Consider the following 62,652-nt stretch of genomic DNA (forward strand, 5'->3'; position numbering starts at 1 on the left):
GGGGAAGCTCCAGGTCACACCGCAGACCCGACGCAGGCCCCAGGGAGGGCAGGGAGCGCAGGAGGGCGGGCTGCTGGTCCCGGGCCATGCTGCCACAGATGGGTGACAGCCCTGAGGGAGCATGTGATCCCGTGGTCAGGGCCAGGGCCTCATCTCCGTGGGGCTCACACAGGCAAGGGGAAGGACTGCACGCGTAGCTGGGCATCCTTAGGGGGCTCGACCTGGCTCTCAGAACACACAAGGCAGAGGCTGAGACAATCCTGGTTTATCATCCCTTGGAACAAGAAGTCTCTACGTAGGAAGGTTCTAGATCAGCTAATTCGGGGCAAGGCAACAGCCACAGGATGTCAGCAAACATCCAGGAGCCTTCCGTTTCTGCCCTGCCAGTCTCTGTGTGGTGACCATATCTTCCCTCGTGGTCCCAAACTGGCTGCTGTGGCACCGGGAGTCCCATGGCACCCCTACATCCCAGGTGGCATCCAGCAAAGACAGGAGGGGAGTGGTGTCTCGCTTAATCATATGACTGTCTTAACGGCAGGTTTGCAGGGAGGCCTAGAAACGTGAGCCTTTCTCCCGATGAGCCTTCTTCCTTTCTGCTTTTGGCAAGAGCTCTAGCTTGGCCCATGAGAGCTGGCTTCCCTCCCACAGCAGAGCTTCTTCGTGGAATGCTTCACCAGTCTGGATGAAAGTGCTGTTAGCAAATCTGCAATGTCCTTCCTCTAGCTTTCGGCTTGGCTACCTTCACCCCAAACACCTCTCTCATAAGACTTATCAAAGGCCACAAGAAGCAGTCAGTTAACACTGATATTCTGACTACTTTCCTACTATTTCCCCAGCTTTGATGAATCTGTGGTCTAGAAGCTAAGGCAGCACAGGTTAACAGCTGCATCTAACTTTCCATGAGTTCATCGTTACGATCACCAACTTCCCAACCAGAGCGCCGGGTCTCACTGCCTGTCACCCACCGGCCCTCCTGCAGACAGTTCCACGTCTGAGGTTCTGCTAGTGGCCACACTTCCATTCCAGGAAATAAATTCCCAGTCGTCTACAAATATCAGAAAATCTGAGTAAAACAAAAAGGGGATGATTTTCCCATACAGAATAGGTTGAACGATGCCCCCTAAAACTTCATGTCCGCCAGGAACCTCACAATGCAACTTTATTTGGAAATGGGGTCATCAGAGAGAGCCCTGATCTGGTGTGACGTGTCCATGTGAAAGGAGGCGTCTGGACCCAGACCTGCACACCGGGGATTGCTGGCAATACCAGGAGCTAGTGAGAGGCCCAGAACAGGCCTTCCTCACAGCCTCAGAGGGAGCCAACCCCACAGACACCTTGGTTCCGGAACGGGGTACTTTCTGGCCGCACCACTTGGCTCATGGGATCTTAGTTCCCTGAGCAGGGATTGTGTCCAGGCCCTCGGCAGTGAAAGCGCAGAGTCCTAACCACTGGACTCCCAGGGAATCCCCAAATGTCTGTTTTTCAAGCTAGCAAGTTAGTCGTACTTTGTTTTCACAGCCCTAGGAAATTCATACACCGTAAGAAATCCAAAGATACAGAGGTTCTGAGTGTGCACTAAGACTCCCAGTCGTGTCCGACTCTTTTGTGACCCTGTGGACTGCAGCCCACCAGGCTCCTGTGTCCATGGGATTCTCCAGGCAAGAACACTAGAGTGGGTTGACATGCCCTCCTCCAGGGGATCTTCCTGACCCAGGGATCGAACCCTGGTCTCCTGCATTGTAGGCGGGTTCTTTACTGTCTGAGCCTCCCAGAGCCTCCTTTACTGGGGATGAGAATGGCCATGATTGGCTTGTACGAAGTATGACTCATTTCCTAGGGTTAGGGAGGGGGCCATCTGCCCGGAGCAAGGATACCATGAGCCGTCTACCCTGGAGGGGGACAACCAGATAAAATGGGGAAGCCAGCAGGGTCTGCTGTCCGGCACACGCAGGGCCCTGGGAGTGAGCAGCAGAGGGGACGCTGCGGGGACTCTGGGGGGCAGCGGGTGGGAACAGGCCCCCTGTGGGAAGTAGATAGCAGCCTCTCAGCCCAGCTGACAGCAGTCTGGTCAGAGCGCCGCTGGCCCTTTGATAAGAGGGGAGGCGGGGTCTGGAAGGAGGGCAGGGGCAGGGGTGGTGGGCGAGGGTGGTGTCCGCACCCCTAGAGGTGGGCAGGAATAGAGGGCCACCGAGCCGGCACAGGTGGACGTCCCCAGCGGGCAGGCGGGGTCGTAGCCACTGACGGGGCAGCAGCCCTGACTGCCGGACAGAGGGTTCAGGCCAGGGCCACGAGGGCCGGGCATGTGATGGTGAATTCTCTAGCTGCTGCACTAAAAAAACGAGCAAGAGACGAGATTAGTCTCATAATACATCTTATTGAACCCGATAGGTGTGAAATATCTCCATTTCAATATGTGATCAACATAAAACGCTCTGAACGGGCGGTCCTGTCCTTCCCGCGGGCACAGTGTGGGAAAGCCCGCCTGCCTCTCACCCCGGGGCGAGCTTTCCCGAGACTGGCCGGGCTGCCGGTGTGCGACGCCCCAGCCATCACCCAGGCCGTCTGAGCGCCCCTCTTCCCCGGACTGGCAAGTGGGGGGCTCTGCCAGAACTCAAGGCTGCAGCCCAGCTTCCTCTGCCCCAAGGAAGCCCAGCTGCACTCAGGGTCACCCCGGTGTTCACCTACCTGCCCACCCTCCAACCCCCAGCTCCGAGGGGCTTCCTTCCCCCCCTACGCGCCCCCCGGCCGCTCAGCTTATCCCTCACGGTACCACCAGTCCCTGCTTCTCCCCCTCTGTCCTAGAGACAGCATTTTCCCGCTAAGACACCCCCGTACCCCCCGTGGAGCCTCGGACCCTGACCCCAGCCCCCGACCCACAGAGAGGGGCAGGTCACCCCGGGGGCCAGCCCCAGATGCCCCCATCCCCTCTCCCCAGCAGGTCCTCCCACCTCAATAAATGAGAGGAGAAATGGCCCATATGGAAGCATCACGTTGTTAAAACCACTGATGAAGTTTCACACAGCCGTGCGGTTTCAGCTTTTTAATTTAATACGATATAATTTCAATTTGTGATGAGATAAGATGTCCTCTTATAAGATTGCATTCCGATTGGATTCCATCCTCATGGACTTTGGGAGGTGTCAGCAGCTGCAGGTGAGGCATGTGTCAGGGGGACATTCTTGGCTAACAGCATAATGGGCCGGCGGTCACACCATCCGCCCTCAGCAGGGTCTCTGGCCCACCTGGCAGAGCCCGTCAGCACAGAACCTGGGACCCCGGGACAGGACGGCTGGGAGAGGTGCCTGAGTGGACCTGCAGAGGGGTTCCCAGGCCCCCTGGGCACAGGCCTCTGCTGGGAGGGGTGGGAGGAGGCATGGGGAGGCCCTGGAGGGAGAGCTCTGCTGTTGAGGGTGAGTGGGAGCCACAGCAGCCTCAGGGGCGGGAGGCTGCATGTGAGGCAGGAGGAGGGCCGGGACCCCCATCTTCCCGCCGCACACCTCCTGCAGGGCTGGGCGCCTGTGGGCCGAGGGGTGTCCACCCTGAGCTCACGTCCACTGCCCACACAGCGTGCTCTGGGTCCCCGGGCTCCAGGGTGCCCTGACCTGGCAGCCTAGCTCTGACACCCCCCTTGGCGTCTTCACGAGCCCCCATCCACTGGTGTGCACGCTCCTAGGCCCACCCCTGCATCTACCACGGGCGAGGAGACCCCTCCCAGGGCAGCACAGGCCCCATGGGGAGACAAGAGCGTGGCCCACAGGCTCCGGGGAGGCCCCTCCACCGAGAGACCCAGCTCGACCTCCGGCGCCTTCACACTGACTCCATTAGGAAGGGCCGCTGCCAGCCTTGGAGTCCGTGGCCCAGGAGGGACTCGGGCGGGCTGGCGGAAGCCAGGCACACCCTGCCTGTGTCCCCTAGAGGCCTGGGCAGCCCCTTCTTCCCGGGACGCCTGAGATGCTGAGAGGTGAAAACGTGACCACAGCGGTGACCACAGACTTTGTGGGGCGACTGTGGCTCCTGTCTGGGCCCAGCCAGACAGGGCCCCTCCCCAGCGAGGCCCCAGACAGGAGCGGGGCCTGCAGCGGGTCCAGGCTCTGCTCCCCACACCTCCCAGATGGAGGCTAAGGACACCCGAGTCCAGGCCCCGCCACGCCCGCCGTGTGACCTGGTCCTCCTCCGGGACCCACTCACCTTCCTGGCAGAGGCAGTGATGCTCACCTGACTCCTCGGCTCCCAAGACGGGCTTGCTTCCCGAGGCCACGCCTGCACGCTAGCCCCAGGGCCGGGCCCCGCCCCCGCCGCCCGCCCCGCCCCGCCCCGCCCCGCCAAGGACGGCCCTGTTGACCCCTCCCCCTCCTGCCTCTGATCCAGGGGGGCCCTTCCCACCTCTAGGGTGGGAGTGCAGGTGTCTGGGGGCTGGGCGCAGGGAGCCCGGGCCGTCCGTGGGAGGGGCCGTCACAGACTCCTGACCCGGGCACGCCCCGCGGGCCCCAGCCCCGCGGACATGGCTGAGAGAAGCGGGTCGGGACGAGCCAGTGGGGGTTGCGGGGGTGAAGGAGGCCGCGGGGCCCCGCTGAGGTCTCCTCTGTTTACAGCCACGGGGGCCTCTGTGCGTGCTCGTCCCCCACCCCTGCCCACGGGCTGTGCTGGGAGGGGGTCCCCAGAGGGAGACCCTCTCTCTGACACTCCAGGGGGCCCGGGGCTCCCCAGGCTGAGCTCGCTCTGGGCTCGGGAGGCGGGGCCGCCGGCCCTGAGATGCCTCAGGAACCCCCAGGCCTTGACCCCTGCCGCGTCCCTCCCTGGCTCCCTCAGGTCCGAGCAGGGCAGGAAGGGCCGCCCACCTGTGGGCACTCTGCGCCCCTGAGCCCACGCCGCTCTCCAGCCCCGGGCGGCACCCCACCCCCACCCGCAGCAGTTCGGTGCCAGCCCGGGGCTCAGGCCGGCTCTCTCCGGGGGCCGGGGCCGCCCAGCAGCATCGCGAGCCCCTCCCCGGGTGAGAAAGCTCAGGCCCAGGAAGGGCGAGGAGATAAAGCACCTAAACCAGGGTGACCTCCAGAGCCCCAAATGGGCCAGGGTGGTGGGCAGCCGGGGGCTCAGGGGGCCTCTGAGGAGCCAGGCTTGTGGAGGGCGGGGCTCCAGGCAAGGGGCGGTCAGGGCTGCCCCACCTCTGCCCGGGGGTGGGGGGGGTGCCTCTGAGGCGCATGTCCCAGCAGGGCCGTCCCCTAACACACGCCCGGGGGAATCCTTCCCACCTGTCTCGAGACGCCCTGTGCACCCACCCACCAGGCTCCCGGGCCACGTGGAGGGCACTGCGGCAGGAGTGCTGGTGGAGGGCCGCACGTTCCAGCCCCCGGCCACACCTCGCCTGCTGAGTGACCCCGGGGCCGGCCTCACCTCTCTGAGCCCCTCTCCTAGTCCGTGAAGTGGACCTACGGGCTCTGCTGAGCGGCCCTCTGCCTCCCCCTGGTGGTGAAGAGGCCGCACTGCCGCGGGGCCCGCGTGGGAGGATGGCCTGGGCTCTGGCGCTGAGAGTCAGGCTGACGGCCAGGCCGGCCTTCCCGGTCCTCCTCCTAACACGCGAGGGCCCCGGGCCTCTGCTCAGAGCCACCACGGTGCCCAGCGCCTGCGGAAGGACGTCTGGCTGCCCTACCTGGCCAAGACCCTGCAGGGCCCTGGCCCCACTGACCGCCCAGGGCTGTCCATGCGCCCCGTCACCCCGCCCTCCAGCGGGATCTGGCTGCAATGGGGCGGTGGCAGGAGGTCTCTGAGCCCCTCCGCCATCACTGCTGGGCCAGGCTCAGCCCTGTGACCCCATCAACCTCACAGGGAGCACGTAGTCATCGCCACCAAAGGCTCAAGGAGGGCAGGGCCCTGGCCCAAGGCCAGGCTGAGCAGCGCAGCCGGGACAGGGAGTCCACCTCCACACCAGGCAGCCCCCTGCCCTCTCAGGTCACATCCTGACCCCAGCAGAGACCCCCACAGCCCGTGAGGACAGAGCTGAGAGCTGGTGGGCGCGGCACACTCCGCCGGGGGCTCCCATCCCCATGGGGACCCACGGGGTCCTGATGCCACCTGTCACCAGCTGGGGGAGTGTCGGTGCTTTGCTGTTGCCGAGGGGCCCTGAGGCGGGACCACCACAGTGGGCTCCGCGGTGGCTGCAGACCCCACAGGAAGACACGCTGTGACCTGGCGTGCCAGGCTGGGAGGCTGAGCCCTGGGAGGGAAGGGGACTGCAGTCCAGGGGGCTGGGCTGGCATCACCGAGGATGCGGGTCTGGGCCGCAAGGAAGCTCTGCTCCCTCAGGCCTGCTCCACGTGACCGTGGCCCCCTCACCCAGGGTCGGGCAGGGCGGTGCCCGGCTCCCTTGCTGGACGCCAGGAAGGCGGCCCACAGGGGCCCAGCTGGCCTCCACCTCAAAGGTCAAAGTCACAGATCTAGACCGAGATCCCCAGGAAGGGGTGCGGTTTGCAGAGATCCCGCCCTGTCCCGGCTCGTGGAAGGCTCACATCAGCCTGTCTGCGCAGCCAGGCCAGGAAGCAGCCAGCAGGCCCATCCCAGAGGGCCCAGAGAGGCAGCAAGCGCCCGAGGACACACGCCGGTCCACGCGGCGGCAGAGGTGGACGGTGGCTGAGACCTCTGTGCTGCCCAGGAGCTCAGAGCCAGACGGGACATGGAGCCCAGGCCACACAGGTCAGTTTCTTTATTGAGGCGCCCCGGACCCCGCAGAGCGGGCAGCATGGGTCCCACCCCGCCCGCGGGCGAGGGTCTTGCAGCGCCGCCCAGCGGCTACTCGGGGGTCCTGCTCCGGCTCTTGGGGGACCAGATGCTGGACAAGCGAAACCTGGGCTTCTTCCTCTGCTCCTCGCCGCTCCTCTGCAGGTCTGGGGGTGAACACAGGGGCCTCGCTCGCCCACCTGGAGGCCGGCTCCCCACGGCCTCCCACTCGCGGGGCCTCCTGGGGCCCCAGCAGAGCCCACCCGCCGCCCTCCCCAGGGGGACACGCTGAGCGCCTGCCCTGAGAGCACCCGCCTGGCTGGGCACATCTGAGGGACGAAGCCTCCCCTCGCCCCGACCACGGGGCCCCTCAAGCCAGGGGGACTCACTCCCTCACGGTGAGCCTTCCTGACGCGCGCCGCTGCGACCCCGCGGGCCGGCCCTCCCCCCGCCCCGCCCCTCCCCTCCCCTCCCCTCCCCACCACAGGCCCCAGTCCTCCCCGGACCCGCCCCCGAGGGCCCCGCCCTTCCCCCCCTACCCGGCCTGGCCCCGCCCCCTCCCACCCACACGCCCCACTCCTCCCCGGCCCCGCCCCCCGAGGGCCCCGCCCTCCCCCCAGGCCTGGCCCCGCCCCACGGCCTCGCCCCCCGCGCCGGCGCCCCCAGTCACCCAGCTTCTGGATCATGCTCTGCAGCACCTCGTCCTCCTCCTGCTCCCTGAAACAGAGCGGCCGTGAGGGCACGCGGCGGGGGTGCGGGCCCCCCCACACCGCCCGACCTCACCAGCCCTCTGACCACCTGCTCGCGGGCCACAGCACGGAACAACCCTCTCCGGCCCGGCGCAGGTCCCCGCCTCTCGGCCCCGCAGGACCTGGGACAGTGACCCGGGGCCGGAAGGGCCAGGATGCACCAGGGGCCTCACTGGGGAAGACCCTCCTAGCCAGGCTGCCTAGCAGGGCCCACCCTCAGCCTCGGGCCCCACCTGCAAAATGCACAGGGTGAGTCTCCTCCGGCTGATCAGGAGGGGAGGTCCTGAGCCCCCCTCACCAGACCCCCCTCACCTGGAACCCCTCCACCCCGACCCCCCTTACCCGGACCCCCCTGGACCGCCTCACCTGAGCCGGTCCTCATCCAGGAAGTCGATGATGTCGCTGCGGTTGTTGACCGTGTCCACGTACTGGTCCAGCAAATCCTGCTCCCGCTGCCGGTCCTGGGGGGACTTCAGACCCTCTGCAAGGACAGCTGGTGTCAGCGGAGCCCTGCTGACCCCACCCTGCTCAGGGACACGGTGTCCCCACTCCTCAAGGGTCAGGCTCCTCCCCCGGTGGAGAAGGGGGGTCCCTGGGCCTGTGAGGGGCAGCGCTGGCTGAGGGAGTGAGTGAACAGCGCCTGAATGGGAGGCGGGCGCTGTGGGCCCCTCCCAGCTGTCACAGCCACCGCCCACCCGTCCCAGACTCCACGGACTTGGTAGGCACACAGCGGGTGGGTGGGCCTGCCAGGACCCAGACCCACAGCCCAGCACTCAGCCGTGGGGACCATGACGCCAACAGACTCTCGTCAGCTGCTCCCTGCATGCCCCACACAACCCTCACCACTGCCGTAGGAGGGGTGCTAGAACTGCCCCCACTTTCCAGGAATGAAACCCAGGCACAGAGAGGTTGAGAGCTCAGCCAGGCAGCCAGCCCGAGGGCCCGGGGAAGCCTGCACCCTAGCCCCTCAGCCCCACCCCCGCCCCGCGCCGCTGGGTGGACGCACCTGGTTTGGCCATCAGCCGGCGTAGCTCCCCCTCGAGGTCCAGCTGCCGCTCCTCCAGGCGCTGGTCCCTGGCCCTGCCGAGGGGGGGGTGGCTGTGAGCCCGCCGCCTGCGAGCACGCCCGTGAGCACGCCTGTGTAGACGCCCATGAGCACGTCCATGTGCATGCCTGTGTGTGCACCTATGCACGTGCACGGAGAAGGCCCGTCCAGGGCACCACGGCCAGACACTCACTTGTACATCAGCTCTGACTCCAGCCTCAGCAGCAGCTGCTTCTCATGGACGAGCCGGAACCAGTCCACCATGAGGGCGTCCTCCGAGTCATCTACAGAGAGGAGCGGGCTGGGTGCGGGCGGGCCAAGGGGCCCAGGGCCATGCTGCCTGAGGCCAGGTCAGGGTGCTGGGCGGGGAGGGGAGGCCCGACCGGGGGAGGAAAAGGGGCGCTCACCCCCCTCAGCCGCTCGCAGACGCTTCTCCAGCTCCACACCCCGGAGCTCCAGGGCATCCAGCTGCCTCTCGATGTCCTGCACCTGCCGCTGGATCTCGGGTGGCACATAGTCAGCGTGCAGCTGGGGATGAGGGGGTGGTGAGAGGTGGGGGGTGGCCGTGGGCTCGGGGATGAGCTCCTCACCCACCCGCACCCCAGCCCACTCACCCTGACCGGGGAGGTTGCTGACTTGGCAGGTGGAGCGGCTACGCTGGCTGGGCCCAGGGGCCTCCCTGGGGAAGGGGCAGGACAAGCCTCTTCAGGAACCAGGCCCAGCGTGACCCAGACGTGGTCCAGAGGGGGCCCACCCAGCTCTGCCCCCAGGACGCCCTGGCATCCTGGTATGCCTGCCAGGCCCAGCAGCCCCTTCTGGTGCCCAAAGGGGGCGAGCTGGCAGACACATCCTGGGAGACACCGTGCCCACCCGGGCCCTGCCCTCCTCCAGGTCGGCAGCGAGGACACCTGCCAGCACCCCAGCCGTCCTTCCCATAAGGCGCTGGGAGCAAACGCCCCATCGCTGCCAGGGTGACTCAGGCTCCAGGAGGAAGGCAGGGCCCGTATCCCGTCCTGCAGTCCCTACACGTCGGAAGGGCCTGGGGCCCAGCCCAGACCCTCCAGACCCCCAGCTCCACCTCAGATACACAGAGCCCAGCCATCCCCGGGTGTGCTCGAGCCTGCTGGCACTGGAGGCCTGTCTTCCTCCATTCTGGGCTCCATGAGCTCCTATGTATCCTCCAAAGCTCCACGGGGCATGTTCTCCAAAGGAGCCCCCTCCAACTGCCACCCCAGGCAGGAATGCGGTGTGCCCTGGACTCACCTGGTTTGACTTGGGGAGGGCCTTTCTCCTCCTCCTTCTGGCTCCGAGCAGGGCCTTCCTTCCTCAATGGTTCAAGCTGCAGCCAGTCGCCAGAAGCATCCAGGCTGGCTGGGACGGCCAGCTTCTTGAGAGGTGATGCAGACGCAGATGTGGCTGCCCGCGGGGGGACGAGCCACGTGTGAGGCCGGTAGGCCCGGGCCGTCCCCCTCCTGCTTTCCTGAGCTGGGCCCCGTTGAAGGGGCGCCCACACGGGTGTCAGGCCACGATCCACGTCTGCCTGGCTGGCCACGTCCACAGGAGGGGAAGGGGACAGAAGGCTGACCCTTGAGAACACCGGGCACCTGCTTTGGGGAGGCAGAGCGCGGCTGGGAGCAGACATGCAGTCACACCTCACATACGCACGCCCGCCCACCAGGACCACCGGCTCCTCTGCCCCCGGGGAAAGGGCCCGCTACACCGGGGCTGCCTGGCTGAGGAGGGTCGGGGGACTCTGGCCGGCAGTACCTGGGAGGCTGGCCCCGGGGCCGGCCGCGCCTGGCGTCCTGTCCACCTGCACGGAGGTCACCGTGATGCGGATACCCTTCGCGGAGCTCCCGGAGGCCTTCCCGGCTGCGTCACCTGCCCGCGGCTCTCCCAGGACCCGAGGCTCCTTTGGCTCTGGGGCCCTGGGCAGAGAGGCAGGTCAGCGGAGGCACACGGGCCTCCTGGAGCGTGTATGAGGGCGGGTCCCCCGTGGCTCACACAGGCGGCTGCCCCGCACCGCGGACCTGGAGTGGCCCTCTTGCCCTCCCCGCCCCTCTCTGCCAAGCCTGCAGTGAGTGGGGGTCCCAGTCAGGCTCTGGGGTCAGCCCTGGGGGGACACACATCAGGTGCTCTCTTTCCCCGGGGCCTCCAGGCTGGTTCAGTGAGGATCCGAGGGCTGGGGGACCCTCCCTGGAGCCGTCTGACTCCCTTGAGTCCAGTGGCCCGAGGGCACGTGGCCTGTCCACGCAGACTTCTGCTTCCACAGCTGACCCGCACGGGCCAATGGCACACGGCCCTGCCATGGGTGCCAAGTAGCCGCTGTGTGGCTGGCCTGTGAGAAGCGCCTGCTGTGTGCCTGCCCTGGCTGCATGTGGGGGAGGCTGGGCACCCCCGGGGAGCCCACCGCACGCACCTGTGCGCAGGGCTCTTCTCCACGGGCTTCAGGCGGGCCCTCCACCCCGCCGGCCGGTCCTCTGGGCTGTCCTGGGGGCTGGCGCCCGGGCCTGGGTGGGAGCGAGGGCTCTGCTGGGAAAGGCTGCCCCTCCCTCTCCTCCCACCGCCCCACCTTCGGGCGCCCCCACAGCCAGCCTGGCTCCTGGGAAGGGGCGCTGAGTTGGGCATAGGACTCCCCCCTGTGCCGTGTGCCTGGGGGGGTCCCTGCCTGCTTCTGCTGCCAAACAGGGCGTGTGAGCCCTGGGGACCCTGCGCGGGTGTGGGGTGACCATCTGCAGGCCTCCTCGGCTCCGGGCAGAGTGGCCTTCGGGTCGGGGGCTCAACCACAAATGAGTGGGAAGAATGCTTTGGGCCCTGCGTTCTCTGACCCGCCCAGTGACCCCACGGGTGCCCTCGGGGGCAGCCCCGGAGCCCAGAAAAAGCCAGGTCCACAGTCCTGCAGCAAAGCGTCCGGAACACGAGGCCCGGGCAGTCCAGGGGCCTCGGGGCCTTCAGAGAACAGGGCCCCCGTGGCCAGTTCGGGGCAGTGATGAGGGACACAGGCTGTGGGTGCATCTCCCACGGGAGGGGTACCCTGCCGGGCGCCGTCACCACGGAGCGGCGGGGCAGGCGGGCTGGGACAGCAGGTGACTGCCCCCTAGATGGGCCCCCAGGAGCCGGGCTGTGAAGCAAGACCACAGGCCGGGAACAGAGCGGCAGGCTGGGCGCGGGGACCCAGGGACCCCACCCCCACCCACAGCCCGGCCCTTGCCCCGTTCAGGGCTCTTACCCTTGCCCAGCGGGGCCTCTGGCTTCGGCCGGGAGCCAGCACCGGCTCCGACGGCCCCAGAGGAGACAGCTGGGCCCTTCTTGGCCTCCTGGGACGACTGTGAGGAGCTGCCCACACCTGGGGCGGTGGGCGGCCCCGTCCTCGTGGTGAGGCTGAGGGTCTGTGGGGAAGTGGGCTGTGACACCCTGGCTAGTGGACTGGCTCCAGGCCCCTCGAATCTGGGATGGGAGCTGGGAGCAGGGGCAGCTGCGGCGGGGGACCTGTAGGGGGGCACGGGTGTCAGCAGGGGTGGGAGCCCCCTTGACCCCCAGGCAGTAAGCAGCCCCTCGTCTCCCTGAGACGCTTCCTGAGGCCCACCCTCTGGAGGGCCACCGCGGGTGTGGGCATCGCATCTGGCCCTGGCACGCGCCACCCTCCTCTGAGCCCTGGGGTCAGCTGGCACTGAACACCCCCCGAGGCACCACGTGCAGGGCGCGGGGGAGGGCGGCACCCAGACCTCCCTCCCTGACCCCCCGGCCTGCATGGAGCAGCCAGGCCTGCACCGTGGCATATGCACTCCATCCTAAGTGACATGCACGAGGCCTGCCCACGGCCACCGCGTCCCCGGGGGGCGCACTCGGGCAGGAAATGGGGCCCTGGGCCCCTCAGGCAAGGCAGTTCTCTCCCCCAGGCCCCCTCAGACTGGGCTCCCCGCAGGGAAGCTCCCCCGGGAGCGCTCACACAGCCGCGGCCCCCGAGAGCTCTGGACACCCCTCAGCGCTGTGGCGGCAGGGGGTCTGCCTGCCCGTACCCGCCCTGGGAGGCCCTGGCACCTGCCGGCGTCAGCAGCTCTGAGCCAGGAGCGCCCCCGACAGGAGGTGCAGCTCTGGGTGGTGGGTGCAGCCTTGTCACCGGACTGGCGTGGACCCTCCAGCATGTACTGGGCGCCACGGTGTCCCCCATTTTCCCGCCCCCCCCCCGCCCCGGGGCTCCAGGCATGACCTTATTTGGAAACAGGCTCTTTGCAGGTGAGATCAAGCTAGGACTCGTTCATCCTGGATAGGGGGGGGGACCCTGACGCCAAAGACAAGAGGGAAAAGGAGAGGAGAGGACAGACAGACAGACAGCAGCCCGTGAAGACAGCAGAGACGAGCCGGGGGCCACGGGGGCCACGAGCGCCCCGCGAGCCTGCGTTGGGGCGCAGCCCTGCCCACCTCTGGAGCTTGGACCCAGGGCCTCCAGCTCTGTGAAGGAACAACGCCTGCGGTTGCAGCCACCCAGGCCCTGCTTGTCCAGCAGCCCCAGGATGCGAGCACGGAGACCCGCCTCTACCCACCACCCCCTGCCCTGGGACCCACGCGCCGAAGGTGCTGGGCTGTGCTCAGCCCCGCCGACGCTCGGACCACCTGTGGCCCCGCTCCCTCATCTGTGCACAGTGTCCTCACGGCGGACTGAGCGCGGCCAGGCACCCCGCACACACGCGGCCAGCTCTACAGGGCCAGCCGCGGACCCTGCCTGTGCCACCAGGCTCTCTGTGGCCGGCTCAGGCCCCATACACCCTGGTCGGGAAACAGGCCGGGGACGGGCAACCCCGGTGCCACATGCCAGGCAGGGCCGGAGCCCCGAGCGCCTCCCTGGCTGCCCCGACCCCGCTGGGCCCCAGGCCCCTCCTGCACCCACCTGCCGGGCGCCCCAAGCTCTGGGAGGGCCTTGCGGAGGAAGCTCAGCGCCTGCTCCCTGCGGCTGTCCCCGGAAGGTGTGTCTGCGGCAGCCGGGCCAGGGCCGGGGGTGCCTCCGGGGGTCTGGAAGAACCGCTCCCGGGCCTGCTGGGTCTTAGAGGACGACGGGGTCCAGGCTGGGGTGCTTGCTGGTACCGGAGATGCCAGCCTGGAACTGAGCTTGGTCTGGGGGGCTGTGACTCGGGGCGTGGCCCAGCCGTGCGGTGTGGCCGGGCAAGGGTCCGGTGCACACGAGGTCCCAGTGGGCCGGGGGCTGCCTGCTGGTGACGGCCATATCGTCAGGGAGCTACTGGTCACGTGAGTGCTGGCTTTACCCCCTGCAGGGCCCGCCATGGGCCTGGGCGCAGCTGGGCTCCCTGTGGGGACTTGGGATGAGGTAGGGGTCGGCGGGTTGGTTGCAGCTGGAGTGGAACCTCTGGCAGACACACTGCCCGCTGCGGGGTCCCAGCCGGGCAGCCTGGCCTTTGGCCCCGTGTCTCTCTGTCCGCTCGCCTCCCGCGTCTTCCTCAGGCCTCCAGGGGTCTCCAAGTCTGTGGATGTGGCTCCAGGCCACCTGGAGGCCAGGCTGGGCGACGTGGGGCTGGCAGAGGCGGTTTCGGGGCGATGGCTGGAGCAGACGAAGACGCCGGGCTCTCCTGTGGCCCTGTAGGCCCCCGAGTGCAGCGTGCCGGAGCATTGCTTACACCTGGGGGGCGGGGCGGGGAGACCAGGGGAGGCTCCAACCACATGCGTGTTCATTCCTTCCTCCCCAGAGCACACACATGTGCATCCCGTGTCCCCTTGTGTGCCTGGCGAGTCACTCAAGAAACACCCCATCCCCTAATCATTTTGAGGTAGTCTCCCCCAAGGCCCTCAGTAGGGTTGTGGACACCCTGGGAAGTGCACATACCCATCAGCACACACACGGATGTACATGTGCACACAGGCACACACATGTGCAAACACTCACACACACACATGCACATACAACTGCACACGCACACACAAATGCATGCACACGCACTCACAAGTGCACACACACGAGTGAATGCACACACACATAGACACGAGTGCACATGCACACGCGAGTGCACACACTCACAAGTGCACACACACACGAGTGCATGCACACGCACATACGCACGAGTGCACACGCACACATGAGTACACACGTTCACAAGTGCATGCACACGCACATAGACACGAGGGCATGCACACACGAGTACATGCGCACACGGCGTGCACACGCGCGCCCACCTGAAGCAGCCGCGGTGGTACAGCCTCCCGTCCGCCAGGTGGCGCTGCATGAGGTGTACGTGCTGCCCGCAGACGCCGCAGGTGCTGCTGAGGGAGCCCCCCGCGGCCTGGCCCTGGGGGTGGGCACCGCTGAGCTGCCTGCCCCGCGCCCTCCTCACACCCAGCCTGGCCCAAGGGGAGGGGGGCTGGGGGCTGATGTTGGGGGCCCCTGAGGATCAGGACAGGTTCCAACACCGCCGTTCCCACCCCAAGGTGCAGAAAGCCAACCCCATTCCCAGTACCCGGGGCGGGGAAGCCTGGAGTGACCGCCTACCCCATCCTGTCTCCACCTCACCTCGCAGGGCCAGCCTGGGAGCAAAGGACGCACTGCGCGTCCTCCGGGCCCAATGGGCGGGGGAGGGCTGGGGCGAAGCAGCTGCTTGCAGCCTGCTGGGCCTGCGGGCCTCCCTGGCCTCCATTTACCCGTCTGTACAGTGGGCATCACACCCCCACCATCACACAGCATTGAAGGAGCTCAGGGGGCCAGTCTTGCGGGCAGCTGGGGCCACATCTGGGCCCCAGGGGGACCGCCCCACCCCAGGCGCAGTCAGGCCCCAGAGCCCTGCTTGGGGGAAGCTGACAGAGAACCCCTGAACCAGAGCGAGGGGCGGGGCGCTTACAGCCTTCTGCGGGGGGCCCTCTGAGCCCCCATCCTTCCGCTGGACGGTGCGGTTTAGGCTGACTGGAGACAGCGGCTGTCCCCGGGCCGGGACGGGTGTGGGCTGGGCAGGCTGGGACGGGGCCTTCTTTCCAGACGGCTCCTCACTGGGGTCGGATGGGGGCCTTTTGACACCGGCCGTGCGCTCAGCTGGCATGAGATGTGGGGTCAGGGCCCAGGCCCCGCACGCTGGCTCTGAGAGTCCAGGCCCATCCCACCCCGTGCGGGTTCCCTGGAGGTGCCGGTGCCAGCTCGGGAGCTGGAGTGGGGGGCATGGGCGGGGGCGGGGGGTGGCCCCGACGGCTTCCACTCCCAGCAGGGCCTGGCCGCCCCCACTCCCTCCACCTCCCCCCAAGCCCCAGGAGCCCTGCTCTGCAGTCAGGGAATAGGGACTTTCTGTTTCCCCACCGAGTGGGGCTCTAGGACAGGCTGGCCCTGAGCCCAGAGCGATCCGGGGATTTCTGAGCCCGAGTGAGGCTAGGCGAGGCGGGAGGCGGGGGTACTGCTACACGAAGTATCCGGAGTGACGGCCCCCGAGCCAGCCCCTCCCTGTCCAGCCTGCTCGCAGCTGCACCTGCCAGGGCCAGCTGACCGTCAGCACCAAATGGGGGGTCTCCGCGTCAGGCCCGACAGCCTACATGGGGTCGGCCCCGCTGCCTGAGGCAAGAGCTGTGGGCACAGACCCCAGGGGTGCAGACAGGCAGATCCAGGCCCGGAGGGGAACGGGAGAGCCGGGTGGGTCTGCCCGCGGACAGGGAGGTGCACGGCGAGCCTGTGTCCGCGGGGGCCACGGGAGGCCTGGGGGTCACCTGCAGGCCCGGGACGCGGCGGGGCCTCACCGGGGGCGCGCCTCTGGAAGTAGTTGTAGTACTGGGACACGTAGGTCAGGATGCTTAGCCGGTCGGGCACCTTCAGGGCCACCATGTCCTCGGCGTCCAGCAGGGCCGGGATGCCCAGCTGCTCCTCTGCCACACGGAAGGCCTGAGGGAGGGCGGCGGTCAGCAGGGGCGGACCGGGAGACCCCAACCCTCCTGGGCCAGACCACCAGCTCCCCCCGGAGGAGGGGGAGGGGCCCGAGGCAGCAGAACCGCCTGGAGCCCAGAAAGGTCTGGTTCCGGTTCGCTGTCTCCTCGGCCTGCCTGGGCTCCCTGGCCTCAGTTTACCCTTCTGTACAACGGGGATCACACCCCGACGACAGGATTGAAGGAGCCGGGGGCCAGTCCGGGCCCTGGTCCTCAGGGACTCCAGCCCATCACCGTGGAGACCCTTCAATGGTCCCCACCCGCGAACCTGTGCGCCCCTGGCTGACACGGGCCTTACAGGTCAGGGGGGCAGCTTTCTCCCAGGCCAACAGGGCCCCGTGTCCTAGGAGCCAAAGCCGGGGGTGGCGGGAGGGGCACTGGCGGGAGGGGCTCCCCACTGGCCGCGGCCTCTGCGCCTCCTCGCCCCTGCCCGGCTCTGCGCTGTGAGGGCTCTTCCGGCCTCCCCCCTCCTGCTTCCCCCCTCCTGCCTGCCCAGTGGGCCCCCCCTTTGTGTTCCAGTCCTCCCCTAAACCACCATGACTCCTCCAGTCTCTGTGCATCCAAGAGGCTCCTGGGCCCGCAGACTTGCAGCCCCCCAGCAGTGACGGCCCCTCCAGGCCAGATACAGAGGCCTCCCACTGCCTCTAACTCCTTCAACACACAGGCGGGATCTGGCTCCTCCGGCTGCCCCCCGCCCTGCACAGACCCTGTGGCACCAGGGGCAGCTCCCAGAACAACAGCCTTCAGAGAAAAAGCCAAGTTCTCCCCACACCCCAGGCTGCCTGCTGCTGCAGGCTCCTCCCTGTTCTAGCCTCCCCTCCAGCTCTGTTCCAGACTTCCCCCTCAGTTCCAGCCTCCCCCTCTGTTCCAGCCTCCTCTTTCTGTTCCAGCCCCTCCCTCTGTTCCAGCCTCCCCCTCTGTTCCAGCCTCTCCCTCTGTTCCAGCCTCCTCTTTCTTTTCCAGCCTCCACCCTCGTCCCATTCCAAGCCATCCACGCGTGGCTGGTGAGGGTCTGAAACGTGGCCAGCGCCGCTGAGGAACTGAAAACACCATTTCATTTCACATCAATTAAGTTATGTTTAAATTCCCATTGCCCACGCCGAGCGGGGCCTGCACCCGGACGGGCCCGCAAGGGAGCGTGGTGAGCACGGGCCGGCACGCTGGGCGTCAGTGGGCAGTCAGGAGCTCGCTGAGCAGCAGAGAAGCTGAGGCTGGCCCAGAGGGGTCCACGGTGGAAGGGCCAGGCAGCACTTGAGGCCATTAGCCTGAGAGCAGGCCCATCCCAGGACCCCCAGAGCCCTGCCTGGCCCGCTCCCCCTTGCTCTGCTGCGGGTGGGAAGGAGGGTCCAAGAAGACGGACCGGGAAGACCTGGCTTCAAGATCAGGGCTGCTCTGAGAGCGGGGGTCGCCCCGCGTGGGCTGGCCCTTCCCCTACCACCTGTGGGCAGCGGCGACCCTGAAGCAGCCCCTGGGGATGTCACTCCACCAGGGTACCTGGGACACGGGCCCGGGGGGCACCAGCTGGCACTCACCAGTTTGTTGTTCTCATAAATGTTTTCCTTCCTGAGAGCATCGAAGTTTCTGGAAAATAAGAACACTGGTGTTCAAAGCAGCTCAGGGTCCGAGAAAGGGAGGGGCCAGAAGAGCCTGGGGGGAGGGGGAAACCGAGGCCCGGGTGGGGGCCAGGAAGGAACCGGGTCACACGGCAACCATGAGGAGGGCGGGGCTGGGCAGCAGGCTGCAGGCTCCGGCCCGCTCTGGCCCGGGGAGGCCGTGCAGCGCTGCCACCGACCCGGGCCCCCGCGGCCCACACGGGCCCCCAGCTGCAGCCTTCACCTCTCGCCCTGTGGAGGCCGAGCCCCGAGCACCGCGCTGCCTGTTAGGTGTGGCTGGAAGCAGGCCCCGGGTGGCAGAGCGGTCAGCCCGGCCAGGCCCCCGCTCAGGGAAGGCAGCCCCCTGGCAGGCAGCTGACAGGCCTGTGGGTCCCGAGAGGCCAGTGGCCCCATAGATGGAGGTGCGCACGGCCCAGTGGTCAGGGCAGGCCGGGCCCCACGCCAGCTCCGGGCTCCCCTCGCTCCCTGTGTGAACCCAGCCCACTGCTGTCCTCGGCTCCGTACAAAACTGCCCCGCACCTGCAGGCTCTGTCCACGCCCCCCTCACGGACAGGGACGCGGCACAGAGAGCCTCCGTAACACGCCCGAGGCCACACAGCAGGACAGGACCAGAGCAGGGTCAAGGCCCCCGAGTCCTGGCGTCTGAGGTTTAGGCGTGCCCACCAGTGCCCAGCCGTCCTCCTGAGGGGGGCAGACCCTCCCGGCTGAGAATGTCAGAGCCCCCATGCCCACCCCCACCCTGCACTTTCCCATGAGTGTGCAGGGGCCCCAGGCCCGGCCTGGAGAAGCCGAGGCACAGAGGTCGCTCCGGAAGGGGGAGAAGCCTAGCACCGGCTTCAGGCGGGCCCTGGGACTCCACATGGCACCCCCGGGAGGACAGTCCGGGCAGAAGACACAGCCGGGCCCCAGCAGGCAGCCGGCCCGGCCCTGGATGCTCAGCTGGGTGGCCCGACGCCTCCGGGAGGCCTGGTCACATACGGATCCATCTGTCTGTCCACGTGCTGGGCGGCAGCCTCGCCACTTTGGGGGGAACTGCTCCGGAAGCCTCGGGGCACAGCAGAGAGCTGAGCGCTGCACCCCAGTGCTGCTCGAGCCGGCGACCACAGCTGCTGACGGCCACAGCGCTGGCTCGAAGCTGGGAGGGTCACAAGCGGAGAGGAGACCCCGTAGCCACCCGGCCCGGGAGGCCCTGGCTCCCAGCCCTGACCGTGCACGGACCCCCGACCCCTGACATCCCGGGGAGGCCGGGCACACAAGTGAGGAAACTGAGGCGGCCCTGGGCCCCACTCGGGAGCGGCCCACGGGCTTCTGGCTGCTCACTGCCCTGCCCGGCTCCTCGGGACCCTCCCGGCCTTCACCTGGACCCCCACCTCCCAGGTAACGTGTCCCAGATGTGAGACCACCCGGGAGAACAGACGTGCTTTGTGCAGACCTGTCTGCGGGGACAAATGACGGCGGGGCGGGAAGGTGGGCGTGGCGGCCTGGCCTCCCCTCCCCCACCGTCCGTGGCCTGAGGACTGACCGGGCTCCGTCCATCGCCTGGGGACTCCGGGCCAGGCTGGCCCTTCTGACCTCAGCATCTGGGGGCTCGGGAGCACCCCCTTCCCGCCGCCCCCAACCATCCCTTTGAAAGCCCAATCTCTTCTCCAGATCTGCCCTGGGTCACTGACCAAAACGGCCGTGTCCTCAGCAAGATGCTCGGCACTGCAGGGCAGGATAACAAGGTCTGTTTTGTCTCCAAACAAGCAGAAGGAAGCCATCTACCCCCTGCGGTGGCCTCGGTCCACCAGGGGGGCTGCAGAGGCTCTGTCCTGTGGGGAGGGCAGCCAGCTGCTCGCAGGACCCTGTCCGCCTGCAGACCCAGAGTGAGCGTCTCAGAACCCAGGGAAGGTCGAGGCACCCATGACTCGGGGCCAGCCCCGCCGAGCAGGCTCAAGGTGTGCCAGCCAGAGCGTGCAGAACCGCCCTTCCACTCATGTTGCAGGCCACCACCCTCAGCACCAAAGCCAACCTGCCTCCCAAAGGCGCCTTGGCTGGGCCAGACCACCCTGGTCAGGCCCACAGCGACCATGCCCCACCCAGACCCGGCTCTCTCCAAACTCCCTGTCTCCTGCCTCCAGGCCTTGGCTCATGCTGTTCCCTACAGGCAGAGCACCCCTTTCCGTCTCCTGGAGCCTGAGCTCACGGCCCCCTCGGCAGGCGGTTTGGCCAGCATAGCCCTGGTCCAGCAGGGTGGTGGAAACGGCCAGAGTCAGAGAGGCCTCGCAAACCCTTTCAGAGAGCGCCAAGGAGCGCCCAGCCCAGGCCGCCAGCGAATCCCCTGGGACAGGCGGAATTATCCTCCCCAAGGGGCCCTTTGGAGCCCTAACCCCCACGACCTCAGGACGTGACCCTGCTGGGAAGCAGGGACTTCACAGAGAGAATCAAGGTAAGTCAGTGGGGGCCCTAACCCAAAAGGCCTGCCGTCCTTCTAAACTGGAAACATGGACGAAGAGAGGCGCAGAGTGAAGGCTCGGGGAGCAGACCGCATTCGCCTGTCCAGGGCGGAGGTCCAGAGGGAACTGGCCCCGCAGACAGCCGCCCGGGGCTCCTGGACGGGCCGTTGGGGCGGCTTCCTTCTGTGTCTCAGCTGCCATTTGCAGGACCTTGTCCAACAGGCCCTGCGGGCTGATCCCTTGATCTGACTCAGGGAGGCCCATCGCCAGCTTGTGTTTTGGTTTAAGGCCTGGAGGGGTCAGAACCTGCATACCAGTGGGCAGGGACCCGGAGCACCGCCCCCCCCCCTCCAGGTAAATCAGACATGTTCCCGGACTTTCCCATCGGTGCACTGGTTAGGACTCTGTGCTTCCCCTGGTGGCGGGTGGGGGGACACTGGTTTAATCCCTGGTTGGGCAATAAGATACCACAAGCCACTTGGTGTGGCCAAAAATAAAAATGAAATAACCACAGCAACGATAAAATCATGGATGTTCTGTTACGACTCCAAGGTCCCTGGCTGGGGCCAGGCACACAGCTGGTGCTCCATAAACGCCGCTGATGAGCTCCTCTGTCTAGTGCTGGCTGAGCGAGCGGCCCCTGCGGCATCTGTTCACTGTTGCAACACTGGCCGAATGAATGAACTCGCTGGGTCTGCGTGCCCTGCCCTGGCCGGCACCCAGCCTGGCCGAGTGCCCGGGCACACACAGCCCCTGCCGGCCTGCCCCCCGTGGCCACAGCTGAGCAGGGCTGCTGACCTCCAATGCCCCGGGGGCTCTTGGGAGGGTGTACCCTCTTCCAAATTCTTGGAGGGCTGACCTCACACTGTTTATTTCCTGGAACTGAAAGCAGCTGCGTGGGGGTGGGCTCTGGGGCTGGGATGGGGGTGGGGAATGCCAGAAGCAGAGCTTTTTTCCAGGTGCCCCCAGCACATCTGGGGTTAATCCCGCGGGGAAGAGGAGCAGGGAGCAGAGGGGGGGACAGACGGACAGACAGACCGAGACACAGACGGAGGGACACGTGGGCACCAAAGCACCAGGGAGAAGATGGGAGAGGCCATAGGGCAGAAGAGAGTGTTGGGGCGGGGGGAGCTGGTTTGGGGCCAGAGACACCAAGGCAGACACCCCGGAAGAGGCCGGGGGAGGGCGGACGGAGCTGGGGGACCGGGGTGAGGCGGGGTGTGGTCCCCACGCGTGGAGCTGGGTCCCAGGACGCCCTACTGCTTGCCGTCCAGCTACAGGTCTCTCCCAAGCTGGAGCAGACCAACCCCCACCTGAGCAGACGCAGCCAAGAGGGGTCAACCTGGGGCTCCTGCAGCGGCGGACCGGGGCGGGGGGGGGGGGGGGCGGGGGTTCAGACCCGAGCCTCTTCCCACGGGCACCCTGAAGAGCCAGCCAGAAGGCGGCAACTGCAGCCCTCAGGCCAGAGCCAGGGCCTGGTCCCCAGGTGGCTTCCTGCCCAGCACAAGGGGGTGGGCTCCAGCAGCCCGCCCACCCCAAAGGCCCTGGAGAAGGAAGCCCTGCCTCTGGGAAGGGCTCCCGCCCTGGCACCGTGCCCGCCCGCCTTCCTGCCTCCTGGATCCTTGGTCCCTCCAGGTCCAGCCCCACAGGTTTACTGCCTGGAGGCGGAACGGGAGTGTTTACTTTGAGCCGTTCCTGAGCTCACCTGGCTGCCGGGCAGGTGTGGCGTCAGTCGGGAAGCAGACCCTGCGGCCAGGCACCTCCAGGCCCAGCTGTGCAAGCTGCAGCTGCAGGGTGGGCTTGGCAGGCGGGCTGGGGGCAGGGACAGACGGCTGAGAGAGCCTGCCTCCCCACCCAGCGCAGGGCACACGGGAACACCAGGTCCCGCTGGGCAGCGCCGCCGTGAGGACCCACTGCCGGGCTCAGCGCCCCCTCCTCCAGGGCTTTGCTCCTCCGCTGGGCGCCAGGAGGAGACAGGCAGCAGGAAGGCCTGAGATGAGATAAAGGGAAGGCCATCCTGGTGGCAAAGCTAGGAAACACGGAGACAGGATGTCCACTTTCCTGCAGCCGGGGGGTCTTCACAGGATGGGGAGGGAGGGGGCAAGTGTCACCCAGGTCTGACCAGGGAGGACAGCCACGCTGCCAAGTTCCCACGTGCTTCCTCCCTGTCCTGCACCACGGGGCCGGCGGGACAGCTCAGAGCTTCTTGGGGAGGCCACCCCCTTGCCCAGAGGCATGGCTGGAACCAGAGGTGGCATAGGGGTGTTTAGGGCACAGACAGAGGCCCGTGACGCACGTGGGCCCACGCTCATGGGATCCCACCAGTTAGTAGCTCTGGAGTCCCTTCCAGGCCCCGCCACGTACAGGAGCCTGACGCGTTGCCCACAGCTGCCGTGACAAACATCCACAAACAGGGCGGCTGAGAGTAACAGATGTTTACTCCCTTCCACGCTGGAGACCGGAAGTCCAACATCAAGGTGTCGGCAGGGCTGAGCTCCCTGCGGAAGCTCCATGTCCCTCTAGCCTCCGGTGGCCTTCCCCGGCTGCAGCCACATGCCTCCATCCCTGCCTCTGTGGTCACAGGCCGCCTCTGCCCCTGTCTGCTGCTCCCAGGCGCCTGCAGAGCCTTCACCTGGCAACAACAGCTGTACCTGCTGGGCCCCAAGCACCAGCCACATCTGCCGACCTCCAGCTGCGTGCTGTTAGCTACTGGGCGCCTGGCACATGCCAGATATAGTTCCAGGCACTGGGGACACAGCAGTGCACAAAGCAGACATCCCCACCCCCTGGAGCTGAAAGTCCAATGGGGGCAGGTGACACCAAGCCAGCAGGAAGTGGCTACTCTACCCCTCCTCCTCCCCCCAGCGGCCCCTGCCCCACCCTCACCACCCCCGGAGCTGCCCGGAGCCTCTGTCCATGTGTCTGTTTGCTGTCTGTCTCTACATCAGTCCCTCCTTGCACAGTACGCAGTGCTGAGTATACAGCAGGCACTCAATAACGGTTATCGGAACGGCTGTAAGACACCAGCTTGGCCAGGACGGGGACACACCCACATATGCACGCCTGTGCTCACCTGTGGGCAGTGCATGCTGGGACAGGCTTGCGCGCGCACACACACACAGACACACACACACACACACACACACAAAGGCCTCCAACCCCAGCTCAGCTGAGAACAGATGGGCAGTCCCGGGGCTCGGAAAGGCCCCAGATTTCCAGCTACACCCACGCAGTGTCCTGAGGCTGAGGGGCTGGCAGAGGGCCGCACCCGCCGGTTTTTCCGCCAATGGCAGACTCCTCCCGCTGACCCCATCTGGGTTTCCTGGGCTCAGTCACCAGCCAGCCTTCCCCAGGACACTGCCTGCCCCAGCCTCCACGACTAGTCCATGCCCCAGTCTCCAAGGCCCCAGCCCACTCCTCAAAGCCCAGCTTCAGCTGTTCAGTGTGGAACACTCACTGCCCTGATATTTGGCTCCTAGGACGACCAAGGCACATCCCTAGGCCGGGGCTGGGAGCAGAGAGCACGGCCCACCAGCTCCACACATGCATTTCACAACCCCCGGCTACAGGAGGAAATCCCTGCGGGCCTCTTTCTTAAGACCAGCTTCCCTCTAGAGGGCCTGGGGACAGTCCCCGGGGGTACAGGGGACATCCGGGTGTGGAGGGGGACGGGGCATGTGCCAGCCCTGGTTCTGCCCGACATGCTCTGTGCCCCAAGCAAGGATGCCCCCTCCCTGGGCCTCGGTCTGAACAGCAGACCCCTGAGGGCAGCACTTACTGTGGGAGGTGCAGCCTCGGGCTTCTCCCATCCGCGGGCTCCCTGGAAAACCCGCTCCACCCACCTCTGGCTCCACCCACGACTTCTCGGGGAGAACTTTGAAACACCCTGCTTTCCCAGAAGGCATTTTCTGAGGACACCCTTCCCAAGCCTCTGTCTGGCCAGCCCAGGAACCCGCCCGGGAAGCTTTACTCATTGTGAATTCTCATGATGCGGGGGGCCAGGGCCTCACAGCACAGAGCTTTGTCCCAGCCAGCTGGGTCCCAGTCCCAGCCAAAGAGTGTTTGCTGACTGAGTAACAGACGGAGGGCCCAGAACGGGGACAAGGTCTGGCAGCAGGGCAGGGTCCACCTCCCAGCCTTGGCTCCGAGACCCTCCTTGGGGGAGACGACCTAGTCCCCAGGCCTCCCCACCTCCCGGGGCTCCTGCCTCTGGCCCTATCACCCTCTGGTACTGAGGCCTGGCCAGTGGGACCTGGACCAGCGGTCTCGAGCTTTCAGTTCTGTTGGCCCCTCCCCCACAATGACCCGGGGCTGCATTCCTAAAGGCGCCTAAACAGGCTTGGGTCGGGGCAGCACCCCACAGTCATTCCCATCAGTAAGGACCCCTGATCTGGTGGCTGGGTCTCAGGACAGTGGGGGGTCTCAGAGGGCCCAGAAGGGCAACTGTGCCGGCCCTTTCCCAGGGAGACCGGCCAGGAAGGCTGGCTGTGGCCAGAGCCCAGGTCGCTGGCCTGAGTCACAGACTGACTAAGCCGGCGGGGGCGGCCGGAGGTCCTGGCTCCGGCCGAGCTCCATCTGGTGGTCGGGCAAACTGAGACCGCCGGGGGCAGCCTGCGGAGCGTCCCGCCAGGGCCGGGAGTCCCGACCGCAGCTCACTGCCCCGCCCCCGGCCCGAGCAGCCTGGCCTCGGTCTCCCCGGCGGCGCGCGGGCGGCGGGCGCACTCACATGAGGTCTGGCCGGTGGCGGTGCAGGATGGCGCAGAAGGCCAGGCCGTCGCGGAACGACGTGGTCATGTTGGTGATGCTTACGTCCCGGTAGCCCTCGCACTGCTGCCGGCACCACTGCTCCAGCGCCTTGATGGCCGCCATGCGGGCGGCGGCGTCCGCCCGGCCGGGGCCGGAGCTAGGACAGCGCTTCCCGGGGGCCGCCGCCCGGCCCGAGCCCGGGGGGCGGACGAGAACCCCGACCCCGAACGCTGGGAGGACGAGGAGACGCGGCCGAGGAGCCCCGGGAGGACGAGGAGCCGGCGGGAGCGCGGCCCGAGACCGCCCGCCTGGCCCTGTCCCCGACGAAGCCCCGCCCCCTACCACGAGGTCCCGCCCACCTGGCACCACTCCTCCAGTCAGGATGCGCCCCGGAGAGGCCCCGCCCCCGCCTGGCCCTGCAAGGCTTCGGTCCGAGCAAGCCCCGCCCCACAGGCCCCGCCCAGGCCCCTCCAGCCGCTCGCCCCTCCCTCCCGGGGTCCCGCGGAGGCGCTTCGACGCTTTTTCTTTCCAACCCCCTCCCGCACCCTCCTGGGGCGCGGAGACAGGCCTGATCCGGGTGCCGTCAGGCGGGCCAGCCGGTGCCACCCCCCACGCCCTCCGGGCGCGCGGCAGGAATGCCCCTCGCATTTCTGGCCTTTGGAAGGACTTTCCGATCCGGCTTGTCTTGCCGGCGGGCCCGTGAACCTTCCGGATTCAAGGAAGAGGCAGCGGACACCGGGGAAGGGGCGTGGTGTCGTTGGCTGCCCTGCCGGTGGGGCGACGTCCTCCAGGAGTCTCCCTGCTTGAGACCCCTGGGGGGTCTCGGTGTTCTGATCTGTGTCCCAGTTTTCCACTATGAGCATCTGAGACCCAGGTTATTAAGGAAGAGGTCCCCGTGGGGACCTCAGTTGCAGGGCTGCTCCCGGCCGTCCGCGATCTCGGGGAACCCTGTCTGTAGGGAGGACAGCCGGTCAGAAACACTGACACCAGACATGTGCGGTGACCCCGCCCACCCGTCTGGGCCCAGGGCTTGTCCAGACAAGGCCTCCAGACGGCAGGAAGGAAGGTGTTTTCCCGATAGAGGCCCAGCAAGGGGACAGGGGGGCCTCTGTGCCCACTCGAAGGAGTGGAGACGGTCTTCCCGTGCAGAGCCAACTCCTTTCTGCGACTGGGCCCAGTGGTGGTGAGCTTCCCATAACCAGGGGCAAGCAGGTACTAGACAGGGAGCCCCTGTGACCTGAGACCGTGGCCGCTGCCCTGACCTGCTGGGGTTTTCCAGATAGAGGACAAAGGGTGATGATGTCCTGCCAGCTCGGCTGGGCTGTTGGTTAGTCCTAGAGCCAAGTGGGTTTTCCTGACTCCAGGGCAGAATTTAGAACTGGAAAAGCCAGTGAGGCAGGCGAAGGCCATGGCCACAAAGTGGCGGTCAGGGCTGGATGAGGCTGGGGGCTCAGAAGGAAGAGGGAGGTGGCCAGAGCTCTGACTCTTAGGAGTTTAAGCTGCACCCTTGGCCACGTGGCTGCCTCTGGGGACAGTGACGTGGAAGGCAGCATGTGTGGGGTGTCCCCTTCAGCTCCTCACAGAGAGCGTGTCCTTCCACCAGCTCTGCTCCTCTCCAGCCCCCCAGCCAGGATACCCCCAGTCTCCCCGCCGCGGCCCCTCCCGTCCAGGCCACCAACACCTGGCCCCTGACTGTGGGCCCGTCTCCCTCAGCTCCCTCCCGTCCTCCTGTCCTCCGGCCACCATAGTCCACCCCTCCCCCGCAGCCTAGGGATCCTTCCAGAAAGCCAGCAGAACAAGCCCTTCCCGGCTTGGCCCCTGCAGCACCCCGAGTGAAGTCCTGCCTCTTATCATATCTCCGACTGCTCCCTGGTCCCACCCTCCCACGCCTGCCCTGCCCCTCTGGCCTAGAGCCTCTGCCCCAGGGCCCCCTGCACTCGGCCGCTCCTGGGCCTTCCAGCCCCCAACCAGCCCCGCCCGCAGCCTGCCGACGTGGTCCTGTCCTGCGGCTGGGGCCGCAAGCCTGGGCATGACCCTCGCCTCCTGTCTTCTCCCTGCCCACATCCAGTCCAGCCGGAAGCTGACCGTTGCCACCACCTCCACAGCCACCAGCTGCTGCAAGCCTGTGTTTCTCCAGGAATCCAGGAATCATCTTAGCCATGCCTCTGCTTCTGGCGTGGCACCTTCAGTCTCTTCTCAGCACAAAATCTTTGACAGCAGTGGGGGCCAGAACTTGCCCCCCAACTTCTCAAACCCCTCCTCTGACCCACCCCCCCACTCAACAGAAAAGCACTGTCTTCAAAATGGGGCCACCCACCCCTCCCCCAAAGTCAGCTCTCCACATCCCCTCCCACCACTGCCCCTCGGACGTCCTCCTCTTCCTGCCGTTTCCGCTGCCTGGGGCTGTGTCTCCAGCCTCCCCCGCAGGTCAGGGGGCTGCTGTGGCCGACGGAGGCGGTGGGTGCACTCGGCCTCCATCTTCTCCATGGTCTGCTGGCTGGGTGGAGAGAACTTACCAGGTGATGGGGCCGCAGATGGAGGAGCTTGGACGATGCGGGTCCGGCAGAAGGTCATCACTGACCAGGATGGCCTCTGGGTAGTGAGCAAGACTGGCGGGCTGGATCCAGTTGCTGGAACTCTGGGGCCTGTTTGTTACAGCAGCTAGCATTCCTACCTGACTGATACACGTAACACAGACAAAGGCAAAACTGTCCCCATGACAGTGCCCCAAGGGGATCCGCAGTCCCTTTAGCTGGTGAACGAGGGGCCCCTGTGTTGAGCCAGAGGCAGGAGACGGCTGCCCTGGGGAGGAGACATGAGAACTGAGACCTGAGGGTAAGTGGGAATTGGCTTGTCACAGAGGAAAGGGGGGAGTGTCCCAGGCGCAGGAACTGGCCTGCACGGAGCTCGGCAGCAGGAATGAAGCCAGAGGAGCTCCCGAGGGATGGAGGAGCACCGGAGGAGCCCCGGAGGGATGGAGAGACCCAGCTGCGGGGGCGGCTGGCAGGGTCCGGGGAGGCAGCAGGGCCAGGCCGGCCCCACTCCAGCCTTTTCTAGCATTTCCACACCCATTTTCTCACGGAAAGTGGGTTGACCCGACCTGTTCTGCAGCTCAGGAAAATGAGGCTCTGAGGGGAGAGGGGACCACCAGGTCGGCAGACAGAGCTGAGACCTCAGAGCCCCAGCCCCGGCGTGGGGGAGGGCCGGGGGAGCCTGGGTCAGCCCGGCCAGCCTCCTGTGCGGGGGGACACCCTGGCCCAGGGCAGGACTTCCAGGCCGGATGTTCTCGATCTGCCCCCTCCTGCTTCTTTCCAGACCTCTTGGCGACACTGGGGGGCCCTCCCTGGGAGGAAGGCTGGCAGGCCCAGTGCTGGGGACCAGGGACATTCCGGCCACAGGAAGCGCTGATTTGTATCCAAAAAGCCTGCTGGGCCCCTAGGCAGGTTCGCGGTGGGGGGACCGTGGAGTGGTGGGGTGGGGTCTGCAGACCCTTTAACCGGTAGATTGAACTGCAAGTAAGAGATCTGGTCAAGGCTGATGGCCTGAGCTGGAACAAAATGGGGGGTACCTGTCCAGACACGCAGAGCTGGCAGTGCCTGGAGCCTTGAAGCAGAGGGAGGAAACCAGAGCGGGAGTGGGGGGCGGGTGGGAAAGAAGGGAAAGGTACCCGCCCACAAGGCCCTTCCTGCAGGACTTCTCAGAGCCTTCATCCCCTGCCGAGCATCATGACGCCCAAGGGAGTGGCCACGCTGCCCAGGGGTTCCCAAACTGACCCCCTCGTCAGGGCTGTCGGGAAATAGTGCTGGGAGCCCGGGCCTGTGCGGACGACACGCGCGGACCCCACCGGGCAGGCCAGGCTGGCAGCCCTGCTAGGCACAGCTTTGCCCTGTCCATCACCCCCCTTCTCTGAGCCTCCTGCGCTTCTGCCTGGGTGCCCTCACCCTGAATCTCTGCTCCACCCCGGGGTCCTCCAGTCCTGCTCCCTTCAAGGCCAGGAGCAGCCGTGTCTGAACTCTCAGCCCCAAGCTGGGGGCTGGTGACTCGGGGCACCCCAGGCCTCCACGGCCAGCTCAGCATCCCTGACTGCAGCCTCTGCTTCCACATAATGAAGCGCAACAACAACGCCCGGGTCTGGGTGGCTGTGAGAAGAGGGCCGGTGCTCAGTGAAGGGGGTCTGTCCTTGCAACCTGCTTTTTGAACAGAGAGATGGTGCGATCTCGCCAAGGACACACAGTCACTGCAGGCAGGGCTGGGCTTCCTTTGGCTGGTGCCCCCACCAGCCCCTGCGTACCGTTAACAGGATGGGAGGGCTGGGCCCCATTACACGGGGTTCTTATAAATGGCATGAGGAGAATTAATAATGTATTTATAACACATCGTCGTGGTAGCCGAAAATGATCTATAAATGTGCGGTTAATGTTTTATAATGTTTTTGTAACCCGTTATAAATGATAAATGGCAGACTATAGATGCCGGATCAAATATTTATAATGCATTGTGTGCAATGTTGGGCTGCTACAGTTCGGGAAAGCCATTAATAATAAAGTGGATGGAAATGTAAAAGTTACCGACATGCCCAGCAAAGCCATTTATAATGAAATGTAAAATTCGGCTGTTGGAAGCAAACCACGAGTCCCAGCCGAAGCACCGGCCGGGTTCCCCCGGATCCCGGGGAAGGAGCGGGTCATGAATTATTCCTGAGGTGTTCGGATGAGAACGTATACTATCCATAGCACGCTGTATAAATATGCTATTAATATACCCAAGGCAGTGTGCATTATTCATGGGGCCTAATTAATTAATAGGTGGCCCCTTAAAATGGGGTGTCACAGCTTCCAGCTCCCTCCTGCCTGGGGTGCTGGCATCCACAGCCGCCCATGTGGGCCATCGGCTGAGCTGACCGTGGCCTTGGAAACCAGGGGAGGACGGGACGCCCCTTGGATGCTCCGCTGTGAAGTCCATGTGACCCCCTGGTACCCCCGCAAGTGGCTCTGGTTTCCCTTGGGGTGCTCCGCTCAGCTGTTCCCCCCAAGCGTCCGGCGACAACAACCGCAGCTGCCCTCACTTCCATGGTCAGCCCCGGTGCTGCTGGGGACAAGCCGCCCGCCTTGCCCTGAAGCACAGGAGGGGTCCGGTGGGGTCCGATCGTGTCATCCGCACAGGCCCGGGCTCCTAGCGCTGCTTCCCGACAGCCCTGACGAGGGGGTCAGTTTGGCCACTCCCTTGGGCGTCATGCTGCTCGGCAGGGGATGAAGGCTCTGAGAAGTCCTGCAGGAAGGGCCTCGTGGGTGGGTACCTTCCCCTTCTTTCTCCACCCGCCCCCCACTCCCGCCCAGCCTGTCCTCCCAAGAGCCTTCCAAACAGGCCACTTCCCCCAGGAGCGAGGGGCTGGCAATCCCGGGGGAGCCCCCCGCCATACCCCTCATGGCCAAGATGCCTGAAATAACCCCACCTCAGCCCAGCCAGACCAAACTGCATCAGTTTTCAGTTGCTCTGAGGGAGGAAAAGAGAGGGAGCATCCTGGCCCAGGACTCCGGGGCAGCTCTACCTCGTGTGACCTGAACAACTAACTGGGCCTCAGAGCCTCATCTGCAAAGTGGGGCCATGCGCCAGCCCTCCCCGGGTGAAGGTGGGGCCCTGCTGCTGGGAACCTCTGTGAGGAAACCTGGGCCCTGGGCCCCCCCTGCCCACGCCCCTCTGGCCCTCTGCCTGGCCGCCTGGCCATCTGCAGGTCAGGGTCCACCCCTTGCCAGGACCAAAAGTGAAACCAGGAAGCATTTGTTAAAGAGGCTGTAAGGAAACAGGTGAACTTGTCACCATGGCAACGGTGCATCTGGCCCCACCCCTCGGCAACTGGTGAGGATAGCCAGGTCCCCTGCGCCCTCCGACAGCCCTCTCTGGACAGCGAGGGGGCTGCGGGCTGGCGGGACTCCTCAGCCCACCGCCTCCCTCTGCTTGTCGAGGGGCGCTGAGGCCCAGGGAGGGTGTGGGGCTCACACGTCTGGACTGGGACTGGAGCCGGGGGGCTCCACCCCACTCCCGCTGGGCTCTGTGGGTCCAGCCAGGTTTCTGGACCTTGGACATCCCCTGGGCATCTGAGCCCACCCTGCTCTGTGGGGTGAGGCCCCGAGTTTCCGCCTTGCAGGGAGCTGGGACTCGGGCTGCCCCCCGCATGGCTGTGCACACACAGGTGCCCGTCAGGCGGCCTTGCTCCCCCCAGAAGGGCTCAGTTGGCGTCCCCACACTCCCGCTCACCCCACACATGCACACTCCGCCCCTGGCCCACTCCGCTGGGCCCTGTGTAAGATGGAGCTGGCCGAGGGCGCTCAAGGGGCCAAGCCAGGAGGCCGCCCGCACCCCCGCTCTGCCCTCCCCTGCACATGGCCACGTGCTCCCCAAGCCGGCCCCTAGGGCCCCACGGCCCCCACCCACCAGGCAACGCTACAGCACCCAGGCTGGTGAACGCGGGGGCCACGGACACCGCCGAGCCCCAGCCACCCGCCCGTAGCCCCGCCTCTGCCCCTGTGGGTGGGGGCGGGCAGCACCCCTCCCCCAGGGTCCGGCTGTGCCTCCCCCCAGCCTCGGCCCCGACGTTGGGACTGGGCAGCAAGGAGCCCCAGGATCCCCAGAGCCTGCCTGCCAGCTAGGCCCGTCCTCAGCCTGTGCTGGGGTGAAATGCCCCAGCCCCCATAGTCCCAAGCCCCAGGGCACCTGTGTTCCCGGCCACCCTGGCCCGGGGTGAGGCCTGCGGGTGTCCCCACAGCCGCCACCCGGGCTCAGATGGGGGGCTGCGGCACTGTGGAGGTGCCATGGGGCCCCCCACAGGGCGCCCAGGCGGGGAGGGGACCCTTCAGGTCCACGCCTGCCTGTGCAGGGGCCGCAGGGCTCCAGCCCCCAGGAGGAGCATCCGTCCCACGCGCCCGGGCCGGAGCCACACGGACAGGGCGGGAGGGGCTCCTGAGACTCCACCGGGGAGCGGGTGGGACCTGGACACCAAGGGGCCGTCGCAGGGGCGGCTGTGCGGCTGACCCGTGAGGGGCACGGGGAGCGGGGAGGCTGGGTGTGGGGGGGCCTGGTGAGGCTGTCCTACAGCGGACCAGGCCCTGGCTGACCCGGGGCCCCGGGGCAGGGAGCAGGGCCCTGTCCCTGGCGGGCTGGAGACACTACCCGTCCCTGCCCCCGCCCCCGCCCCTGAGGGCCTGTTCCCCTCACCCTGGCCGGCCTCCCTGGCCTGGGCCCGGCAGAGCCCCAGCGCCCCCTGGTGGCCCCGGGTGAGCAGGAGCCCGGTGACCCTGCTGGGGGAGGCAGCGATGAACCCCGGGGGCAGCGGGAGGGAAGACGGAGGCGCCCTGTGTGCGGGGAACACCCCGCTGCCATGAGCGTCGATGGGGCGGGACAGTGTCACCCTGTGAGAGGGACACTGGCCTGGAGAAACCAGTGCCGCCTGGGGGCCCGGGCCCTCACTGGACACGGCCCTCCCCCGCCCTCAGTGCCAGATCCTCGGGCAGACCATCCTCCAGCACTGTGGCTCCACGGGGCTGCCGGCCACCCCCACCCCCAGTGGGCAGACGGGGCTGGCCGTGCCCCTGCAGCTGGAACACAGAGGCTTCTGGCAGAGAAGCCTGAAGCTTCAGGCCCCAGGCCCTGTGGTCCCTTCTGGGGATGGAGCGGGGACTGGTTTGCACCCCAGCACGCCCCACTCCCCTCGGAGCCGATGAGGCCGGGCCCGTGGGCAGGGGGTGCCCGGGCACCGTCGTCTCTCTCCCCCCAGCGCTGCCAGGCTCCCGGCTCCCACTCACTCCCCGCCCCCCCCAGGTCTCCAGAAACCACACAGGCAGCGGGATCAGGGAATTCAGCACTTTTCATTTGAACCCGCAGGATGTCAGCACCCCTCCCCCCGGTTGCACCCCCAGCAGCCGCAGGCGGGACAGCCTCTGGGGCGGGCAGCCCCCCACTGCCGGCAGGGCCCTGGGTGTGGGCTCCAAGTGCCCGCGGCCCGCCTGGGTTGTCCTGAAGATCGGCTCACATCACGGCCTCCAAGTGCAGGACCCGCAGGGCCTCGGAGATCTGGGCGCTGGTGTCCATCTGGCCGTACACGCCCACCAGGAAGGCCCGGTGCAGTAACACAGCCGCGTGCTCTGCGGACAGAGGAGGGCCTGTCAGCTCCGCCCCCGCAGCCTAGCCCCTCTCGCTCCGGGCCGGAGGACCGAGGCCCCCGGGGGCAGCAGACGGACCTTGGCAGAGGAGGGTGTACTCGGGCAGGTTCCTGAGGGCTGTCTGCACCACCTCGAAGTCGCGGCTGCCCAGGCAGTACATGAACGTGGGCAGGAAGTCGGCTGCGATGCTGAAAAAGCCACATGTCCAGGGCAGCCTCGGCCCTCCACCCCTAACCCAAGCCAGGACGGCTGAGGCCCCGAGGCCCCCACAGCCCCGGCCCCAGGCAGGGACGCTGGCTCACCCAGGGTTGTTCTGGATGGAGCGCAGGGCCAGGCTGAAGGCCAGGCTGCGGCAGGACTCCTCAGCCGAGCTCATGAGCCGCTGCAGGCTGGTCTGTGGGAGCACGCACGTCAGCAGGCCACCTCCCGTCACGACTCCCCCCTCAGCAAGCGCAGCCGAGGACCCCGCTCCGCCAGCCCCGCTCCGCCTTGCTGGGCTGCCTTAGTTCCAGGCTGGCCGGCGAGGCGCCCTGCCCTGCAGGAAGGGGGTTGGGGGTGGCTGTGCCTCCCGCCCCAGCCCCCTGGGGCCTGTGGCCGCTCCGCACCGAGAAGAAGCCCAGGATCTCCGGTCTCCGCCGGGACATCTCGTCCAGGTCGTTCAGGACCTCCAGCAGATCTAGGTCGGGCAGAGGACGCGTGTGACGGAGCTGTGTACTCCCTACCCCAGCAACCTGGAGGCAGGCGGCGGAGTCCAGGGCCAGCCCACTGCCCTCCGCACGCCAGCTGGACGGGGATCCCAGCCTGGCCGAGGCCCCAGGGTCCCAGATGCAGCAAAGCTGCTCAGAACAAGGCACCCGAGCCTCCTGGGACCCTCCACGCTGCCTCAGCGCTCGCTCAGGCCAGGGAGCCCCCAGCACCTCTGGATGCCAAACACTGGGGTTCTGCTGCCTTCCCGACTCCACTGTGACGGCGCCTCTGGTTTGGGATCGACCAGGAGGTGCCTGCTCTCCCAAGACCCTCCTCCATGTCTGCAGGGCCTGGGATCTGCGTGTGCATCACATCCCTGGGTGTCTGTTCCTGGCCATCTCAGAGTCACGCCGCAAACTCACCGCCCTGCCCTCCCCCAGGGGCCACCTGGGCTCAGCTCCCCCGGAGGGGACCAGGGGCCACCGGCCAGCTCCTCCCTTCCTTGGTGCCCACAGGGACTCCAGGAGGTTCCCCAAGAACACCGGCCAGCAGAGCAGCCCCCACTCTGGTCTCCAGCTTCCTCCTCCAATCCCCTCTCCACGGCCCCTCCCCCACTGTGAGCAAAGCCCCAGCACTCCCAGGGGCCCTGCAGTCTCCTGGATGCCCCCCAGGAGAAGCTGGGACAGCCAGGGCCGCTTTGGGACCCAGGACCGCAGGGACAGAACGGGAGACCACCCCCACACAGGGGCACCCGGCCTGGAGGAGCCACACCCCCTAACTCACCCTCGACTGTCTGGCCCCGGGACAGCCTCTTCATGTAGGGGGCCATCTCAGCTGCAGTCAGAGGGGTGAAGATGTAGACACTGACCAAAGGCAGGGAGCCGGCCGAGCTCTCGTCTGCAAGACAGGAAGCCAGGGCCAGTCAGGAGTGGGGGGCAGGAAGGCCCGCCCCCGGCCGCCGGCCGCAGAGGACCTGTGAGGCCCAAACACACTCAACGCTGCGGCCACAGGACCCCTGCGTGGAGGGGAGGGCTATCTCTGCTGAGAAGCATCTGGACTCACAGCAGACCCCTGAAGACGCAGCCCTGCGCAGGCGGAGCAGAGCGCCTACATGCAGCGGGCGCTCAGAGTGACGAGCCCACAGGCCTGCAGGGGGCGCCTGTGAGACGCGCGCTTCTCCCAGAGCCCCGTACTCCCCGCTGCCGCTGTGCACACAGCAGGCGCTCAATAAAGGCACTGCTGCGCACAGCACCATGCCAGGCGTGTCAGTGGACAGCTGAGTCACACTCAGCACCGACAACTGGGCAAAACCGGGGCAGGATGGCCGTGAAGGGCCAGCATCAGAGCGGTCCCTGGTCCTCAGCCTGTTCACGAACCCACCACTCGCCGGACACGCTGCTGCAGGCGCCGGGTTGCCGCCGGGGCAGTGGGGGCCGCGGAACGGGGGCAGGGACGCAGATGCAGCCAGGCAGGGGGACAGAGGACCCGGCTGGTCCCAGAGGGCAGGTGCTGAAGGTCATGCGGGCCACGGCACCACCCGGGGCTGGTTGCGCATCACAGAGCTGGGGCCAACGACACCCCAGGGCCACCCAGGGCAGTCCAACCCACCCCCTGCCCAGCAGAAGTCCAGCCCCACTCACCCTCACCCTCCTCGTCCAGGACCCGGTCAGCCCCACCGTCCCTGCTGGGAAGGCTGAGCCCTGCCAGGAGTGACTTAAGCATCACCAGGTCGCTGCTGTCAAGGGACAGGTCACTAGGGGGACAAAAGGCGGGCGGGACAAGGCTCTGCGTGAGGACCACACGGGGGGTGGGGGGAAAGGCTGTGCCTGAGGAGCATGGGGTGGGGGGCCAGGGGGCCGGGGAGGAGGGAGTCAGCTCAGGACAGCCCTGGCGCAGACCCAGCGTCTGTGACCCGGGCACCACGACCCTTGGAGCTCGCAGCCCTGAGCCCCGCCACGCTGCGCCCTGACCGAGACAGCCGGGACAGGGCCGCACTCACTGGAGCACGTTCAGGTGCTTCTGCAAGAAGGCGACGGCGGCCGCGGGGCTGCAGCTGATGTACTTGTGCGTGAACCGCACGAACTTGCTGGCGAAGGGCACCAGGTGGCGGGAGGACTTCCGGTAGTTCTGCAAAGGGCATCGCGAGGCAGCGCTCAGAGCCGGGCCTGCCCGAGGCAGAGGCCGTGTCCCCGGGCCCGCTCGCACCCCTCCCGGGGCCTCACAACGCAGGCTGGACGCCCCCAGGCGCCGCCCTCTGCTGGGTCCCTAAGGCTCAGGAGTGGCGGAGGCCCACACCCTCCCTGCAGAGGCTCCCCAGGCAGGGGGGCAGCTGGGGGGGCCTGGCCCTGCCCTGCCCTCCTGCGGCCCGGGGCTCTGCTCTCCTGCAGGGCTCCCTGGAGCTGCGTCTGCCCTCACCCAGCAGCCTCTGCGGACAGACCCCCAGTCCTGGTCAGGAGGAGCCTGCCGGAATTGTGGAAGCAAGACAAACCGACTGGGGAGAGAATTCAGAATGGGGGGCGGGGCATGGCGGCGGGGGCGGGAGGCTGGGAGGTGGAGGCGGGGCGGGGCGGGGCTGGCACCCACCCGCAGCAGGCTCACGAAGGAGAGCAGGCAGTCCCACAGCGCCCCCTGGTGCTCGCTCTGGAACACCTGCGGCTGCAGCAGCTCCAAGACCCCCAGCACGTGCATGAAGAAGGTCAAGTGGTTCTGCTGGCGGAACTCCTGGAAGTTGAGGTGCGTGCGGCCGTGCAGGAGGGCAGCGATCATGGGCAGGTGCCTGCGGCCAAACAAGAGCCGCCTGGTTGTGGGCGTCCTCCAGCCCCTCCTCTCAGAGACCTCATCCTCTGGGACCCAGACCACCCGCCGGCCGCGGATGCCCTCTCGACTGATCCGCCCAGCCCCGCCCCCCCAGGCTTGGCTTGTCAGCAAGCAGCCTCCAGCCCTGACCGCCCTGAGGATGACGGGCGCGTAACCCTCGGCCACATTCCGCCGCAGAGCCCATTCTTGCAGGAACGCCAGGTGTGGGGCCTGCCCCTGGCTGGGGGTGGGGAGACACCAGACCAGATGGCCAGGCGGTACCTGAGTAGCAGGAGGGGGTGGGCCACCGCCAGCTTCCGACAGGCCATGCTGGCATCGGCCACTCGGCTCTCGGCCGCCCGGGAGTCACTGGTGTCCGCCAGGAGGGTGATGAAGCGGTGGATGAGGCCGTCCAGCTGAGAGGGGCAGGGAGTCAGGGCCAGGGCCCCTGCAACCTTCGCGCCCACCTGCCTACCCAGGCTCAGCCCTGAGACCCTAACCCTGAGGACCCACACGGTGTCCCAGAGAAACCTGCCCCCACTGCCTTCTGGGGTTTCGCAGGATCAAGCTGGCCGAAGCCAGAGCTCCCGGCCAACCTCAGCACGCGGTGTGACGTCAGCCGCTCCCCGAAGACAGAAGCCCTGAACTAACGCAGGTGAGAAAGACCAACCTCACAGATAAAGCTTAACTTCAGGTGCGTGAAACACGGCACACACAAAGGGAAGGAAGCACGGCTGGAGAAACGCCGCCCCCACCTCATCCTGAGAAGCAGCGCTGGAGGCAGAGCCGACTCAGGGAAGGCGGGGCGGGGGCAGGGAGACCACTAGACTACACGCCCCCCGCACCACCGAAAGAAGGCGAAGGCAGACACTGCACACAGAGGACCCACACTAGGCAGGCAGGGGAGGCAGGCAGCCAGGGAGGGACACGCTGTCCACACGCGCCCAGCGCGGCGGATCTGAAGCCACCACACCCACCGAGAGCCTGCTGACATGCAGGGACAGAGGAGGGGGTTGAGGCACAGGAGACACCACACACATGCAGCCTGTGGTTGTCAACAGTCCCCATCAGGGAAGAAGGGGGACATGGGGGATGCCCACTCTGCTCTGCTCCACACCTGGAGGACTTCCTGGAGGAGGAAGGACCCTCCAAGAGGTCAGATAGGAGCAGGTGGCAGGGCAGGCTCCACCCTCAGACACTCTATCCACTCACCGATTCCTTCTCAGCCTTTAGGTTTGAGAAAAAGCACTTCCCTACCTCCCAGTCTGGGTTCCTACTCCCAAGCAAAGGACCCAGGAGCCCCAGGAGCCTGTCGGGCCTCACCTTGCAGACGCTGCTGCCGGCGGCCCCTTGGCTATGCAGCAGGACGTCGGGCAGGGGCACACGCAAGTCCGGCCGCTGCAGGTAGAGCTGCACCAGCAGGTCACGGCCACACCTGCCCAAGACACTGTGGAGAGCAGACGCGGTGACCGCGTGGCCGGGGCGCCCCCCTACCCCACGGGGCCCTGACCCGGGCGGGCCCTCACCTGTCGCCCCACTGCTGGACGCAGCCCGTCAAGTGCGCCGTCACCTTCCTGACGCCCTCGTCGCCACCGCGGCAGCAGCTGAGCAGCAGAGGCAGCCGTGCCTGGAGCAGCCCGCAGGCGCCCGCGTCCCCGTCCTGGCTGCGCGCTTCTGCCTCAGCCAGGATCAGCTCCACCAGCCCCACGAGCTCAGCGGGCTGCACCCGCAGCACCAGCTCCTCCCGCCGCTTCTGCAGTTGGACGCCATCGGTCAGCCCCACGTGGGATGGCCGTGCCCGGCCACCCCACCCTCCGGGCAGGGGACACCCCAAACCTGCCTGCGGGGTGCGCTGGTCCCTGCCCTGCCAGATCCGAGGGACGTGGATGCAGGCCCAGAGGAAGTCAAGGGAGGCCGAGGGGTCAAACCTGGAGGAGGCGGGGAGGCCAGACCCAGCAGGAGGCGTGACTCCAGGGGAGGGAGGTGGAGAAGACGGGCAAGATGCCCCGCCAGCTGGGACCCCGGCTGGCCGCGGAGGATGTGGGCCACCTGCCCGACCTCGTCCCAGCCCTGCCCCTACCCGCCCCGTCGCTCGCAGCCACGCGGCACAGACAACAACCCTGCACTGTGACTGGAGCCCGGGGGACAGGCCACCCGGGCCAGAGAGCTGCTCCTGAGGGGCTGGGGTGGTGCTGGGCCAGATCCCCGGGGCCAGGGCTCACCCCGGGGGAGGGCCGGCGGGGTGTGGGGGGGGGGGGGGGCGGGCTCACCCCGGGGGAGGGCCGGAGTGGAGCTCACCTCTGTTCCCGGCCCCTGCCCAGCAGGATGCGGATACATTGGTGCAGGGTGGACCAGCTGGACTGGTGCGTGAGCAGGGCCAGTAGGTAGGGGCGGAAAGATGGCACCTGGGGGCCAGGGTGGCCTTTGCCCTGGGACGGAGGAAACCTTGGTTGACCCCCGCTGGGCTGCCCAGCTCTGACGAGTGGGGTCAGTGGACGGCGGGCGGCCAGCGGGAGGCGGCACAGGACAGAGAGAAGCCGCCACTTCGGGGCAGGGCCTCCCAGGCTGGCGGGTCACTCCACATGTTAAACGTGGGCTGAACTGAACCCACCTCTCAGAGGTGCGGACACACGAGCAGCGCTGTGGGCGCAGGAGCGTGACCCACACCCTCGGAAGCACAGACCCACCAGCACAGGGCAGGAACGGGGTGGGGCCACACAGCCCCTCCCCGGCCTCCCGGTCAGTTTCTTCATCTTCCCAGGGCCAGAGGGGCCCTGACGTGGGCTCCGGCCTCGCCCCTCTTCAGAGGAGCAAGCCTCTACTCTCCCTCCAGCACCCTGCAAGGACCTGGGCCCACAGGGACCAACTCCGCCCCTGCCGTCCCGCCTCTGTGACCAGATCTGGCCGGTCGTGTTGACTGGCTCGGCACAATGGTGACCTGTCCGGCCAATGAGACTCCGGCCTGGGGCCTGCCAGAACCGACAGGAAGAGTGCGCGCCAGGCCCGGTGAGGCCCACCTTGCCCCGGGAGAAGAGCAGCCTCTGCTGAAGGTCGGGGCAGCTGCCGACCACCTCAGGGTCCAGCATCTCCAGCCAGTCGACGAGCAGCCCTGAGCAGGGCCCCAGGCGCACGGCCTCCTGGCTGCAGGGAAGGGGGACGGTCAGACACAGCCGCCCAGGGCTGTCCCCAGGCCCGGCCGCAGCTCCACCGGCTCACCTGCAGCTGTCGGCGTCCTGCTGCCCTGGGGCCAGGGGCTCCTCCTGCTCTGGCAGCAGCAGCGAGCTGACCACCGCCACGGGCCCCGAGGCTGGGACGGCGGACGCGGTGGAGAAGAGTGCGGCCAGCAGCTCCTCCAAGTGAGGCGACCTCGCCTCAATCAAACCCCGGAGGACTGCGGTGCAGAGGGGGTGCGTGTCACCCTGGCCCAGGGCACGCCCGACTCCAGCACACAGCCCGCCCCCGGGGTTCATTTTTCCTGGGGGAGCCTGGCAGAGGGACTGTGGAGCAGCGAGGGGTCCCCAGTGGAGCCCGTGGCCCGGGCACCTTTGCTGACGAGCTCGGGCTCCACGTCACACTGCTCCCCAGACTTGAGGGTGGCCACGATGGCACGCACGGTGGAGCTGACCGCTTCCGGGTCCCCGCGGAACGTCAGGGCCTCCGCCAGGTGCAGGAACCCGCTCCGCACTGCAGGGGAGCATGTGACCAGCTGGACTCCCGCCAGGGCCCCAGGCGTGACCCCCTCGGTTCCCACACACACTCTCCTCCCCAAGGGGCCACCCCTGGGTCCCGGCCCTGAAACCACTGGGCCACGCCCCCCGATGCCTCTGGGCACCCCGGGAACAGGCCCCCCGACACAGTGGCAGAGCCCGGGAGCCCTGCCTCACCGTTGCTGATCCGGCGCCGCGCCGAGCACTGGGCGGCAAACTGTCTGAGCTGGGCCTGCAGGGGCCCGGCCTCCACGGAGGGACCGTCCAGCCACTGCAGGGCCTGTACGAGCACTTTAAGGAAGAGCGACGAGAAGCCGGTGTCCTGGGGCGCACAGCGCTGGGGGGGTAGGGCACGGCTCAGACGGGGCCAGAGCCCCGGAACCCACCCGCCGCACAGCGGTGCCGCGTGAGCGCCCCACCCTCGGCCAGCGAGGGCCCATGTGCAGCTCCTCCCAGTGACCCGGGGACACACGACGGGGGCGAGCACGCGTGCGGGCACAGACGGGGCAGGCGAGGCGTTGCGGCCCACCCCGGCCCACCTGGTACTGGCAGAGTTGGCGCATCAGGGGGCAGGCGAGGACGTGGCCACGGTGCATGGCCAGGGCCAGGGCCCCGCCATGCGGGGAGCTCAGCAGGGTGGCGAGGGCCTGCAGGAGGCGTACGGCGACGCCCGGCACCTCGGGGCTCCCCTGGCGGACGCGCGCCAGCTCCCGGCCCAGGGCCTGCTGCAGCGCCAGGGCCGCAGGGCGCGCGCTGGAGCTCTGCCACCGCGGGCCCGGGCTCAGCGGGAAGATCTGTGCAGAGAAGGGGGGCCGTCAGGCCAACAGCGGGCACCCGACCCACCACACTCTCCAGGCGGGCGTGCAGAGGGGGCTGTGGACTGGGGACGGGACCCAGGGCAATAGTTCCGGGAGAGCGCATGTGGACCTGTGCATACACGTGCGTGTGCAAAGGTGTCAGCCAGGACATGGCACATGTGCTCTGCAGCACCCATCACTGGGCCCGGGGAGCCCAGGCCATGGGCCCGGGTGGGGGGGCAGGCGGGGGGCGGGGGTGGGGGAGGGGCGGGGGAGGGGGCACCCGTACCTGCAGGAGCAAGCCAGCCAGGTCGTCCTCTGGGCCCAGCACTCGCACCTGCGTCACGGCACGGGTCCTGCCCTGGCCCGGCGGCTGCTCCGGGCTGCTTTTGGGTTTCGGTGCCTCCGCGCTGTCTGCAGAGAGAGAGGAGCAGCGTCAGCGAGAGGCCCTCCCACCTGCTTCACGGGGACCCTGCCAACCAAAGCCAGCCGCCCACAGAGAAACAGCTCATGGGCCCTACTGAGAGCTCTTGCCTGGGACCCCCAGCCTCGCCAGGGCTCCCGAGGCCTACAAGGTACAGAACCCGCTAACAGGAGGGGTACAGGGGGCAGATGCAGCCTGAGCGGCCATGCACGGGGACTCGGGGTGGGGTGCAGGTACCTCGCCGGGCGGGCAGAGAGGCTGTGAGCAGGGAGTGGAAAGTCTGGCCTCCGGACGCCCCGCGCTCGTGCTGGACCTCCACCAGGTGCGCCATGTAGTCTGCAGGGACACCGTGGGGACGCCACAGGGTCAGAGAAGAGGGCTCCTCCCCACAGCGCCCACAGAGCACCACGCCTCCCCGGGACCAGCAAGCGGGGTCTGAGGCGGCCATCCGCGCAGAGCCCTGCCCGGGGCGCTCACTCTTGTCCATGATGTTCTGCTCCAGGGTCTGGGGGTCGTGGGCCACGGCCTGGTCCAGGTACTGCAGCAGCTTGCTCATGCTGGACACGGGGATGCCGAAGGACTGCACGAACAGCAGCAGCTGCTGCGGCTCCAGGTCCTGCAGGGCTGTGGGCAGCTCCCCTCAGCGGCCAGTGGGCGGGCACAGCGCCGGAGGACAGCCCCGAGGGTGGCCGCTGGGTCCTCCGGCCCCCGCCCCGCGTCAGACTCACCCAAGTGTGTCCTCTGTGGTTCCCAAACCAACCTGCCCGAACCTGCCCAGCCTCCTCAGCTGCTGGGCACCCTTCCTCCTCACTGCAGACTGCCCGAGCCCACCCCACAGTCCAGACCACTGCCTCCCTCCCTCCTCCAGCGCCCTGTTCTCTCCAAGGCCTCGTAAGGCCATAAAAGCTTGCAAACGGGGTCAGCTCCCTGAAGGATCTAGACACAAGCTGAATAACGGATGCCCCAGAACCTGCCAGAGGCCCCCAAGCTGCCCTCTGTCCTCGGCAACGGCCTGCAGCAAGGCCCAGTTCCCCTTGGGCCATACCAGCATTTCCCCCAGCCATCCCCCGCCCCCCCCCGGGCAGTACCAGCATCCGCTCCTGGCCGTCCGCCTCCGGGCAGTACCAGTGTCCCCCTCCCCAGGCCGACCCCCCCCCCGGCCAGTACCGGCGCCCCCCTCCCGGGACCCTGGGCAGTACCGGCAGCCCCCCCAACCCCGGGCAGTACCGGCACCCACTCCCCCAGGCAATACCGGCATCCACCAGCCGCGGGACCTCTGAGCGGATCATACGCAGCTTCAGCCAGTCAGGCAGCAGCAGCGCCTCCTCCGACGTGTCCACCAGGAATGCCGTGGGCAGTGGCTTCTTTTCTGGGAACCAGATGTCCAGCAGCATCTGGAACTCGCTGTCACCAGCTTCAAGAGAGACAGCGGGGTCAGCACCGGGGCCACTCCAGGACCTCATGCTGAAGGCTCAGGCCAGCATGTCCCCAATTTACGGGGGGAGCCAAGGCTGCTGAGGAACGGGGAGGGGGGCATCCACCAAGACCGACCGCAATCAGCACCAGAGGCTTCGAGGAGCGGGCTTATCTAATCCTCACAACGGCCGTGTTCTCCCCTCAGTCAAGGAAACCCAAGTGCAGGGAGCCGGACAGGCCCCCCAGGAGCCCAGGCGAGGCCGGGGCCAGCATGGGCCAGCATGGGCTCCATGGGCTTGGCCGAACCAGCTCCTTCCCACCCTCGTCTCCACAAAGCCCTGGGCAGCCAGCAGACCAGACCAGCACAAGGCCACCTCCCTGAACATAAGACACAGTCACCCACACCATCAGCCTCACAGGAGAGATGGAGAGGCTGCCAGGCCGGGAGGTTTCAGGGAGCCAGAGGATCAGCCAGCTCTGGACACAACCCCCGGCCGACGCGTCAAGGGCCATGCCCAGGCCTGTGGAGGGGGCTGGAGACTCGGTGCTTTGGGCCCCTGCGGCCCCTCGGCGGGCAGCCATATGGCCATCTCCACCTCCAGAAACCCGACAGGAGGAGGAGGCCCAGGTGTCCAGCAACACCCATGTGCATCTGAGGATAACGGGACAGCGCCTGGACCTCAGGGGTCCCGTCAGGGAGAGGTGCGCGTGCTCCCCAGCAGGGGTGTCTGCCTCCACGGGAGACCCAGCCACCCCCCTGCCCGCAGCCTGCTCACCACGGGGTGGGCCCAGAGTCAGGAGGATGACCATGGCGTGGACCACGAGGATGTGCATGGTGGCCGTCTCCCCGCTGCTCCAGCGCAGGAAGACCTGGTCCTGTGACTCTGACTGCAGCAAAAGTAGGGGTGAGCGGCAGAGGCGGGGCACGGGGCTGGGTGGGGCCTGGCGGGGCGCCGCCCTCTTACCCAGCTGTAGACCTCTTCGCCTTCCTTGCTCTTGCGCATGCGCTGCACGTAGCGGGAGAAGATGGATAGCAGGGCCGCCAGCACCGCGTCGGACTCGGCGCTGCAGGAGCGCTTGGAGAAGAGGTGGGACATAATGGTGGAGCGCTCCACGATGAGCCGGGCCACGTCCTGGGGGACCGGGAGGCAGGGGGCGGGGTCAGCGGCTCGGGCTCTCCTCCCATCACACCGGGTCAACGGCTCATCCCCGCCCAAGGCCACCTGACGCCGCACCCCATTTGGCACAGACACCCCGACACCGGCCAGCACGCCGACGATAGAGGAGGCCCCACGTGCAGCACCCTCAGACACACGGGCTGTGAACTGGAAAGGGCTAGCCCCGCGGAGAGGAGGGAGTGAAAGGAACACAGGCGTCTCAGGACCCACAGGGAAAAGCCGTCTGCCCACAGCCAGACACGCGTCTGCTTGCAACCGGCAGCAGTGATGCAGGGCAAGCTGGCCCCTAGACCAGACTCAGAAGAGTGAGGCTGCTGGCCCCTCGGCAAGAACCCAAGGTTGGATAGAATCCCCACTGTCCACCAACCTCGGTCCTGGGCCATTCCCTCCACTCACTCCCTCTATAGGGACCCCCGCGCTGACCCCAGGATCCCCGCGCTGCCAGCCGACAAACTCACAGAAGAGCAAGGTCAGGAGAAAGACGGCCACGAAAGAGCAGTCTGAGGGAGAACACAGGCCCGTGCCCAGCTCACAGGGCCCCGCGGGAGCAGGATGCGTGGACCTGGACCCTCCGCCTCCCAGGCTGGCCAAACCACACCTCTCTGGCCCAGAGCCACAGAGATAAGCAGCCCTAGGTGACCACAGACAGGGGGGCATCCTGCCCTCTACTCCTGCTCTGGACAGAAGGTCCCTGCTGAGGCAGCTTGGCACTTGGGGCCCAGAGTTAAGGAGTGGCCCTGCCACCTGTCCGCTCTTGACCAGGTTGGGTCACAAGCTCCCCCATCCCCGCCCCCTCACCAGGGCCAGGTCGCTGTGCTGGCCCTGCTCCTCCACGGGCGTGTGCTGGGACAGGTAGACCAAGTAGGCACTGATGGTCTGCGGGTCGGTCTCCATGTGGATGGCCTGCGGATGGGGACCCTGTGAGCAAGTGCCGGCAGCGGGGATGGCCCCTGGCCCCCTCCACCCTGGTCCCGCCCTAGCGGCTGGCCCCGCCCCTCGCCCCCCTCAAGACACCCGGCCCCGCCCACCAGTGCCCCGCCCCTGCCCCGCCCCCGCCGCACCTGCTGCAGAGCCAGCGCGGTGGTGCTCCTCACGCTCTCGAACAGCGGCAGCCGGGGCAGGTCCCGCAGCAGCCACTGGTAGCCCTGCAGCGCGTCCGCGTCGCCCGAGTCCTCCTCCAGGGGCGGCTCCTTCTCCTCCCCGTCCCGCAGGCTGCCCTCCGAGAGCACCAGGGACAAGCCCTGCAAGCGGACACGCGGGCTCTGGGGCTGCCGGCTCCCTCCAGCCCAGCAGAGACGCCGCGTGCTCAGAGCTGCCACGACGGAGGGCCGGCTGCCTGGGAGTCCGGCACCAGCGCCTCGGGGAGGCAGCAGGACGGACACGGGGCTGCCCCTGGGGCACTTCCGGCTACCCCCGGGGCGGGAAGGGCCCAGCAGGAAAGGACCCAGTGTCTATACGCTACTACCGTGCCCTTTTCCTTGATGGTCTCTTACGGTAAAGTCCCGGTGAGAAAAACAATTGTTTTAACAGCAAAGACAATCATGCCAGGGGAGCAGAAGGCCCGGCCCCTCACCTTCATAGCCAGCACCCGGGCAGCCACCTGCGAGGAGCCCAGCCGCCGCAGGAAGTAGTCCAGCACCTCACACGTGGTCTGCTCGTCGGCCTTGGGGCCCAGCAGCAGGTCCTGCAGGCGGCCCAGCAGCTGCTTCTGCTTCTGCTGCCGCTGTGGGGGTGGGGTCACGGGTCAGGAGACCGGGTCAGGGCGGGTGTGCGGTCACCCGGGTAGGGGGCGGGGGGTCAGGAGACAGGGCCCCGGGCGGACACTGACCTGCCGCTTCCTGGCCTTCTGCTCCTTGCTCTCGCCCTCCTCCTCCTCCCCGCCCGAGGCGGGCTCGTCGGCAGCGTCGTGCAGCAGGAACTCGCAAAGGCACTGGACGGGCAGCACGTCCAGGGAGCCCTCGCTGGACTGCACCAGGTCGGCCAGCCAGGGCATGGACTGCGAGGAGGCCTGGGCGGGCGGCAGGCACACGGCTCTTTCTAGTCAGTCCCGCTGCTGCCCTCCGCCACGCAACGGCCCGCCACCCGTGGGGACTCTGGAGGCAGCTCTCTGCACCCCGGAGCCATCGCTGAGGCGCCCGGTCTCTGGGCGTGCCCTCCAGCCCATGGTCTTATCTAATGCCAGGGCCCCCAGTGCCTCGGGAAGGGCCCCCCCGCAGCCTCAGGGGCACTCACCTGCCTCTGGATGATGTTGAGGAGGAAGTCGGGGTTCCGGCTACGACACAGCAGGTGCCCAAGGCGCAGGGACTGGTTGAGGCCTTTCACCTGGTCCAGGATGTGAGGGGGAGGCCTCCGAGGCGGCCCTCTGAGAGCGCCAGGCGACACGCACGTGTCAGAGGCGCAAGTGCAGGGCCCTGCCCAGCTGAGAGTGGGTGTGGGGCGCCTGCCTGCCTCCCACCTGCAGCCAGCTGCCGTCCTCCCACAGGCCCGTGACTCCTCCCCTCTCAGCCTGGCCTCCCATTCGCCCCCGCCCCTGCCCGGCCGCCCCCCAGGCCCAGCCGCCCCACCCCTCACGCACTGGGGCTCGAGGCTGGTGAGTTGGGACAGTAGCAGGCTGCTGCTCTCGGTGATGGTCTGCCGGGTGGAGGCCGCGGCCAGGTGCCCCTCGAATGCCAAGATCTCCTGCTTCTCCCGCTGCGAGACCTGCAGCTCCCGGCTGATCATCTCAGCACGGCTCTCCTCATCCGTCAGGGTGCAGGGCGGGTACGAGTAGTTGCTGGGACCAGGGTACAGGAGTGTGTTGCCGTGCCGCCCCCAGGTGGCGCTCAAGAGTAGGGGTCAGAGCCCACGGCGACGCCCCGCCCAGGCCCGGCTGGAGCCGGCAGACTGTGGAAGGCGTCCGGGGGCCACTGGCAACACGGCCCAGTGAGGGAGTGGGGGGCCCTCAGACAGCCGGCCACCCTCCTTCCACACGACCACACGCTGGTGCCTCCAAAACTGGCCAACCGGTGTCAGGGCCCCGGACCCCAGAGCGGCATGTGTGTGGGAGGAGGGCCACGGGAGGCCCCGGCCGATGGGCCAGGTGGTCCAGCATAGGCACCCAGGCCGACTCCCACTTTAGAGACACAGGCGCCCCCTGGGGGCCCAACTGCCGGGACCCCCGACACACGTTCTAAACGTGACCGAGCCCCCGCGTCCTGGCCCCGCGGGGCGGCGAGCGACTCACTTGGTCATCGCCATCTCCATGAGCATCTTCAGCGTGGGGTACTCCTCCCAGGCGGCCAGGCCTAGTGGGCAAGGTGACAGGTGGTGGCGGGACCCCGGCCCAAGCCCCAGCCCCTCCCTACTCACCACCCGTCCCCTAGCCCGACCCGAAGGGACGACCAGGAGAGGCGAGGCCCACACAGGCTCAGGGGGCAGGGCCGGGCCGAGCCGGGGCCGGGGGAACGTGGGCGCTCACCAATGTTCTCCGGGTTGAATGCAGCGACGACCAGCAGGAGGGGCCACGCCTTCCAGTAGAGGGTGGAGATGGCGAGGTTCGGAGGCTGGTACCTGGAATCAAGGGGTCCACAGCTCAGCCTCGGCACCCGAGGTCCGCGAGGCGGACGGGTCCAGACCAGGGCTGCAACAGCCCGACATCCTGTGCAGGGCCAGCCGGACACCGCGTCTCAGAGCGTAAAACGTCCAGAAACATCCAAGCTACAGGATTCGTGGTGTCTGACGGCTGTTGTGTGTGAGGGGAAGGGGATGGGAGCACCAGCTGATGGGAGCAGGCTTCTCGGAGGGACGACGCTGTCAGTTTACACAGACCACGGCTGCATAACCCTGCGGGTGTGCTGAAGTCACCCTGTCACAACTGCAAATGAATGACGCACATGGCAAGTGAAAACTGCGCCGCGATCAGGCGCTGAGGAAACAGCGCGAACGCACTGCCGTCTGGGAGCCAGACATGGTTCCCTAGTTCACACACAGGAACTAAGCAAGAAATAGGTACTGAGGTGACAGGGCCAGGTAGAGAGCAGGCAGCAGGCAGGGGGACCGGGGCCGGGGGCCTCACCCCGGCGGGAGCTGGATGTTCTCGGGGTGGTGATAGGTGCACAGGTTCAGGACGGCGTCAATCAGCTGCACTCGCTCCACCTTCAGCACTTCGACATCTGAAACGCAGGAGCCACACGCGGGTCCCTCGGCGGACGTCCCGCCCGGACTCGGTCCGTGGCCGTCCGAGCACGAGGACACGGGGGTGGGGCGGGTGCCAAGGAGCCCCGGGGCGCCAGGGCGGATCTGCACTGCTGGCGCTCTAGAGGGTGCTGTGCGGCCAGGCTCGGGGACGGGCAAGGACGCGCCAACACCTGTGGGTGCAGCGGATGCCCCCAAGAGGGCAGGGGGACAGGGAGCCCCCACACTGCAGGCCGGCCCAGGCCCACCAGCAGCAAGACCCGTGCTCTAGACAGAGGGCCGCTCTGCGTCAGGCCCCTCCACGACCCTTCAGAGAGGCGGGGGACAGACGCTCCTGCTGGGTTAAACCATGCAGAGAACACGGGAGTCCAGGTGAGGCCCCAGAGGTCACGGGGAGGGGAGCCGGTGGTAGGAGGCCCTCACCGTCGGCCTGCACGGCCGCAGCCCGCTTCACCAGATGGTCGGCCAGCTCCATGGCATCGGCGGGGCCCAGCGGGAGCTCCCGCGAGAGCCCGATGACCAGGATGCGCATCAGTGTGTCCTCCAGGATGGGCACCTCCGAGCAGAGGCGGAGGAAGAAGCTGCACGCAGAGTGGGCAGCGGCGGGCTCGTGAGAGCCCCCCAGGCCCGCAGGGCCCACCTGCCCCCGGAGGCAGAGGAAGCGCCAGCTCGTCTCGTCTGGGCAGAGGGGGCACTGCCCACCCTCCCCATGGTCTCCTGTGTCTCATGCCCGTGTGGACCAGGCCCCGCAGCCCCAAGGACTGTGAGTGGGAGCCCGGCCTCGGGGGCTCACAAGCCAGCCTTGACCCCAAACCATGCCCCCAGACAGCGGTGGGGCTCAGGTGGATGTGAGGGGAGCACGCTAACCCCGCGGTGGGGCCCAAATCGGCAACAGAGGGGAGTGAGCTGTCGGAAGCTCAGGGAGAGTGACCTGGCTCGGGGACCGGAGGGGCAGACAGAGGACACGTAGGTGCGTGCCTGGACGCGAGGGGAGGGGGTGGGGACGGGGACGTCTTGGGCCCCTGTGCAGCCAAGCACCCAGGGGGAGGGGGGTGGGCGCAGGGGACTGCAGAGCACCTGGGGAAGGGCGGCACAGGTGTGGGCACAGGGACGGTGACCCCCAAGACTGCCCGCGGCCTGCCTGGCCTGGGTGCCCAGCCCTGCCCCCGCCAGTTGGCCTGCTCACTTGCGGTCACTCTCGGGAGGCCAGTTGTCCCATTTGTAGTAGGTCTCGGGCTGCTCCGTGAAGAGAACCTTATGGAGGCTGCAGGGCGGCAGGGCCATCAGGGCGGGGTCCTGGGCCCCGCCACCTCATCAGCCCCCACGGGCGGGGAAGCCTGTGTGCGGAGGGATGACCCGCCTCCTGGCTCTGCAGTGAGGCCTGCGTAGGCTGGCAAGCGATGGGCCCCTCCCAACAGGGCGCTCCCCACTCCAACCAGACAGGACCCCGCCTTCCTGAGGCCCTGCGGGAAGCTCGGACACCACAAGGTGTTGGCTGCTGCCCACTGGCCCCTCTGGTCTCTGATAGGCTGGCGCCAGCTAGTGACCTGTCACCCGGGGAGGGGCCCTGTCACTCGTCACCGTGAGCTGGGAGCGCAGCTGGTCGGGAGCGGGGCAGAGCTGGCCGTACCAGTGCACGTAGTCCTTGGGGGCGAGCTTGCTAATGGAGGGCACGACGGTGTGCAGCCACCACACGGCGTCCCGCTGGATCGCGGCAATCTGGTTCTGGAAGGAGCGCAGCACCTCGAGATCTGGGGAGGAGGAGATGGTTACGGTGCCTGCACGGCGGCCAGTGGTGGATTCAAGGCCAGGCGCACGGAGAAGGCCTGGGAGGGCAGCACAAGCATCCTGAGACCCCCGCAGAGGGGCGGGGCCGAGACGCTGGAGCAAGGCTCAGCGAGCACCTGACCTGACCGTCCTTCAGGGCTGAGGACACCTCAGGGAAATGAAACTCTGAAATCCCAAGTGTCCTTCCAGCCAATCGCTTAAAGGGCCTTGCAGCCAACCCTTTCCAAGGTCAGTAATGACCCAGAGCAGGCTGACCCAGACACTGCTGCCCTGCCCCCCACCCTACCCCCAGCCCAAAGATTCCAGGATCCGCACAAGCAGACCAGTAGACACGACCCCGGGCTGGGCGCTGTTGCTCTCCGCCTGGACAGAGTGGGAACCAGCAGTTTCAGAAGCTTCTGGGACTCCAGGGCAAGTTGCCCTCCCGCCCCACCCCCCCAGGCCCACACTCAGAGCAGAGCCCCCTTCTCCTACCCCAGGCTGCCTCCCCACCAGGAGAGCCCCCGCAGCAGGCAGCCCGCCCCCAGCTCCTCACTCTTCTTCTCTCCTTTGTCCCAGGCGACGCCAGCCTCCTTCACCTGGGCGGTGATGCCGAGCATCATGGACACGGCCAGCACGTCCGTGACGTGCACCACAAAGCGTTCCTGTGGGACAGCTCAGGTCAGCGGGTCCACGTCCCTGTCTCCCCCCACCCCCCACACGGCCAGCCGGATGGCAGGAGGCTGGGGACCCAGAACCGGCCACAGCAAGGCCAGGTCGGGCCACAGCGGGAGGTTCAGCCCACAGAGCTACCCTCCGGAGAACAGGACCCCCCACGGGCTGTCTGCTGACTCGCTCACGTGGCACTCGAGATCCGCCACCCTCGGCCCCAAGTCCTATTCTCCAGAGGCCCTTCCCACCTCCTCCACCTCCTAAAATCTACCCTGAACAGACTTCCCCGCCCTGGGGGCGCCGGCGGTCTGCACACACCAGACACGGCCACCCCACTCCCACCCCCACCCCGGAGACTGTGAGGGCCGGTGGCCTGCGGCGGGGTTCTGCACACCTTGAACTCCATGTCTAGGTACTGGGGCTCCTTGCGCTCCTGCATGAGCCCAAGGCAGAAGGCCTGGAAGTTAATCTCGTGCTTGGTCTGCTTGATGATCTCACGCAACAAGGCCCGGGAGGCCCGCAGGTAGTCATCCTTGTTGGTCAGTAGGTCCTGGAACACCATGGCCAGGAACTGGGGGGAGAGAGCGGGGAGCTGCTGGCTGCCTGCCCCAGGTCACGCGGCCCCCGCAGCTCTCATCCTCGGGACAACAGGAGGCCGCCCAGAGGCCCCAGGACCCAGAGGCCCCATCACAGGCCCCGACGGCTGCTGCTGCATGGCCAGGCCCGGCCCCTGGCCCCTGCCAGGGCCTCCTCACGCGCTCTCTCCCACGGGGGCTGGGGCGAGGAGTCCCAGGGCCCACCTTGGGCGCCAGCTCGGAGCTGTGCTGGAGCACGGTGTACAGGATCTGCATGTTGTTGGGGTTCCGCGCGTTGGAGAGCTCGTTGAAGATCACGAACTTGATCGTGGTGCCCAGGTTGTCCTTGTGCGCGTTCAGCAGCTCCCTGGGCACGGCCAGGCAGAGGGAGCTGGAGTGGCTGCCACACAGGCCCAGTGGCCACGCCCCCACGCCGCCACGCCCCCCACGCCCCCTGCGCACCTGATGCAGAGCATGTAGTGGTTCAGCAGGACCTTGGGCTTGAGGCGGATCTTGATCAGGTGGGAGATGACGTCCATGTCCTCGGCGCCGTGCGTGCTGCAGTTCATGCACACGGACATGAGCAGGTCCTGGGCGGGCCGCGTCAGCTGTGGACAGCGGGGTGGGGGAGACGCGTCAGCCCCATGGCCTCGGGCACCGGGAGGGCCCCGTGTGCACGTGCTCCCTCACCTTGGGGTTCTGCAGCCACATCTCCAGCTTCTGCACCGTCATCAGCCGCACCTCCTTGTAGCCGCAGGTGGAGGTGAGCAGCCGTAGGAGGTTCCGCGAGACGCTGTCAATGGGCTGCCGGCGGTTGAGCTGGTCGCGCAGCATGTCCAGGACGTACTCCTCCACGCTCTCCGCCAGCTCCTCGTACCTAGGCCAGAGGGGGGACAGCAGCGGGCAGGAAGGCAGGCAGGCGGGGGGCTCTCCTGGGGCCGTGCGGGCGGGGGGTGCGCAGCACACCTACCTGGGCATGAGCTGGCCCTCCTGCTCGGGGCTGAGCTTCTCCTCAGCGATCAGGAGCTCTGTCTGGCTGTCCTCCTCCTCCGTGAGGGACGGGTGTGGGCTGCTCCCTGCAGAAGGAGCACCTCGTGGACACCGGTTCCCTCGGCACCACATGCCCCTCCCACGGGGAACCCCAGCCCAGCTGCGGGGCAGGGCGGGGGGGGTCTCACCAGCACTGAGGTCCCCTCCGCCACGCCCCGCCTCCCCCTGCAGGAGCACACTCTTGGGGGGCATCTTGGTGTTGAAAGCCGTCTGGATGTTGTCCACGAAGGTCCTGCAATGCGGGCTGTCCACCCAGATCCGCTCCCCTAGGGAGTCTTCAATGTACACCTACGAGGACGGAGCCAGAACCTCAGCCTGCCCTCCACTGCATCCCCCTGCGCATGGGCAGGAGCAAGCTGGGAGCCTCTCCAGCCTCCCCCTGCCCCTTCACAGCCAGCAGCTCGGGAGAGGAGATGCCCTGGGTTGCCACACGCAGCCCTCGGGGCTCAGATGCCTTTAACCCCCTGATGGTCCAGTGGTCTGCCCACCCCAATCGCAGCCCGCTGCCTTCACCAGAGCGGCCTGGGAGAGGCCGCTCACCTTGACAAAGATCTCGGGCCAGTTCTCGTCTTCCTCGTACGCGGCCATGAGGAGGTTGCAGGCCAGCACAGACACCAGGCTGTTGCCCTTGGCCTTGAAATTGATGGAGGCGTCCCGCCGCAGGAGGCTGCATAGGGCCTGCGGGAGACGGTGCGGTGGCAGGGAGGCCCGGCTGGCTCCGCCTGCCCCTCCCTGCTTCCCGGCACAGAGGAGGTGACGGTGGCCCTCACCTCGATGACCCCTTCCGTGGCGAAGATGTTGGGCTTCATCTTGGCCAGGTACATGAGACTGAGGTACAGGACACTGTCCGGCTTGGCCCGCGTCACCTTCAGCTGCCTCACGGCCCCGCACAGCACGCCCTCCAGCCGGTCATCGTTGCCCTCCAGCTCGGCCGCCTCAATCTCGTCCAGCAGCACTGTCGGCGGGACTGGCCAGGGGGATGGCTGGTCAGGTGGGCAGCCCCAAGCGAGACCGCCCCGCGGGGCCCCCAGGCCAGGGACTGCCTGGGGCGACCGCCAGAGAGCTGTTCGAGGGCCTGGGCCGAAGCCGCAGGGAGAGGGGGCAGCCGGGCAACGCAGGGCAGGGGTCACCCGACCCTGAGAGTGAGCAGGCCCAGGAGGGGCCACGCTGGGGCCCATCGGGCGCTGCCAGAGCCCTCCCGCTGCGCTGCACCCACATGGCCACTCTAGGGTGACCTGGCCTAGGAACACCTCTTTATCTACAAATTGGTCCCTTTTTCTGAGCTTCCGAGCGAGCCGGCAGGGTGCCACCTGTGGCCTCCTCCTCCACCGCGGCCGCTCCTGCGTGGTCTCCTCGCGTCTGCCCCTCCGAGGCTGCTCCCCGCATCTCTGCGAGAGCCCCCAGGGGCTCCAACTCTCCCTCCTGCGCAGCTGCCCTCTGCCATTTCCCTCCTGCTACCTCCTCAGGCGTCCTGGCCCCGACCTTCCTTCTCTGACGGGACTGGAGGCCCCCCTTCCCACCCCCCACCTCTGGGGGTCCCCCCGGGCCAGGCTCGGCTTCACCCACGTCTGCTCTGTACCTCACTTGCCATCACTCAGGCCCATCTGTTCTCTCACTTCCACTGTGATTTCTTCTCTGAACCAAAGAGTTTTTTAGGACTGTGTTTTTAGATACCCAAGTGATGGCGACGCGACGGATTTCTGACTCAAATGCATGGAGGACAGAGGTTGACCGACACTCCCCAAGTGCTTTCCATGTGCCAGGGAGAAAGACAAACAGGCAGGACAGAGGGGTGGAGCTCGGAAGGTCCTGGCTGTGGAGACACTCCAAGTGCCAGACGCCATGAAGTAGCTGAACTCAGCCTCTTCTGTTTTGCTAAATGTGTTTCATTTGTAATAGGCCTTTCATAACCATACTCCACGTAACCTTCAAATCCACCTTATCTGGGACTTGTGTGATGATAAAACCAACGCACGGTCAGTGAGGAGAGAGCTGTGGCCTGAGTCGGGACTCGGCCCCTCAAGTGCTCCCAGCGCTGACCCGGCCCAGCCATTTGGGGGGGGGGGGGGGCGTCGAGCCGGGGCTCCGAGGGGGCCACCCCCAGCACAGCCCCAGTCTCGCTGCTGCTCAGCGTAGGCCCAGCCGTTCCCCAAGCACAGGTCCCTCCACCAGCACAAAGGCCTCCACGTCACGGCTTCTCTCCTAGCCCCGCGCTGCCAGTCAAACCCCAGCCAGCCTTTCAGGCTCGATCTCCCGCCACAGTCCCTGATGGGCCTGCTCTCTCCCCGGCTCCCTGATGGGCCCTCTCCCCATGCCGCCACATGAGCACCTGTACACTTTAATACCTGGGACTGGAGTGACGTTAAACAGACCCAATCTACAGAAAAATAGGGCAATGTCACATGCAGAACTAACAGCTTCTGTGTAACCAGCAGGCTTGTGGATAAGCTTTATACCTGTCTCTAGTGCTATCATACCTCATCAACTAAGAGATAAAAAGAAAGCAGGTAAACTCTGTGTTGTTAGGAATTGGGAAGAGGTTTGAGGCAGCACAAACCACCCCATCCTGGGTGGACAGAGTCCTCACGAGACGCACAGCCCCCAAGGACAGCACCTGTCTGTCTGCACTGCCCTGGACTCCTTGCGCTCAGAGAAGACTGTCACAGAGGCGGCCTCGGAAAATACACCAGACCAGCAAGGGAACAAGAGAGTGAGCCTGTTCCCCGAGGACAGGAGCAGGCAGCCCTCCAGGAGGGCATCAGGCTCACGCCAGCTCCAGCCCCGGTGCTGGGCCAACAGACATCCGTACAAGGCTTTCCAATGCCAGAGGCCCCTGCACAGCTGTCTGCTCCTCAGAGAGGGCCATGGAGGCGCGCATGCAGCAGCAGCCCCTTCGGGCCCCGGATCGACACAGGCCACCCTGCCCTGAGTGACAAAAGCACCTCGTGTCACTGACAGTCTGAAGTAGAGGTGTGGTGAAGGCAGCCCTAGGAGACATGCTCTAAAAAACAAACTCACAGCTGACTCCTGTTCTCCATTCCCCAAAGAGCCTACACTGCTAAGCCTGGAAGGAGCCTTTCTGAACCCCGGTGCACGGACGACGCAGGGGCTGGGGGACGTCCAGAGGCCGTCTTTACCTTCAATCGGGACCACGGACGGCTCTTTAATCGAGGGAGAGATGGCACGCTTCTCTGCAACCGCAGCCTCAGCCAGGCGTCCCAGGGCACTCAGTGGGGGCGTGGAGGAGAGTTTGGGGCGCTTGGTGAGCCCCGGCAGGGCCGAGGCACCCGCCAACGCAGCAGCAGCATCGCGCTTCCGCTCCGAGGGCAGGCCAGAAGGGGCAGGCTTCAGCAGGGTAGAGGCTGTTTTCGACTCAGTGGTCTGACCCTTTGAGCCCAGAGCAATGAAGTCTCCTGGTGGAGGGTGACCTGCAGAGGGACATGCACCTTCACACAGCAGCTAGGTGGAAAGGGTGTCGGAGAACAACTCCAACCTCCCACGATTTCCATGGGGATTCAACTATGGTCAGGAGAGGCGAAAAAACAAGACACCCAGCAAGTCCACAGCAGTGCTGGGACCAGACAGCGAGCAACAACGGCCAGTCACACTGGCGCTGACTGCAGACCAGGCCGTTTCCAGCTGATTGGCATCCGTTCCCATCATCCTCAACAAGTTTCTGAAACAAGCATCATTAACCTCACTTTACAGTTTGAGTCAACCACCAGGCAGAGAAGTTAAGTAAAGCGCCCGAGGCCACTCAGCTAGGAGGAGCGAAGCGCGGGTTGTAGGCCAGTCTGGCTCCAGCCTGCTGTCAGCCCCTGCGTTTGTGCCGCCCCCTCCTCCCCCCAGGGATGCTGTCCATGGCCTCGGACGCGCAGACCAACGAGACGGCCTGGGTCGCGGAGGCGGTGGCGGCGGTCCCAACCCACCGCCCCGGGACTCCCAGGGCCGCCGGAACCAAGGGCTGCTGTCTGAGACCCCATTCCTGGCAACCGCGTTCGGCCCGGAGAAACAAAGCCGCGACCCGAAGGCGCGGCGCCGCGTGCCGCGAGGAGGCCGCGCACCCGAAGGCTTGGCCGCAGCGCTGGGCCTGCGGACAGCGGTGGGCTTAGCCCGGTTCATCCTGTCCCCGGGCCCTCGCCGCTCCGCGCTGCCGACGCCGCACTGGGGGGAAGACCGGCGCTAGTCAGCAGTCCGCCGCTCGCCCATTCATTCCAATCTGGGACTGGGGCCCGGGGCGAACGCTCCGCCCCGCCGCGGGCAGCAACTCCTGAAGCGGCCGCGCGACCCCGCCTTTCCGCCTCGGATCGCGGGAAGCTCTGTCTCTCCGGCAGAGGCGACCCAGTCACTTCTAGTGAGATAGATAGCTACCCATCGCAGCGGCGCCCGGGTACCGCCGCGGTCGCCCCGGAACCGGAAGTCGTCATCCGAGCCTGACTTCCGGAACACCTGGAAGCAAAACAGCGAGGGGGCGGGGCAGGAGGGATTAGACGAGCAGGTCCGCGGTGCCTGCAGCGCCCCCTTGCGGCGGGAGGCCGGTGCAGCCTCCTCGGTGAGGCGGGTTCTGTCACTCGCTCCGGCAGGTGCGGCTGCCCTTAGTGAGTGTCGAGCCCAAGGACACGCCGCTCGGAACGGGGGCCGCGGCCTTTTCCCGTACGTGCTGGGCCTTCAGCGGCCTCTCCCACCTGTGGGCCGAAGGGCAGGTGGCGGGTTCCCCTGGGGGCGTCTAGGAGGGAGCCCGGCGGCCGGGAGTGGGCGAAGCCGGCACCGGGCAGGGCCTCGGGGTGCCGGCCTGCGCAGCGGGGACCCTCGGTGCTGAGAACGTGGTAGCCAACCACGCGCCGAGTGAGGGTCCACGTCAGACCCTCAGCCTCCTCTTCCTGCGGGTCTCCACGCCGTCCCCACCTCCTACCCAGGCACGAGGATCGGGTGGACAGTCAGGCTCCACACGGCCACTTGCAGTGGGCGGCCCCCCTTGAAGGCAGAGCGGAGGGTCCCCGCGCGAAGGACGAGGTGACCGTGGGAAGGACGCAGGCGCCACTCACCGACCGAGTGCGTCGGAAAGGCGGCATCGCTGACGAAGGAAGCCGGACGTGGGCTGGAGCTGAGAAACGGATTTTATTCAGTAACTGCTGCAGTGGGGGCAGCGCTGAGTTTTGAAAGGCACAGAGGGGATGGGCTCAAGTGAAAACCTGCGGATGGTGGTCAGTGTAGACGCACCTGATCAGCTGCCAGCGGCTGTCAGAGTCGGGGGTCTGCCCTCCGAGCCCCGGATGGGCCTTCCGAGGGCGGTGTTCGGAGAAAGGGCTGCGATCCTGGAGAGGCTCCTGCAGAGGAAGGGGTCCGGGGCGGGGGGGGGGCGGGTGCTGGCTGCACAGTCCGTCCTCCTGGCAGCCCCGACGTTGCCTGACGGGATCGCACACGTGTCCCAGGACAAGGCGTCAGCTAGAAGCCCTGCTGGTTTCGGTCACGTCTCTGAGTGAGGGTGTTTGTGCAGAGGTGGTTTCTTGTTTGTTTTTTAAAATTAAGTTTATTTGTTTGTATCTGTGCTGGGTCTTCCTTACAGTGTGGGCTTCCCTCCGGCTGCGGCGAGTGGGGGCTTCCCTACTCTTTTGGGGGTTTGGGGTGCGAGTGGCTCGCTTCAGTGGCTTCTTTTGACGCAGAGCACGGGCTTCTGAGCGCAGGGGCTTCAGAAATTGCAGTACAGACGCTTAGTTGCTCCACGGGATGTGGGGTCTTCCCAGACCAGGGACCGAGCCCGTGTCCCCTGCATTGGCACGCGGATTCTTCTCCACTGCACCGCCAGGGAACCCCCTGAGCAGAGATGGTGTGTGGTTCTCACAACCCAGCCCCAGCCCGAGCGGGGCCTTCCCTAACCCCACCAGCCCCGCCTCTGCTCCCCCGGGCCTCTGCTGCCCACCTGGGGCAAGGTGGGCCTTGGTCACTCTTCCCTCTGCGGTGACAACATCAGTTGCAGTTGGAGTGTTGAGGTTCTAGGCCAAGGGTCCAAAGGCTCCCAGGGGCATCTGCAGGAAGGACCACTCTCCAGGGACCCTCAGCGCCAGAGAGACTGACCTTGAGCCCCCCGGACGGGGCCAGGCAAGCCCTGGAAGGTGCCAGGGAGCAGGGGCCGGTCTGCTGAGACCACGCAGGAGGGCCAAAGGCTCAGCAGAGGCTGCAGGGAGGGCTGGACTCTCTGTTTTGCCTCCTTGGAGCTCGTCTGCCCGGAGGATTAACGGATGGTGAAAGATGAAGGGTGGAACAGGGAGGGATGCTCAGTGAGGACAGAGGTGCCCGCCTCCTGAGAGGGAAGACAGGCGGGGAGGCCGGGCTGGAGGGGCGCTGGGGTGGGTGGACAGCCAGGGGTGCGTTTGGGTGGACAGGTCAAGACACGCCCCGTCTGACGGGGTTGGGGATGGGAGGGGGGCTCCAGAGCAGGGGACACGTGTACACCTACGGCTGATCCGTGTCGGTGTGTGGCAGATACCGATACAGCAGTGTAATTATCCTTAAATTAAGAATAAATTTAAAAAATTGAAACAAAGAAAGAAAACCCCTCTGCATCAGACTCCCGGCGGCCCGCGCAGTGCTCCCCATCAAGGCTGCCCCTGGTGGCGCTGGAGAGGGCCCCCTTCTCAAACACCGAGTGGGAGCCGGGCTGCTGCAGACAGCGGGGCTCTAGGAAGACGGCCCAGGGAGCCGTCACGCCAAGGCCAGGTTCCGGCAGAGGCTCTGCCAACGTGGGCCTTCCCCTGGGACTGCCAGCCACCCCCACACCACGAGAACGCACGACCATCCTGGGGGTGTCTGGCGACAGCCTGATCCTGTGAGCTGTGCCCGACCTCTGACCCAGCCAGCGCTCCGAGGGTCTGACCCCAAATGTGCAGGAAGCTGCACCAAGCTGATCCTCTCGGAGGCCCCGGCTCCAGCTGCCTGGACCGGTCAGCACAGCCACAGGGTGTCCAGATGACACACTCATCAGAAGCTGCTGCGGAAGGACCAAGCAGACCTCCTGTGACGGAACAGCCCAGTCGGTGGGGAAGAGAAGGAGGCCATGTGTGCGTCAGAAGGCCGGAAGTGACCACGTCTGCGTAACCGTGGAAACGGCCTGGGAAGACGCACACCCAGGGGTCCCCATGGCCACGAGCAGCGCCGGGCTGGGGCGGGGGACAGCAGACAAGCCGTCCTCTGTGCTTCGTTTTCACTGATACACGAATGGCCCTGAAAAGGTTCCCACTAGGGAACGAAGGGCCGAGCACCTGCCCTCCGGGGCTGTCCGGGCTCCTCCCGCGGGGGCCGCCCAGGCCTCCTTTTCTCTCGGTGGATTTAGGGCCCCCCCAACCCAGCATGACCTCAGCTAGAGAGCATTCCCTGAATTAGAGCCACAAAGACCCTGCTTCCCGACAAGGTCCACTCTGCGGGTCCGGGGGGGCATGTGTTTTGGGGTCGCCCTCCCACCCGCGGTAGCTGCATTCTGAGGACCCCCGCCTGGTCTGCCGCGGCCCCCAGACCCCGTCCGGCTCCCCAGCCTTCTTATCTCTGAGCGCGCCAGGCTCCTGTCTCAGGGCCTCTGCCTGCCTGGGCTCTTCCTGCGTCAGAAACCCCAGGCGCTGTCGTCCTCACCCCAGGACTGTGGCCCAGGCCCCCAGCAGCTCCCTTTGGAGCCCGTGCCACCACGAAATCCTATCGTTCGCCTCCTTCTTTAAGTCCTGCCTCCTCCTGCCTCCTCCCAGCAGCACCTCGCCGGCGCGTCCCCTGCCAGGTGAACGCGGGGGGGGGGTGAGGGGACCGGGTGGGCAGAGCGAGATCACGAGCAGAGGAGCTGTGATGGGCCGGAGCGGGGTTCAGCCTGGACGGACGCATCGGCTGGACAAGCCCCGGCCTCTGACCCCCGCAGCCCCAGGTCATCTGGGTGGCGGCCCCAGAGCCCCAGTGAGAGCCCTCGGCCCCCAGACTCCCGACCTAGCGGCCGCGTGGCGGGCACGCGCCTCCGCCAAGCCCCTATGGCTCTGCAATCTGCGGGTCTCAGAGCCGAGCGGCCGGGAGGAGGGGGTCAGAGGTGAGAGGCACCTCCCCTGGGGAGGGGGCAGGGCTGCAGCTGCGTGTGGTCTAACGGCCTCCATGCAGGAAGCAGCTGCCCCAGTCTGGGGCCCTGGGCGCCCCCTGAGCTGGGCTCCAGCCCCGGGGGGCAGGGTGTCTCCGGCTGAGGTCTCCTCGCCCGGGGCAGGGGTCCCCAGCCCAGCCAGGCCTGGCCCAGCCCGGCACTCATGGTGGGGGTGCTGAGAGATGGGTGCCCCCGCACGTCAGCTCCTAAATCTGGAAGCCACCTCATCCGTGCTGGAGGCCGGGTCAGCCCTGAGTCAGCGGCCGTGGGGACTCTCGGGAATTCCCTCCGCCAACGCCGGGACTGTCGGGGGGCGCAGGGGCCTGCCGTGGGGTGCGGCTGTGATGAGGCCGGCTGGGGAGTGGGTGCCCTGGGCGCCCCCCACCCCCCGCCTGAAACCTCTCTGGGGACCAGGAGGTGCTGGGAAGGTGGAGCGGAAGCCCCAGGGAGGCCGCCTCTGGCCGGAGGTGGGAAGCGCCTTCCAACAATGGTCTGAAAATAGAACAGGCAGCTCCCGAGGAAGCTGACCCGTCAGGGGAAGGGGTGGGAGCAGGAAGGCTGCCCGGCCCGGAGGGGCCCCAGGCCTCAGTTTCTCCGCCGGCGCCGCGCGGGTGTGGGGACGTTCTGCTGAGCAAGCAGGCCTGGGCGGCAGCCCCCCACAGCAGCACCGCTCTGAGGGCACGCTTCCCACCAGGGATGGGGAAACAGACGGGGGTCCCGTGTCGGCCGGCGCCCCCTCCCGCGCAGTGAGGGCTGGCACCCACCCACCCCAGCACCCAGGACCAGGCTCAGTGCCTCTGGGGACAGGACTGAGCCCCGGCCCACCTCCAGTGGAAACGCCAACCCACTTATGACATGCTGCTCCCACGCCTTCGAGAGCCTGCGAGGCGGCGGGAAGCAAGTGTCAGCCACAGAGAGCAGGGCAGGAGGAGCTGGGTGCCCCGGAACGGGGGCGGGGGGCGGGGGGCCGGACCCTTCTGCCTGCAGAACCCTGGGGCCCCAGGGAACACCGCTGGGGAAGCAGGGCAAGCGGACTAGGCAGCAGGGACCCCAGGCCCAGTCCGACCCTCCCGACCTGCGCTTCGCCGGGTTCCCGGCTCCCCGGAACGGTGGAGGCTGAGCACCTCCACTGTGGCTGGGAAGCCCCAGGGGCACCTCGGGGGCCAGTCAGCAATGGTGGGGAGAAGAGGTCAGGGGTCAAGGGCACAGGGCTAGCAGGGCTGGGTCACTGGTGTCGGGGCCAACATCACGGGAGGGGGGGTGGCCTGGGTGGGAGGGCTCCTCCAGGCCTGCACTGCCCTGCTCAGCGCACGGAGACCCTCAGCCCAGCCCCTCCTCCTCTCCCGTCCTCCGCTGGCGGGCTGCACGGGGGCTCCTGTGACCACCACGGCGAGGACGGCGCCCCCCTGCCCAGGGCAGCCCCGGGTCCACACTCCCGACACCGCCGCGGAGTCTCCTAGCCCCGCCGGCCAGGCTCAGGTTCCTTGTGGGGTTTGCTCAGGTTGCCTGCAAAGAGCATGTACCAGGTTTGAAATTAGGAAAATACCCTCACCTATTTTTCTTTCTTCTTCCTACTTTTCTTAAACGCAGATACACAGACAAACGTCCCAGAGGTTCCGGCCCCTCCCAGGCCCGCTTCTCCCAGCTGACACTTTTCTGCGGGGAGAGCCCTCACAGACTGACACTCTGTCACGTGTTCCAGGTTTGGCTCAGAAACGAGTCAGATGTCCCCAGGCTGGCTTGGTATCCGTGACATTCTCAGGCTGAGCAGAGGCCGGTGGGGTGAGGGGGGCGCCCCCAGGTGGCTGACCTGCAGGCCCCCACGGGTCACGGGACTCTATTCACAGCTCCTGTTATCATCTCTCCTGGCCCAGGGCTCACTGGGCTCAGCTGTGCAGTTCTGGGGTGTATCTGTGCATGCGTGTGTGTGCGTGTGTGTGTGCGTCTGT

General features: G+C 67.0%; 2 protein-coding genes across 5 annotated transcripts; both read right to left on the reverse strand.

The window, feature by feature from the left end:
* Positions 1 to 6,680: 6,680 nt before the first annotated feature.
* Positions 6,681 to 25,518, reverse strand: MICALL2 (MICAL like 2). Of its 3 annotated transcripts, none has more exons than XM_065923668.1 (17): positions 25,182 to 25,518; positions 17,940 to 17,988; positions 16,225 to 16,366; positions 15,348 to 15,535; positions 14,689 to 14,801; positions 13,394 to 14,137; positions 11,735 to 11,994; positions 10,925 to 11,015; positions 10,273 to 10,433; positions 9,769 to 9,921; positions 9,120 to 9,184; positions 8,913 to 9,033; positions 8,699 to 8,789; positions 8,467 to 8,540; positions 7,827 to 7,941; positions 7,382 to 7,421; positions 6,681 to 6,878 (listed from the first exon to the last, which is right to left on the reverse strand). In XM_065923668.1, the coding sequence occupies exons 1-16, from the start codon at positions 25,322 to 25,324 to the stop codon at positions 7,394 to 7,396; spliced, it is 2,538 nt and encodes an 845-aa protein (XP_065779740.1). In that variant the 5' UTR covers positions 25,325 to 25,518; the 3' UTR covers positions 6,681 to 6,878; positions 7,382 to 7,393. The 3 variants fall into 3 exon arrangements, with proteins under 3 accessions (XP_065779740.1, XP_065779738.1, XP_065779741.1); XM_065923666.1 differs by having other exon boundaries at positions 7,382 to 7,428; XM_065923669.1 differs by lacking the exon at positions 25,182 to 25,518 and adding an exon at positions 19,691 to 21,069 and having other exon boundaries at positions 7,382 to 7,428.
* A 7,526-nt stretch (positions 25,519 to 33,044) lies between these two features.
* INTS1 (integrator complex subunit 1) lies at positions 33,045 to 57,018 on the reverse strand. 2 transcript variants are annotated; one of them, XM_065923671.1, is made up of 47 exons: positions 56,664 to 57,018; positions 55,737 to 56,027; positions 53,370 to 53,566; positions 53,140 to 53,277; positions 52,728 to 52,887; positions 52,520 to 52,625; positions 52,240 to 52,426; positions 52,012 to 52,157; positions 51,775 to 51,916; positions 51,369 to 51,545; positions 50,859 to 50,967; positions 50,166 to 50,286; positions 49,722 to 49,799; positions 48,959 to 49,116; positions 48,417 to 48,513; positions 47,820 to 47,911; positions 47,586 to 47,646; positions 46,938 to 47,135; positions 46,595 to 46,724; positions 46,191 to 46,370; positions 45,936 to 46,085; positions 45,424 to 45,603; positions 45,161 to 45,265; positions 44,150 to 44,317; positions 43,961 to 44,072; positions 43,021 to 43,182; positions 42,246 to 42,392; positions 42,006 to 42,104; positions 41,634 to 41,758; positions 41,087 to 41,341; positions 40,725 to 40,884; positions 40,384 to 40,524; positions 40,057 to 40,231; positions 39,858 to 39,981; positions 39,139 to 39,269; positions 38,681 to 38,768; positions 38,367 to 38,593; positions 38,164 to 38,287; positions 37,123 to 37,256; positions 36,628 to 36,820; positions 36,044 to 36,171; positions 35,685 to 35,797; positions 34,828 to 34,941; positions 33,963 to 34,033; positions 33,660 to 33,751; positions 33,436 to 33,545; positions 33,045 to 33,339 (listed from the first exon to the last, which is right to left on the reverse strand). In XM_065923671.1, exons 1-47 carry the CDS (start codon positions 56,719 to 56,721, stop codon positions 33,224 to 33,226), a joined length of 6,570 nt encoding a protein of 2,189 aa, XP_065779743.1. In that variant the 5' UTR covers positions 56,722 to 57,018; the 3' UTR covers positions 33,045 to 33,223. The 2 variants fall into 2 exon arrangements, with proteins under 2 accessions (XP_065779743.1, XP_065779742.1); XM_065923670.1 differs by having other exon boundaries at positions 52,240 to 52,431; positions 52,519 to 52,625.
* Positions 57,019 to 62,652: the final 5,634 nt, after the last annotated feature.

Source organism: Muntiacus reevesi, chromosome 2 (genome assembly GCF_963930625.1).
Source record: "Muntiacus reevesi chromosome 2, mMunRee1.1, whole genome shotgun sequence".
Classification (NCBI taxonomy): Eukaryota; Metazoa; Chordata; class Mammalia; order Artiodactyla; family Cervidae; genus Muntiacus; species Muntiacus reevesi.

What these genes read in the sequence shown, in the direction of transcription:
- MICALL2 (XM_065923666.1), bottom strand. Translation starts at nt 25,324, where the DNA reads ATGGCGGCCATCAAGGCGCTGGAGCAGTGGTGCCGGCAGCAGTGCGAG. An exon ending in GAGCTTGGGGCGCCCGGCAG is followed by an intron (nt 11,995 to 13,393) that starts GTGGGTGCAGGA and finishes GCCCCCCTACAG; the next exon opens with GTCCCCCGCCGCAGCTGCCC. An exon ending in CCGGCTGATGGCCAAACCAG is followed by an intron (nt 7,942 to 8,466) that starts GTGCGTCCACCC and finishes CTGTCCTTGCAG; the next exon opens with AGGGTCTGAAGTCCCCCCAG.
- INTS1 (XM_065923670.1), bottom strand. Translation starts at nt 56,721, where the DNA reads ATGAACCGGGCTAAGCCCACCGCTGTCCGCAGGCCCAGCGCTGCGGCC. An exon ending in CCCGCGGCTGGTGGATGCCG is followed by an intron (nt 42,393 to 43,020) that starts GTATTGCCTGGG and finishes AGCTGCCCACAG; the next exon opens with CCCTGCAGGACCTGGAGCCG. An exon ending in AAGCACCTGAACGTGCTCCA is followed by an intron (nt 35,798 to 36,043) that starts GTGAGTGCGGCC and finishes TTGTCCCCCTAG; the next exon opens with TGACCTGTCCCTTGACAGCA.